General features: G+C 36.8%; 2 long non-coding RNA genes across 6 annotated transcripts in view; one reads left to right on the forward strand and one right to left on the reverse strand.

The window, feature by feature from the left end:
- The window catches only part of LOC119877284, an 11,227-nt gene extending 9,279 nt beyond the window's left edge, over window positions 1-1,948 (forward strand). Inside the window, exon 2 of the long non-coding RNA XR_005374295.1 lies at window positions 1,744-1,948. This is a non-coding gene — a long non-coding RNA (uncharacterized LOC119877284). The remainder of the gene's footprint in view (window positions 1-1,743) is intronic.
- Window positions 1,949-30,575: 28,627 nt separating this feature from the next.
- On the reverse strand, window positions 30,576-49,120 carry LOC111091194. 5 transcript variants are annotated; one of them, XR_005374297.1, is made up of 5 exons: window positions 49,042-49,120; window positions 47,919-48,047; window positions 42,346-42,525; window positions 31,649-31,764; window positions 30,576-30,876 (listed from the first exon to the last, which is right to left on the reverse strand). It is a non-coding gene; the product is annotated as an uncharacterized LOC111091194 (long non-coding RNA). The 5 variants fall into 5 exon arrangements; XR_005374296.1 differs by having other exon boundaries at window positions 48,925-49,096; XR_005374298.1 differs by lacking the exon at window positions 49,042-49,120 and adding an exon at window positions 48,370-48,568.
- Window positions 49,121-72,089: the final 22,969 nt, after the last annotated feature.

Raw genomic sequence — 72,089 nt, forward strand, 5'->3', positions numbered from 1 at the left:
TCTCCATTGGCCTAAAGATGCTAATGGGAAATGTTGTGGAAAGGCATATAAGATACACTATATTGTTTGATACATAGGAAATTCTTGACGGATGGAAAAAAAAATCACGTTAGTCACTTTTAGTCCATAATAATTTAGAAGATATTCTGACTAAATATTCCTATTATTCTATATTACCTACATGGCTCACCAAATTCCCAGGACTAGAATACAATAAAAATATGTTTAACATCATAATTAAGAGTTTGATTAATTAATTCTATAATTTAAAATAAAAATTACATGTTCATGACTTTGAGTTTTAAGTAAAATCATCTCATCCTCAATCCTCAGGTAGTATGTCTCAGGAGACCTGTTGAATTATAAAGTACCAAAAATGTTAGGGCCTGATCCCATGAAAGCACATATCTCTGGTACTTAGCACTGGACCTGGTACAATAGATGCTTGAAAAATGAATGAATTAACGAATAGATGAATGCATGCGGAGAGGGATAGGAGCAAATTTGCAGATGGGCAGGGTTTCAGTTATACATGTGCTGTGTTTTTGTACGTAAAATATCAGTTTCCAAATATGTGTTGCAGCATGAAATGGTATTTGTTTACTTGTTACCTATATGAGTGCCATATTTTTTTCTATATTGATTTTTAGGGAAAAACAAATGATTTTGAATTCTTCTAGCCTATGGCTAGACCAGAATAAGATGCATTTCAAAAACACCCACACACCCTTAAAGTGATGGTTGAAGAATCTCTAAAGGCTTTAAAAAAAAGAGTCTTCTTTTTAAAAGTATTTTGCTCACCTTTCTTTAAAAAAATGGGAGGCGTTGGGAAACTTGGGGTTTATTGAATCAAGCAAAGCCTCAATCCCACAGTAACCTGTTCAAGGGTGATATTGATCAATAGAGTCAAAGTCGTAAGAGTCTAACTAAAATAAGCAGTGACTTTCTCGTCCTCAGTGGGTTCTTCATGAGCTTCCTGTAGGTAAGAACACAAATATGATTTTCCTTTAGAGATTTTTTTGTTTATTCCTATTAAACATGCCTCAGGAGTTTTCTAACATGGATAAAGTCCATAGTGCATTCGATTGTGTTGGTTGTTTTTCCTAAGACTTGTTGAAGGCTTGGCAGGTTCAGAAAACCTATTGGTTAGGAATTTTTTTTTTAAAATTAGCTAAATTCTGCGATAGGAAAATATCAGACATATTTTTATGTGCATTTCTCTTTATTAAGACTTTAACAGAGGGCAGCCTGGGCGGCTCAGAGGTTTAGCGCCTGCCTTTGGCCCAGGGCGTGATCCTGGGGGCCTGGGATCAAGTCCTGCATCAGGCTCCTTGCATAGGGGCCTACTTCTCCCTCCCTGTGTCTCTGCCTCTTTCATGAATAAATAAATAAAATCTTTAAAAAAAAGAATTTAACAGATATCTTTAAAATGTAATTTTGTTTTATAAGTAAAATTTTGATATGAGTATTCATGATCACATGACTTGTCTGAAGGAAAAATCATTTGACCTCGCAATTAAATATAACCGCCCGTGATTTTAACTTCAAGTATCATTTGTAAATCTGGTAATGTAAATTCTCTAATCATTTTGAATTTAATCTCTTTTGGGACCATCTGCTTGTCTTGCTTTCTTTAGTCCTCAGTATATTTTCTTTCTTCTTTCACCCTTTCTCACATCCTCAATATCCTTGTGTTCTGTTTTATATTTTCAAATGTTTTTATTCTCATCTTTCTCCATGCAGGATATGGGATCTTTTGGTGGCAAAGAGACACATGCGTCAGAAGAGATATGTTCAGGCATCATCAGACCATGGATAACTTAAATCCTTGCCACAGGTGTCTGTATTCCAGAGTCAACATGCGTATGAAAATGAGAAAACACAGAACAGTACAGAACAGAACAATCTGGCTTCACATAATTAAAAAAAAAAAAAATAGAAAAAAAAAGGGTGGGGGCTAACAAACTGCAGGATCCAGCCAGGGGTTTGCAAGGTGCTAACCCCTCAGAGTTCCTTGACCTCTCAACCAATCTTAATGCTTGATCAAACAAGGACGTCCAAATTAGATAAGCCCCAAAGTCTTCTCTGTGATACATGTTTAATGTCTCCTTCTCCCACTTCAATTATACCATCTTCATTATGCTTCCTTCCTCACTATCACAGTTGTTAAAATGAAAAGCCTCTTTCTGAGTGCCACAGCTCCATTATGCAGGCCTATACCTGTGCTGGCAGCATGCTCTTCTTCTCACCTCATATTGCCTTTTGCTTGGGGAGGAGATCCCTGCCGTGCATCTCAAACTGAAAACTGAAAGAAAATTAAGTTGCTGTTTGGAGTTTGAGCGAATTATGGAAAACTGGCCCTTTTTTGTCTACCAGGCATGTTAGTATAAGCTATTACCCACCTTCTACCCCATTCCCTACAGTGGTAGCTGTCAGGATGGAAATCTCATCTAAACTTTTTGTCAGTTTGTACCTAAAGCAAGGAAACACAAACTTGGCATTTTCTTCAGACTGCGGCTATCTGTTGAACATAATAGGCCACAAAATGGTTGGTCTGGCTATTTGGGCCATTCTACTGGCTGACTTGAGGCATCGGACTGTAAAGAGTGGTAACCCAGTAATAATTCGTTTCTGGTTCAGATAAACACAAAGCTGAATCAACTATTTGGTAGCAAAATGTAAGCAAAAACTAAATATGAACCGCCTTCAACTAATTTGAGTTCACTGTAGAAAAGCACGGTATTTGATAATTTCACATTTGGGGTAAATATTTTATTTTTTCTAGTTGCTAATGTACTTACAGTTTTGCATGAGACTATCTAATTGTGCACAAGTACAGGCTCAGCTGAAACTTTAGGCCTTCAGCATTAAGGAACTAATCAATTAGAAGCTGAGATGCCCTTAATTGAACTGGCAATGATAAACTAAGCAAGCAAGAATATGGGTGGGTGATCGCTGGTCTTTGGAAAGATTATCTTGGTGGTGTCCACTACCAGGGACATTGGAGAATCACAGAAACAATCTGATGACTGACATGTTTGGCTAAAGTAATCTTTAGGTGGTATCACTTACATGGTGAAGTAGATAGCAGATTGCAATCTATGTGTCATGTTTTGAGAATCTCCAACCAAGGAAAATCCCTCCAGAAATATTTCCAAAATGCTCATGCCTGGGGCCAAGGCAATGATAGCCTCTGTCAAGATGAAAATATTATTGGGGAGGGGCAATACATAAAACCATTTTTCACCATGAACATCTAATCTGACCTGTGCTGGAAGTTGTGCCTCACACACATGAGTTCAGGACAATGAATATCAGTATCCTCGATGAGAAATTGGTAGTCTGAAAAGTTAGGCAACTGATGCTGAGTTTTCTAGCCATAGCTACAGAATATTATACAAGTATTGTTCAGTATATTAACAAGGTTCCTTTGAGGGAATGGAAATCCAAGGCATTGGATTGAGCAGAGATAATGAATAAAATTAAAAAAAAATAATTTTATCTACTAAATCAATTATCTAATTTTTAAATTTCATAACATCACATATCCAAACAGTTAAAGTCTTTAAATCACATGTTCAATTCAGGATAGGATAGAAGAGCTAAATTTGCATTTATGTATTTTTTAGATTATGATACTTATTTATTTTTATTTTTAGTTTTTGGAAATATTTTAAATATAACTTAAAAACCAGTTTTAATTGTATTTACAATATATGAAGACATTTTAAATCACTCAACAAATAATTGCATGCCACACACAATTAAATTAATTTTGAGTTAATCATATAACAAGATGCATGATTGCTGAAAACTGTATTAAAATGACATATTGTGTCTTGTTTGGTGTTAGGACTGAGAAACAGAGTAAAATACAGACCAGAATTTCACTCTGTGTTATAGCATCACTTAAAACAAAAAAAGCTCCCATGATCTTATGTTTAGAATTCTTATCTATTTATTCTTGAAAATTACCTATTTTAAACATTTTAAATTTATTAATAAAAAAATAAGAATATATCCACAGTGGATATTGAGAGTCTTTATTTCTAATAAGCAAAAGTCCAAAGTGGATATGATAATTATTTTCTTTTTAATATTTTTAAACATCAAGATTAAAATGTAATTTGAATAATTTTACAGATCATAAGTATGCAGTTTGATGAGTTAATAAAATCAGTTAATGCACCTAGCACTACAATTCAATGGGTTAGTGGATAAATGCATATGCCCATGTAGCCCCCACCCCAATCAAGAGGAAGAACATTTCTAACATCCCAGAGTGTTTCCTCATGTGCCTTCTAGTTCATTCTCAAATTGCTAAGCAACAACGATTCTTATTTCTAGCACCATAAATTAGCTATGCTTACTCTTGAACTTCATATGAATGGAGTCATATAGAATGTAATCTTTTCTTTGTCTCTTTTCATTTGACATAATATCTTTGAAATCCAACCATGTTATTCATCTTGGGCATCAATAATTCTTTACTGCTGGATAGTGTCTAATTATATCAATTGACCCCAATTTGTTTATCTATTCCCTTGTAGACATTTTTGTTGTTTCCAGTTTAGAGCTATGATGAGTAAAGCTACTATAAAACATTCTTGTACAAATCTATTTGAGGATATACATTTTCATTTCTTTTAGTAAATACCTAGGAGCGGAATTGCTGGTTCATTGAACAGATGCACACATACCTATGAGAAATGTAATACTTTTCCTTTGTGGAAAAGTGGTTTTTTTTCCTATGTGGTTGTATTGTTTTATTACCCTCTTATCAATAATATATGAAAACTTTATTGTTCCACATCCTTGCCAACCTTTGTTGTTGTCAGTGTTTTATATCTGACCCATTCTAACTGATGTGAAATGGTATCTCATTCTAGCTTTATTAGCGTTGTTTTGTGAAAGTGCTAAACATAGTTTCACATATGCTAGAGGAATTTCATACGGATTAATTAATATAAGTAGGATACAGCATAGAACCTTTTAGGCATGTTTTAAGAATTATTCAATATTCTCATTTTTTAATTTCAATGTAATATTTTCTATCTTTACTATGAGTCCCATAGTTTTGAATTTAATAAGTTATCAATAATAAAAACAATTCTAACAATTATAATCCAGGCAAAGCCATTATGTCACTAGTGATAACTACAACAAGCAATATGAAATGAAGCATAATTTTCAATCTGTTGAAACACTTCAGTAATACATTAATGTTGATAATAGTCAAAAGATCTAAAATCAATTGGTGGGATCTCTGGGTGCCTCAGTGGTTTAGCGCCTGCCTTCGGCCCAGGGCATGATCCTGGAGTCCCGGGATCGAGTCCCACAACGAGCTCCCTGCATGGAGCCTGCCTCTCCCTCTGCCTGTGTCTCTGCCTTTCTCTCTCTCTCCCTGTGTCTCTCATAAATAAATAAATAAAATCTTAAAAAATATATAAAAAAAATAAAAATAAAAGCAATGTGTATTAAATAGGTAGTTGTCAATACACTTACTGGTTTCTAAATCCTATGCTTTTAAGTAATACTCTTAACATTCGGGACTATGCCATACTTTAATAGTATAATGAGGGAAAAGAAGTATAAAACAAGAAAAGAAGAACAAGGAAACAGGCAATCACTGTTATATTTATAAATTTAGTATTTTAAAGTAATATTGTCTACAAGTAGTTATTTTTATAACTAACCAGGAATTATGTCCTAGAGATGATCCTTCCAATGTTACGTTTCATAGCACCTTGGTAAACTGAAACTAAGACAAATCTATAGAAATTATTTCAAAAGTAATATGTTAAATCAGAAGCTAGTACTAATGTGTCTACACAGTAACAAAAGAGCAATTGAACTTATTTTGCTCCTGTTGAAATGAATGGTTGGAAGAATTGTTCAGTTGTTTATTTGGGTATAGCCCCAGCCTCCAGGACTTTACCTATTCAATTATGTCTGAGTTGACATCTGACTCTGGAGATTGCAAAGATTATAAGTTATTTCCCTACTGGTACCAGAGGAATTAAGTCCTATTTAGGAAGACTTTGACTTTGCAGGGAGGAGTTAAGAGATTTCAGTGAAAATTATAAAACTGTGTAAAAATAATAAAGCAGTAACCACAGGACGTAAAAATCTATCTGAATTCTTTAAAGGGTTATGAGTAATTTCCCTTGCATAAACAAGTTATTCTGAAAGGGTTCTAAAGTAATTTAGAGGGAAAGCCAGGAGAGCATATGAAAACCCACATGGCAAGCAGGATCACTTTTTTAAAAAGTTTGTCAATCTAATAAGCACTTAATTAAAGTCAACAGAGTCTCTAAGTCTCTAAGTAATTTTCAAAAAGTGCTTTTGGGAAAGGGAACATTTTTCTCCATGCTTGTCCTCTTTTTCTCTTGTTCTTCATTTGTCTGATAACTGTGGAAAGCCTTTATAATATTATCTTTGGGGTTTTGTTCTTATTAACTCTTTCTTCTCAACATATAGCTTAGTTCAAGACCAGTCAAATATAAACTTTTTTTTCTATTGCAATTCCACTATTGTGGTCTCAGAAAATACTAAAGTTTTAGCAGTCATTTGGGGAAAATTTTTTTTCACCAAAATGAAGTTTTTTCAGACTCTAAATGTGTAGCCTTGGGATGTTCTTCTAAGATAGATATATATGTATAATTATCTCAGATATAGTTCTGACCTGCCCATTTCTTATCAGAAATGACCAAGAGGAATAAAAGGAAGAAGAAAGACCCAGGAAGCGGCCAAAAGTTAGAGGGTAGAATAGAAATAGTCATTATTTAAGACCTTGTTAAGAAAAAGTAAGTTACAGAGAAAAATGTTTGATTATTTTAGAAATCTTGGAAAATATAAATTGCCTGATCTCTAATAATCTCGTAATTAGAAACAACCTCTGTTCTTTCTTCAGACTGTTTGACCAGTTCCTTCTCTGTATATAAACTAGGATTATAGTTGTGAGCCTAGAAACTACTCTTTCTACTCTCTTACCCTTCAGCTCTTCTTTTTCCTCAATTTATTAAGATTGGTTTGTTGAAAAGTCTTCTAAGAAAATCATAAAGACGTTTTCAATTTTTGAGGCTCAGATGTCTACCTGCGTCTCTGATGAAATTGTGGAAACCAAGATGAATGTCTGAAAGGATTATGGGATCAGTAGGAGAAAAATCCACCCTGAAATAGGACCTGGGGGAAGGAGAAGAATTTCCAGGTAAAGTGTGGCCATTACTAGAACAGCACAAAATCAGCCACATGAGAAATGTTTGTGTGCTCAAAGAAAAAAAAAAAAAAGTCATCTGTGTATAAAGAAAAAGTCAGTATATTCAGGAGTATATATCAATATGTTTTTCTAAAATGTATTGCTATTTTTATGTATTTTTCAGCTGATAAGCAGGACCAGGATTTGCACCTAAGAAGTAATATTTCCAAAGCCCTTGCTTTTAATCATTATATAATTCTGCCTCTCATAAAAGCAATAGGCAAGCTATTAAATATTATTGGCTGCATGTGTCCTCACTCATTAATATTTCAATTTTATTTTATATTTAAGCAGGAGGAAGTTATAAAAATTCTTAATTTTAGAATATTTAAAAATATTTCATTCATTTTATTTTATTCTTATTAGGAGCTAGGACCACAAGGCCGCATATCAGACAATTACTTTCCATGCACATGATAAAATCTAAGTGCTTACAAAGGGGAGGTTCTCCAGGGTCTTTAAAAAACAAATAGAAACAAAGCATTTCTTATTACCACTGTATGCATGTAAAAATCCGTATGGGAAAATGTTCTTAAAAGGATTCTAATGCAATCTATCTGTTGCATTTGCCCTTACACAATTTTCTAAAAAGTTAAGCCTCAGTCTAGCCCATGTCTATTTATGATTAATTTTGCATTAATGCATACCCTTACTTAATGGGTCTTGGTATAAAAGTAGTATTTAGAAATCTCTCCTACATGATCTGGACCAGAAAGCTAGTGCAAATGAATATTTCCCATTTGTGATAAAGGTTTGGTGAGTCAAAGTCTTCTCTGAAAGACTGACTGGGTGATATGAATTCTGTCTGTTGGAATGTAGGAATATTAGCAGAATTGAGGGGACAGCTCCAGCGGCTAATTGCCTCTCTCCCTCCCTGTGTGGGCATTTAGAGGAGTTCAGAACCACCGTCAGGGTGAGCCCCTGTGCTGTTTGTGGGCCTGCACCCATCTCCCACTTCATTGTCAATAGAAACAAAAGGGGCTGAGGATGACAATGCTCCCACACAAAATTTCTTCCCTATAATAAACTTAAATGGCTTAGAATAGGACCTTGCAAAACTATGCCTTCCGGATAACTACACCAAGGAATAGCAAGAAGCTGATTTCTACTTCTAAGAGAAATACACCAAGAATGAACCCAGAACAGAACAAGGCCCCCATCCATGTGTGTCTGGACTCAACAGAACACAGTCATTTAGATGGAAAACAAAGCAGCTTTGGGACTCTATCCCAGGAGCCTTGGGTCTAAGCGTCCAAGAAATAAATTTATGCCAAATAAAAACTGCTATCTTCCAGCTTTTGTAGTTAGGTCACTAATAAAATAAATTTGAAATTTATGTGCTCCTCTTTGGATATTCATAAGTTGACACGTAAAAGTTTTTGTGATACACTTACATAAGAATATATTTGAGAATAGAAAGTAAAATATTGTACACTCTCAGAAAATGAAATATGATGAGATTTGAGTATAACTGGAATAAAAATTATATATATTGATAAGATAGGTTTTAAATACCTTATTAAATAAAGTGCACTCAATCTGAAAGAAATCACATAAAATTTTACATCTTTGGCTTTATTCAATGTTATCTGGAAAAATTTAATTGTTTTGGAGAACATTCCAGTTACATTTAAATTAATCAGTGTCAGTAACTTATTATACATGGGCAGTTTGAATGTGAGACGTTCCAACACTGACCAAACAACCTGTTTTTAATGCCACTCCTCATTTTTAATAGAAATATGTATGAGACAAGAAAGACAAGATTGGTTAATCTGTAAAGGAAGCTGTCTCAAATCTCATGTTTTGATTTTCCCTGTGACTGGCATTAGATTTTATACCTTGAGGCAATGGGTCATCTTAAAATTTAGCATGGATGGGAGGTGTGTATTTCTTCTATAAAATGGATAAAAGAACTATTTTGAAGGGAGGGTTATTCTTAGGTAATCAATATTCTGGAAAAAATTTATAGGGAATTTGAATAACTAGAAATTGATCCCCCCAAACTATATATGCTTGTGTACCACTCAAAAATCTTTTCAGGACCTGAAGGGTACTCTTTCCTATTCTTGAACTGCTAGGTTAAGGAAGAACTACTTTCCTTAAATTATCAACTTTCCAATAATAGAAATAATCTAAGTCATCTCTTGGTGAGAACAAGTGAAAGAACAGGGGACGAAGAGAAAAGAGATAACGGAGATATGAGATTTTTGTTTTGGATACTTTAGAACCCTCAGTAGGGCAAAAAATTTACCTGAAATGTAGAATTAACAAATGTTTCTCTGTGAGTAAAAGATGGGAGCCTACATTTCACAGGTAAGTGTAATCATGTGGTATTTGTCTTTGTCTCACTGTCTGACTCATTTCACTCAGCATAATACCTTTTAGGTCCATCCATATTGTAAGTGGCAAGATCTCATTCTTTTTAATAGCTGAATAATATTCCAGCATGTGTCCATGTGCGCCCGTGCGTGCACACGTGTGTGTGTACACCACAAAAACAAAACAAAGAAACACACACACACACACACAATAACCAGAAATCATAAATACGGAGAACAAATTGGTGGTTGCCATAGGGAAGGGGAGGTGGGAGGATAGGTGAAATAGGTGAAGGGGATTAGGAGGTATAGATTCCAGTTATAAATAAATCATGGAGATGAAAAATACAGTGTAGGGAGTAGAGCCAATAATATCATAATAAGGGGATCCCTGGGTGGCTCAGTAGTTTGGTGCCTGCCTTTGGCCCAGGGCATGATCCTGGAGTCCCAGGATCGAATCCTGTGTCAGGCTCCTGGCATGAAGCCTGCTTCTCCCTCTGCCTGTGTCTCTGCCTCTCTCTCTCTCTCTCTATGTCTACCATGAATAGATAAATAAAATCTTTAAAAAAATAATATCATAATAATATTATATGGTGACAGATACATTTATTGTGGTGAGCATCATATACTGTATAAAATTGCTTGATCACTATGATATGCACCGGAAACTAATATAACGTTGTATTTCAACTATGCTCCAATTAAAAAAAAAAAAAAGATGAGAGTCTAAAATTCCCCAAATTTAAATTTAGTTCTCAAAAAAAGATTAACTCATTCAGGGGCACCTGGGTGGCTCAGTCAGTTAAGTATCTGCCTTTAGCTCAGGACATGATCCCAGGGACTTGGGATCAAGCCCTGCGTTAGGCTCCCTGCTAAGCGGGGAGCCTGTTTCTCCCTCTCCCTCTCCCTCTGCCATTCCCTCCACTTGTGCTTTTTGGCTCTCTGTCAAATAAATAAATAAAATTTTTCAAAAACAAAATCGATTAACTCATGCATTGTGCGTTTCAGCTGCAATAACTGTCAGAATCATAGTTTATATCTTTGCTCTTGAAGTGTGCACCGCTATACCACACATTTTCCAGAGATTTCTGCCTAAGGTAGCTGGCCAGGATGTGCTCATGATTAGTGACGACTGTATTCAGCAGGACCTGCATTGGACAGGGTGTCACCAACATTTCAGAAGACTCCACCACACCCTGGGCCTTGAGCCCCTGCAGAGGAGTGCAAGTATGCCTATGCACACACACATACACACACGCACACACACAGGTACACAAATGAGCGTCATTGAATACCAGCATTGGATGTCAACAGACATGCTCTAGAAATCTAGACAATCCAGCCAGACTTAACTGACATATATAAGCCTGAGTGGACTCTTGAAAAGTGAACAGGAAAATCAGGGAACTGTGCCATTATGCCAGTTTGTAGGCTCAAGCCTCAAGAGCTTCCACTTCTTATCTCTTGGAATACTTGCTCTTCGAACCCAACTGACACTTTGTGAGGAGGCCAAAGAGTTATATTTCTAAAATTTAAATATGATCGTGTCATTCCCTCTACCAGAAAAACTTCCTTCAATGACTTTTCCTTTCAAAGTCCTGCTCAAGTCTTCAGCTTCATCCTCTGCTTCACTATTACCCGGCTGCCACTACCAGCCCCAAGCTTTGTTGTTTCCGGTTACAGTGACTGAAACTTTACACATATTTTCCCTCCTATATATAACACTTATAATCCTGTTCATTTGTTATTTCTATACTCCAGGCTAAATTTTTTGCCCTACTCAGGGTTCTGAAATGTCCAAAACATTTGTCAGAGAGAAATGAGGCCACTAGTTGTCAGGCCAGCTGAGGTCCCAGATCACAGCTATAGCACTACTCCCCCCTCAATAACTTGGTTGTAAAGCATCTTATACGTGGATTCTTTATCTCCAGTGGAGCCCCCCCAGATAATGACCCATGGAACAGTGATGAGATCTTCCAAACTGCTGATTTTTTCAACAAAATAAATGATTATTGTTGTTGTAATGCCCCTCATTTTGGGGATGGTTTGTTACAAGGCAATTAATAAATTCAGAACAGTTGCTTACACACCTAGCTTAAACGGGCAGACCCCATTAACTTCATCCTTGTTAATATTCTCATCTTTGAGAATTGTCGATATTTTTCTGACTGCTCCGGACAAAATGTTTACCATGGACCAATTCCTCTGTCGGCCCATACCGTGTCTACCCTCATGTTTCTGATCAAGCTCTAATCCCATGATTTCTCACCTCAACTGGTCTTGCATTCTACTCAGAAATCCAATAATTCTGTACCTACACTCCCTTATTTTCCACAAATGTTTGAAGCCTATTCCCCTCTTCTCAATTTTTTTTTTTTTACCAAGAAGCCTAATCTCATTCTCAGCAGAAAAAAAATTACCTCCTCAATCCACAGCAAATGCAGAAGTGACCAGATGGAAACTGCCGCCACTTGCTCTGTCAGTTTTCCTCTCTGCTGCCCTTTCATCCCCACCAGCTCCTTCACTGTGTTCCTCCAGGTAGTAGCTGCAGTTAAACATTTCCTACATCGGACGATTGCTGCAGCTTTGATTCTCAGCTTTCCTGAATATCTTGAAAACATTGTTAGGTGCACTGCTTCCACTGTCTTATCCTCCCATTCCTGCCACAACCCTTGACAGTCCAGCTCCCCATTTCCCACCCCCAGGGAAACCAATTGTCCTCGGGCAACTGCAGATCCTCCTCTTACTACAGTCATTGGGAATCTTTTATGCCTTATTTAACTTGATTTCTTTGTAACCCTTGACTTTGTTAACCATTTCCTTTGTCTGAAATGTTCTGTTCCTTTGGCTACTATATGTTCTCACATCTTCATCTACCTCTCTGACTACTTTCAAGTTCAGTTTGTTACCTCTTCTTTATTCTCCTTGCTCCTGCAATTTGCTCTCATTTCACGCCTTTCTATAGGCAGGAGTACCTATATCACAATACATACTCTTCCCGGGTGACCTCTTGTGAGTTTATAATTTCAAAATTTGTATTTCCATGCCAGATATTTTTCATCTAGATCTAGACCTATAATCCATATCCACAGATATATCCAAAACAACTTGTCCAAAAGAGTATGCATTATCTTGACTGCTAAATGTCCTTACTCTCCTCTTTTCCTAAGTAAATAGCAAGACTATCCATTCAATTGCTAAAGTAAGAAACTCAGGGATCATTATGACTCCATTCTTTCTCGCATCTTCCATATCTGAACATTGACTAGTCTTGTTGTACATTTGAACTATCTTTTAAGTCTGAATTTCCCATCCCCTGTTTAGAAAGGAATTATCTTTTTCTTACATAGTAGCTACAAGCTGTTCCCTACATTGCTGAGCTATATTTCTAAAATTTAAACATGATCATGTCATTCCCTCTACCAGAAAAACTTCCATCAATGACTTTTCCTTTCAAAGTCCTGCTCAAGTCTCCAGCTTCATCCTTGAAGCTATTACCCAGCTGCCACCACCAGCCCCAAGCTTTGTTGGTTCCAGTCATGGTGACCAAAACTTTACACATATTTTCCTTCCTATATATAACATTTATAATCCTGTTCTCCCTACCCACCTCGCTATCCACCCATAGCAATTTTGCTCACCTCTCTGACCTCCAACTAAATGTCATTTCTCCCAGGAAACGTTCCTTAGACTGTAACATCTAGGTTACAAAGCCATCACACACAATCCTCAATATACTGGTTATCACTCAGAGTAGTACTTATATACCACATTGCTATTTCCCATTTTCTTTTTGTTAGTTTCCACAAATCTACAAGCTTTTTGAGAATAGGCAATGTGTTACTTTTGTTTAGAATGGTATCTTCAATATATAACCTTTTCACCTGCACAAATACAATAAATATTTTTGAATAAATAAATGAATGGCCCTCTCATTTTTCCAATAAGAAAATTAAGTCTCTGAGAACAAATTGAATTCAGACACTACACTATGTAGACTTTTGTATGTCCTTCCTCTGCCAGTGGTGTGAAGCTTCATTTGACTAGAGTTGCTTTGAATGGAAGGTTTTGCACTTAAGAACTTTGGAATACAGGCATTATTAAACTCTGATATCAGTGTGAGATCAGGGTTCCTATTCCTTAGTTTGTTTTCAGATTCCTAACACTTTGAATACAGAGTCAGGACCAGAATATAAAGAATGTTCATATTTACTTTAAAAAAATAAAAAATAAAAAAAATAAATTGTTTTTTAACAATTTAAATAAGTTGTTTTCTTTCCTATTAAAACAATTAAATGTGGATTTACAACTTTATATTTCTGTTGAATATTTTGATGTCTAAAGAACTGTTCATCTGTTCTTTGAAACAAATATCTCAGAGGTTATATTTGCTGTAGTAGCTGTGTTTTGACAACAAAAATAAATAGAAAATGGAACATTTGTTCAATTCTGTTGATTTTCTTAATCATTGAACCTCAACACAATTTGTCCACTAGAATTTGAACCCCTGCTGGACCAGAACTCTGTTTTACTTATTTTTGTAGCTATGGCACTTGTCATAGTATCTAGCAAGAAAAGAAGGTAGTTAGTACATGTTAGGTGTGTACATAATTTTAAAACTGCTCAATTCATTGTGAAAACAGTGAGTAAAAAAAATTACATCCATTTTTTTGCAACCTTTTTATAATTCAAATCTACTTTCTAGAATTGACTGTGAAGGCCAGTCAACTTTCTCTCCTGAGAAAAAGAAAGATGCCACTAAGAATCAAAGATAGATGTTTCCCTGTTGGCAAATATATTCTATACATAAAACTTATTATTTGTTTTTTTCTCCAGAAGAAACATCATCAAAACCATAAACTCAGAGGTAGCTCAGTTTGCATTTTATTACTATGGAGAAGATGTCTATTCACACAACTGCCAGTTGCTTTATTTTTGATAAAGCATCTGTAATTACTTTTAATTTGAATATAAATTCCCTTTGTTGAAAGAAAACACTTAACCTTAGTTATGTTGGAAAGGAAAACAGCATAAAAACTAGCTATATACATATTTAAAGTCATACACATAAAAATACTAATTAAGATAAAACATTATACCATAGTCTCTATAATAAACACAAATTAATAATCCAATCAGGAATGTGAGCACCTTCAGAAAATTATGGCATGAATCATGTAATCTTATGAAAAATTAAGTTCAGGAAAATGACATGGACTTTAGGTAATGGCCTAGTTAATTTTTGACACCTTTGAGGATTTTTTTCAGACAACATAAAACAAAATCTTCATCTGTTAGTAAAGCAGATTTCAAAAAAAACAAAAGTAAGTTCTATACTTTGTAGTTCCTCAGACAATCAATATGGGGAAGGATTTATTTAAAAGCTGCCAACCCGCAGAAGAAACCAGAGAATACAAACAAAACTGTACCGACTCTATGTAAGATTCTGAGATAAAGGCAGACAGAAGGTTTCTTCTCTAGCTTTTTAGAGCTTTAAAAACGGAAAATGTATTTACCATGGTAGTGGACTGTGTTGTAATCAGTGCTGTGAGGCGCTGTCCAGGTTCCCTTCAGGACTAGGCATTTATTCCTCCAGCTGCAAACTGTTGGTAGCTGACAGCTCTCAGCTGAGTCCCTCTTCTGGGACGGCTTTTGTTGTGATTACATCAACTTCGTAGCATCCCTGTCCCAGTCCTATATCCTTTACATCCCCCTCTCCACAGAACCGATCCTGAGAGTATCCCCAATGAACATTTGCACACAAATCTTAGAATCTATTTTTCCTTAGAACCTAACCTAAGAGAGATACTCAGACAAAAAAAAAAAAAAAAAAAAAGTAGGCTGTGTGTTTATAAGGGCGATACAATTGATTGAAAATGGGAAACCTATCCTAACCTTCTTTGTTTGAAACACCTTGGAAGGTACATAGTCATCTGGAGATGGATGTGGTTCACTGGTGTGACCAGATGTTTTTATATAGGGAAAGCACGCACCCGAGTACACATACAGACACAATCTGTCTCATGCCTCTCACTGCCCATCTTAACAAGCTTGTCACTTCCTTATTTCTTCCTAGTCCCTTATTCTTGCCACTTACTTCTTTTGCCACAGCCAAACATACTTCATATTTACATAAATGAAAACAAAAATAAGACTAAATTGCATGTCAGCTCTCTCTGTTTTAGACACAAACATGTGGAATCAGATCTTCCAGATTGCCAAAAGCAATCCTTTCCCAAACGTACTTGGGTTATAAGAAACCAGGACAGTTAAAAAAAAATATAGAGAGAGATTATGATTCAGTTATTCTGAGCAGTTTGATAGAGTTTCAATATGTTCCTAGATTAAATATAATAATCAGGTAAATGTGAGAAAACAATAGCCCGGAGAGAAACTAATAACCTAAAATCCTGCAGCGTAGTGCCCCTCCAACTTTAAGTATATACAAGTCAATGACTATCTTGTTAAAATGCATATTTGTCTCATTTGTTCTGGGGTGGGGCTTGAGATTCTGGGATTCAAGCAAGCTTCCAGGTGATACTGATTGTCCATGTAACACTGAGTAGTAAAATGATAGCCCATTCAGAACACCTAGAAAGAGAGCATTTCACATGTGTATTTTAGGTCTTTTGGGAAAATGGACCTTTTGAAGATTTAGGGGTTTGCCTTAGAGCAAACTCATTTTCTGCGTTCTCCTTGTTTACCTACCTATCATCTATCTATCTATTATCTATCTTTCTAATATCTATCTATCATCTATCTATTTTGCAATTAGTATCTGCAAAAGGTACAGACAGGATATTGCTTTTAGCCCACATGAACATCGAACTATCCTTTGGTTTGATGACCATCAATATCTCCACATGTTGGACATATCTGTGACTCCCACTCCTTAACTAAAGCTTCCCTATTCAAACTCCCAGTGTTGACCTCCAGTAGTTTCAAATTGATCATCTGCTTTTCATGTCCTCAGTTCAGCTTGATGAACGGATTTTTAAGGGACTCAGAAAATGTCTTCTAGAAAAAGCTTTATGTGACATGTTCTTGAGTGACATACAGTGTAAAACCAGTCAATAGATTCGCTTATTCTATGTTTCCATTTAAAGGAAAAATGACTTTTATGACCAGGGTAGAATTGGTAGCTCAAGGTTGATGATGAGAATTAAATGAGTCTTTTGAAAGTTCATTTATCACCCCTGTTCCCTTTCAGTTCTGCTTTATTGTCTGGTCTTTTTACTTTGGGTGGCCTCAAGGGTATAATAGTTGTGTTTTAGAAAGCCATGCCCCTTAAGTAGAAAATGGATGTTGTACATACCCATTTATGTATGTATGTGTGTATGTATTTTTTTTTTAATCTTTCCTGATTAAGGCACTATGCTGTCACTGCTACAGTGTCTTTATTTTTGGGACTATCTGGAGATAAAACTAACCCAAACAATTATTTAACCAATAATTAAATTTGGTTAAATACCGACTAAGGTGTCAGATAACTTTAGTCAAGGTCCCCCTCGAGTACAGACACGATCTGTAGATTGAGGAGGCTTTGTCACAGAAACCTAAGTCCTGCTGGAACTTCCTTACACTTTTTTTTTTTCAGTTTCAGTTAATTAACATATAATATATTGTTGATTTCAGAGGTAGAGACCAGTGATTCATCAGTCTTATATGCTCTCATTACATCGCATGCCCTCCTCAATGTCCTTTACTGAGTTACCCCACCCCCCCACTCCTGTCCAGTGACCTTCAGTTTGTTTCCTATGACTAAGAGTCTCTAATGGTTTGTCTCCCTCTCTGATTTCACCTTGTCTTATTTTTCTCTCTCTTCCCCTATGATCCTGTTTTGTGTCTTAAACTCCACATGAGTGAGATCGTATGATAATTGTCTTTCTCTAATTGACTTATTATGCTTAGCATAATACCCACTAGTTCCATCCACATTGTTATAGATGGTAAGGTTTCATTTTTTTTTTGATGGCTGAGTAGTATTCTATTGTATATAAACCATGATTTCTTTATCCATTCATCTGTTGGCAGACATCTGGGCTCTTTCCATAAGTATTTACTCCAAAGGTACAAATGTAATTATCTGAAGGGACAGCACCCGAATGTTTATAGCACTAATGTCTACGCTCGCATTTGGGTTTGATTCTGATTTGAACTGAGTGATGTTTTCTTTCAAACCCTCATGAAGATTGCTGACTTTTTCCTCTAATTTCAAGCCAATGATGAGTATTCTTATAAAGCTTTCCCCTGTGGTTAATTCTCCTTCTCCTTCTCCTTCTTCTCCTTCTCCTTCTCCTTCTCCTTCTCCTCCTTCTCCTCCTTCTCCTCCTTCTCCTCCTTCTCCTCCTTCTCCTTCTCCTTCTTTCTCCTTCTCCTTCTCCTTCTCCTCCTTCTCTTCCTCCTCCTCCTCTTCCTTCTTCTTCTTCTTCTTCTTCTTCTTCTTCTTCTTCTCTTCTTTTCTTTCTTTTTTTTTTGATACAGACTTGCAAAATGAATTTCCTGCAGAGACATTCCTGTATCATTAAATGATTTTTAAAAGTCTTACATTACAGGGTTTCCTTTTTATTTGTGTTAATTTGTAAGAAATATAAAATATTTTCAAAGTCCAGGTGAGTTGGTTTATTCATTTTCGCAGTTTGGAGTTTTCCTTTGTGTGTGAGAACTAGATTAGCACTCGTCATCGGATGCTATTGTTAATTAGAAGTCTACCACATATCTTGAATGATTTATTCGAACTATGGAAAGGTAACTCAGAGTCTAAATCATAACTGGTTGCTGAACCACTTGAAGCAAAGGTATGGATTAATAAGGAAAAGTATTTACAAAGGTCATTTCTACGAATCCTGATCTCCCTTTCTTGGAACCTCAGGTGTTCTAGGTAAAACAGAAAAGCAAAACAAATGCATTTTGTTTTCCACAGCTCCCAGATCCTTTTAAGCAGATTTTATTCCTTCTCTATGCCTTCTTTTACTCATTGATTCTCAAAATAAGATGTGCTTCAGAATCACCTGGAGGGCTTATTAAAAGACAGATTGTTGGGACTAATACCCAGAGGTTTTAATTTAATAGGTCTGAAGTGGAACCAAAGAATGTATATTTCTAACTAATTCCCATTGATGCTAATGCTGATTCAACTGGTCTGGAGAGCCCATTTTGATGACCATTGTGCTTACTTGTTTTCACATTTCTCCTTTACAATCTCTGGGATTTCTCTTCGTGCATCAAATGCTATCTGAGTATTAAAAACAAAACAAAACAAAAATGAAAATAAACTACCTATACATGCAACAATATTATCAAACTTCAAAAATGTGCTGCTAAAGAAGACAGACATTAGAATGTATGCACTCTATGATTCAATTTATTTTTATTTTTTAAGATTTTATTTATTTATTCATGAGAGACACAGAGAGAGAGGCAAAGACTTAAGCAGAGGGAGAAGCAGGCCCCATGCCGGGAGCCCGATGTGGGACTTGATTCCGGAACTCCGGGATCATGCCTTGAGCTGAAGGCAGAGGCTCAACCGCTGAGCCACCCAGGCATCCCTACGGTTCAATTTATATCTATAGTTCAAGAACAGGCAAAACTAATGTAAGGTGATCTGAATCAGAACAGTGGTTGTCCCTGAAGATACAAGAAAAGTAACTGTAAAGAACATAGAGCAATATTCTGAAATGACGTAAATGTTCTATATCTTGGTTTGGGTAATAGCAACATGGTGTGCATTTGTTAGAACTCAGCCAATTATACACTAAAGATATGTAATATTTTATACATGTAAATTATACCTTGATGAATAAAAAAATGATCGCCAAAAATTAAAAAAAATGGCTGTTCACAGAAAAAATGTTAAGCCAATTTAGACTACAATTAAGAGGATAGATTTATTTTTTCTTTCTCTTTTTTTTAAGAGCATAAATTTAATATAGTTCTCTTCTCAAAAGCATTTGAATGTTAATAAATTAACAACTAGGGAAAAAAAAGGATCTTTTTAAAAGTGGATTTTCAGGTATTTGCTAGACTCTGGGGATTGACTCTTGTGGAAGCAGGGGTTTCCCGAGACTGCTCTCAGCACTACTTCTTTACTCCTTGATTGGGTTGCCTATCATCTTGGATTTTTACTTTTTCATTTCCTTAGGATGGGTATGCATTCATATGGAGGACTTTCTTACCCTCCAAAGTAATGTAGTACCCTCCCCAACCCAACATAGTCTTTATCATATGATCACATTTTATAGCATCATTCCATCTGCAATTGTCTTGTTTATTCATGCTTCCTTGGGGATTTTTCATCCCACTCAAGCAAAATATAAATTCTGCGGGGATAAGTTATATGTCTGTCTTGTTTGCACTGTATCACCAGCACCTAAAATAGTATACCTTGAACATATAAAGAACTCAATACATATTTACAGAAGGAATAAAAGGTGGGTGAATCTGATTCTCAACACATCATAAAAGTAGACCAAACCTTCTGGTCAGTTCCATATCTGCCTCAATTTTATTGGGATGCCAAAACCAAGGATGAATAATGTCAGGCCACTGCCAAGATTCTAGAGAGCTCAGTGAGGGAGGTATTATACACATTCTAGTATAACATCACACCTACTGAATTACCTTTAAGCAGATCTCTCCCCCTAGAGATATGAATGACTACCCAAGGACCACGAACAGTGCCAAGCAGTTTCTTATGGGGTATAATAGAAACAAAAAAGAAAGTATCTTGATCCTAATGTAGTTCTTAATCCAGCTGCTTAGTCCATCTGTGGGTGGCAAGGAGGAAGAGAAGGGTGATTGCTAGGCCATTTGTCAGAAAATTAAAAATTAAAAAAAATAAAAAGTGACTGAATGACACACTGAGCTCCAGTCTGGCACTTGGGCAATTACACATCGAAGGAAAGTGAGAATTATTATTATTAATTATTATTATTATTATTATTATTATTATTATTATTATTATTTTCTCCTCCCTGCCCCCACTCTCTCTGGGAACCCTTCTGGGTACTTTAGTTTGAGGTGGGACACGGGATTCCTCAACGTATCAATATAAACTTTGCTGCGATCTCTTTAGCCCCTGTGTTCTCAGATTTCCAACTTGACGATTGCCTGTGGTTTCCATGCCTGAGAGTCAGACTCAGGAGACAGCCCTCTACTTAGGCTTTGAGGGCCTTGTATTACACCCTCTTCTTCCTTCTCCCCCTCCTTCTCCTCATCCTCCACATCCTCTGCTTCCTTCCCACACCTTTCTTCTTTATCTTCTCCTTCTTCGATTTCTTTCCTTTTTCTTTATTTTTCCCAACCCTTCACCAGTGGAACAAACGATTGTCAGCTAGATGCCTGTACAAAAGTAGGCCTCGGGCCCCAATTTCCCAACCCTGCTCTAAGTCATTAACAGCGACTTTAAAAAGTCAGAGCCGACAACGTGACTCCAGATTATTAAGCCCAGTAGGTGGTAGCTCCCCGCACTGCCTCACTTCAAATGCTGCCTCAAGAACGTAGAACCCTTCAAAACGGTTGTATGGACCATATGGACCTGATGCATCAATTGTCCCCAATGTGTTCTTCTTTTCTTTTCTTTTTGTAAACCTGAAATTCTAAAATTATTTCACAATTGACTTTTACAGTTGGATTGATCTAATAATTATGTTCTTTTTTTTTTTAAGATTTTGCTTATTCATGAGAGACACACACAGAGAGAGAGAGAGAGAGAGAGAGAGAGAGGGAGGCAGAGACACAGGCAGAGGGGAAGCAGGCTCCATGCAGGGAGCCCGATGTGGGACTCGATCCCAGGACCCAGAGTCAGGACCTGAGCCAAAGGCAGATGCTCCACCGCTGAGCCACCCAGGCGTCCCTAATAACTATGTCCTAAACACACCCTGTAAAATCACCTCATGACACGTTGTCTCCATCACCGTGGTGGGTAATTCTAAGACAGGTGCATACGTTTTGACTTCTGTGTACACCCGCCGTGTGATCTCATCCCACCGACCGGGGCAGGACTTGTGAATATGACAGGATTCCACTCCTGGTACTAGTCAGATTGACTAATCCGCCACATTAAAGGGGAGATTGACTTGGGTGGGTCTGATTTAGCCGGGTGAGCCTTTACGAGAGAGGCTAGGCCCTTCCTGAAGAAGAAGGTTTGAAAGCAGCAAACATTCTCCTGGTGGCCTTGAAGAAGGCAGATGGCAGGTTGTGAGAAAGCCCATGGAGGGGCCACGTGGCAAGGACAGAGAGGGGCTTCTGGGGGGTAGGGTGGCCCCTAGACAACAGCTTGCAAGAATTTGGTGACCTCAATGGCATTTCACGCTTCCAGAAACCGAATTCCGCCAGCAGCCCCATGAATTTGGAAGAAGACCCTGAGCTACAGATATTAATGCCACCAGGATAACACCTTGTTTGCAGCCTTGGGGGATGTGGCCCAGCGACCCCAGTCAAACCATGCTTGACGCTGGACCTACAGAAGTGGGAGATAATAAGTAGGAATTTTAAACCGCTGGGTTTGTGGTGGTTTGTCCTGCAGAAATAGAAATCTAAAATGGTCAACATATCCAAATGCCCTTCACTTGTTCTTTTAACTCCCACAATTCCTATCCGTGCTTCTAGTCCTACCTTCTTCCTGAGGCTTTTTGCATAGTATTTCCCCATGTCTTACTAGGTTTAGCAAATATCGTCTGCACCAGGGATAGAATATGTAATATCAACAGTTATTTTAACTCTTTTTTTTTTAATTATCTCTTATTTCTCCTGTTGAGAAGAAGTACAGGTCCCACCTCCCACACACACTTCTTTCTACCCCCTCACAGTCCCTAACACAGTCACAAGAGATACTCCATAAACCTTTGGCAAATTACTGACAGCTTCACTTTCACAATATACCATTGCCAAGGTCCCAAGATTCAAACCATCCCTCATGGATTCTGAATTAAATGGTAAGGGAAAAAAATGAAGAATCTGTAGCCATAGAGTCAACTGGTTGGGTAACATTCTAGATTTCAAAATCCTATATTAGCAACCCTTGATCTGTATCAATCAAGTCAACATAAGATTCATCAGGAAACTTCTGGGTCAGAGCCCACGGCATCTCATGTAAGGTTTTCTGGCTGTCATATTTGCCAGTGGAGAAGGAGCTTTGTAGGTGCTGACTTTTGCATGTGCAGAGTTAGAAGACATCGCAGACAGAGGCTTGGGCAGAGCACATGTGTGCTGTTGATGGGCGGGCACATGCCGTTCCATCCACCGCCCAGGTGTCCCTGTCTCTTCTAAAGCTGTGATGGTGAGTCAAGTAACCTGTTTAACCACCCCACCCCCCCCCAGTCTCCTAACCACAGCCACCTGGCTTATAATTATAGACTTTATTATAAATAGATATAAGCCCTGAGTGATTAGTTATTGTGTACAAAGTATTCAACCGTGGACCACCTGATTTTCACATACCGCGGTACCTTCTCCTTCCTTTGATACATCCTGGCTATTAATAGAAAAACACCTGTTTCCTGGTAGTCTTCCAAGCTATAGAGACGCACATTCATATAGAAACAGCTGGGAGAAAGGTCCTTGTGAAGGACAACCGAATCCAGTTCTTAGCATCACGAAGCTTCCTCCTGTTGCTGCTGATGGAGGCAGGTAAGCCTGCCTTGCGTCCCTACTGCGCAAGCTACCACAAAAAAAAGTGAAGCTAGACAGAGTCTTTAACTACTGTGGGAGGATTAAGAAAATCCAGCAGTAATAAGGCTAGGATTTCCGTTTGATCCTAGCAACAAACAAACAAAATAATGTTTCTAAAACCACAGGTGAATGACATACACTGAAAGCCAGAAGCTGGGTTGCAAGTAGTCACTGCTTCCTTCTCGTGTCTTTTTCCAGCACCTGCACACACCTACACTCTTTCCTCCCTGATACACAGACACAGGGGACATCCAGCTTCGATGATAAACTGGAAGCAGCTACAGAAAATGAATGATGACAGGAAATGAAAGTGACAGTGACAGTTTGTGGTTGTTTGATTACTTAAATGCAATGAATGGTGGCCACAGAGTTTCCTGTCAACAAGTGTCTGTATAGAAAAATAAGAAAAGCAATCAAAACAGTAACTGACATTTCAGGGCATCGCGGAGGAGCCCAGGGTTTCATGCTCAGCAAAACCATCTGTTTAGTATTCTTGATAGGCACTACCACTCATCCTGAAAGGCATCAGGATGAAGCTGAGGTGGGTGGATGTGATGCTAGCTCAGGATTTTTAACCTCCCAGGGAAGGTGGGCTCGAAGATGGAAGACTATCCAACTGTCCCCTCTGTCACGTCCAGTGCAACAGTTCCAGAGATGATGCAAGATGACGAGTTGGGACATTGGTCCTAATGCAAATCTCATTAGTAATTTACTCGTGTGATCCTCAATCAGTTAATTGACTTCTCCGTGCCTAAATTCCTCCTCATCTGAAAATGCTGTTTCCTTCTTACCAGTAAGCCAGGACTCTCCTAGACCCATGAGGCGCAGCGCAAAATTCCACAATGGTAGAGGCATTGGGCATCGGTGCACCGTCATATAGGAGTATGAATCTGGAAAGAAAGGCGACGCAGCGTGCAGTATCAGCGCCACATGCAATATTGAGCATGCTTTCTGGGCTGAATGGACATATTCGCATCCCCCTGTACCTTCCTCTCGTCTTTCCTCCGAGCTTCCCCACTCTTGACCCAGAGTTCTTGCCATTTTCTCTTTTGAATCTGGATCTAGTCCTTTCACCCACTCCAGCTAAACACCCTGCTCCCTCCTGCCCAGGAGGCAGCCCTCCCAATTGTCTTCCTCCCAGGCAGCTCCTCCTACCCAGGAAAGGGTGAACCTATACTGTGTGGTTGAGCCTTTCTTACTGAGATGCTTCTCTTCCTTTTTTTCCTCTTCAAAAAAAAAAAAAAAAGAAAGAAAATGCTTTAGAGAAATATGACTGTAATTAACAACTGACAAAAATATCTGGGCTGGAGCTGAAGTGGGAAATCACAGAGGTTAGTTACTTATTTTCTCATGCATTTACCATTTGTTCTCTTTTCTCAGGGAAGTTGAAAGACCTGAGGTTCAAACTTAATCAGGCCTCATACTGTTTCTAAGAGTATTTACAACATACAAAGTATAAGCCAGTGTATTGCTTATATTTAAATTTGTTTTCACTCATCTGAGCTATTACACAGTATGCCATCCCTAAACCTTTTATAATAAGGAATGCACGTTTCTCAGCCACGAAAGGGAATGAAATGTTCAGCAATTTGAGCTCTCTGGTACTGAGAAGGTGACAAAACATTTATATGCATCCCATCTATTCTAGTGATTTGGTTCCAGCATTAGGAGGGATTGCCTGGGGCAGAGTCCTTTTACTATGTACATGTTCTTGGGAATTAGCAGGTGAACCAAATGGTCCACAGTGATGACAGCAACATTTTTCAAAAGACTCAACTTTATTAAATGGATTCTCCAAATGCATTTTCTCTTTCTAAAAAACAGCAACATTTTTTTTGAAAAGTTTAATTGATAGCACAAATATTTGTTGCCCTTTTAAAAAGAAAATTCTAAGAACCCCAAAGACCAAGCTATAAAGAAAATGTTTTCACTTATATCAGAATGTCTGCACAATCCACTTTCTACTAGCTACCTTAATATTTGTCACTGATTTTTTCAAATCCACAGTCCCTGGCAAATTGTTCTAGAAGAATAGTATCATGCTGGGATAATCGTGGGTGGGAACTTCATATTTAAAACACTAGTCCTGGGGATCCCTGGGTGGCGCAGTGGTTTGGCGCCTGCCTTTGGCCCAGGGCGTGGTCCTGGAGACCCAGGATCGAATCCCACGTCGGGCTCCCGGTGCATGGAGCCTGCTTCTCCCTCTCCCTCTGCCTCTCTCTGTCTCTGTGTGTGTGACTATCATAAATAAATAAAAATTTAAAAAAAAAAAAAAAAATAAATAAAACACTAGTCCTTAAAGATACAAAATGAGTAGAAATTTTTTTTTTTTTTTCCCTGGGTCATTTTTATTCTTTGAATTGGGAGTAAAGAGATCTCTGGATTCTAGTGTCAATCTTGGAGGTAAATAGTAGTGATATCTAGAGTAAGTCAACTTAATTTTTTCTAGGCTTAATTTTTCTTATTTGTATAATGAAAAGATTTTGTATAATAAAAAAATTTGTAGATAATCCTTAAGTTCTCTCCACAAATTTTATGATTGCATTATCTGAGAATTTTAGTATATACATTGAAAAATATACTTATAAAGCTTAAAATATTTTACTTTTAAATTATGCTTGTAATACTCCTTGTAGTTCTTGTAATTTTATAATACTATAATCACCATCACTCATAGAATAATCTTATTTAATATTAATAAAAACAGAAATAATTCATAATCAAAATAAAATATTTTGATTTTTTAAAAGTATTATTACACATATTAGCTTAAATGATCAATGGGACGTAGAAAGTTATTACCATTTTAAGGGTTATGTCTGTTCAAGGTCATATAAGATGTTAGCAGCAAAACCTAGAACCAGGAGTTTTAAACTTTAGAAACCATAGTCTCAATATCATTTGTATGAAGCTGTATCTTTTACATACCAGCTCTGGGAAAGGATATTTAAGAAGCCATCCTCTTGAGCAGTACATTTACTTTCTGCCATTATTTAGAGTTGGCTGCGAGGTGTCTTTGTGCCATTTTCTGCCCACAGCATTTCTCATGAGTCATCAGTGTGTTTTTCCACGTTTCCAAGGTGAATATATATGTATGTAGTCATTAGAAATTTTCTGGAGGGATGGATGGGTAAGACTTCTCTTAACACAGATGTTTTTTACTTTATATATATTTAGAAACTGTAAAATAAGTGCTGATTTTTTTAAGGAGTTATTTATTTGAAAAGAGAGAGAGAGAGCATGAGTGGGAGGGGCAAAGGGAAAAGGAGAAAGAATCTCAAGGAGACTCAATGCTGAATGTAGAACCTGACATGGGACGCAACCTCACCACCCTAATATCATGATCCTGAGATCACAACCTGAGCTGAAAACAAGAGACAGATGCTTAACTGACTATGCCACCAGGTGCCACAAGTGGAAGTGTTCATTTTAAAAAATAACAACAACAACAAAAAAAAAACATTATTAGGAAATGTCTTCTGGCCATTTGGTCTTTTGGCCATTTGTATGTATTCTTCGTATTTCTACCTATTCAAGTCCTTTGCCCATTTTTTAACTGGGTTCTTTGTTTTTTTGTTATGAGTTAGGGGATTTTTTTGTTTGTTTGTTTGTCTGTTTGTTTGTTTTTCACTCCTGGTCTTTTCATAGGTTTTGGATTTTGTTTGAAGCCAGATACCTTATGTAAGACAGTAGAGACTGAAGTAGTAAGTTGTATGCTTGAAAATGGACACATCTTTGCTCTTCTAGGCCTTGGGTGAGGGGGCTGAGTTCATCTAATTAGAAATGGAGCTGGGTTTGAGTTTGCAGTTGGTGTGCTTACCCTCAGGACATCACAAGTTCCAAAATACCCTAGCAATATGCCGTGTTTATGGTGGAGACTGGTGTTCTGCTGGGATCCGGCTCTATCTTGAGCTGGTGAACCAGTGTTCCCATCTTATCTCTCTGTGTAGGCACTTATCTCTCAGACTGCAGGCTAGTTGCATACCCATGAACCTCAGCATTTCAATAGATTTAAGAAAACAAACAAGCAAACATCAGTTTGCTTACTTTGTTGTAAGGTTATATGCATTGTTGCTCTTTCTAGATCTTTATAGTTCTCAGTAGAAACTACAACTATATTTAGACCCTTCCAATTCTAGTTGCATCTCTGTGTTAGATTCAGGGCCTGTATAAAACTACTTGTGTTACATGCTATATTTTCCAAGGTACATGTATTATCATACTTTCCTCTTCGAAAATTCTGTCAGGAAGGTAGGGAATATCATTTCTATTTTAGATATTAGAAAACAGTGGCAAAGAAATGTTTCCAATATAACAGAATGACTTAGGAATAATACCAGGACTTGGACTAATTTCTGTTCTCTTCTTGTCCAACATGCTTGTATTTTTGTGACCATGATTTAATTTCTCTTTTTATAAACTCAGAGCCCTGTTGGTTCTCCAACCACCTTCAGTAAAGCTATTACTTATTACCACTCATTTTAAGCCTTTGGTATTTTCAGCATTTTAAACACCTTTCAACGTAAAATAGTTATTTAAAAGCATGGGTTAAAATTTAACCAAGAGAATCATATTCTCTTGGTATGATCAAGATTATTACTGTCTTTAACTGGATTGAGGGTCAAGAGGATTTATTATAAATGCATATGGAAAATGACAGTGCTTATTCACCTTCAGCTTTTGAGGCAACTATTTAGTTGTAAAAAAGGACATAAAGAACCTTAAAATATTAAGTAATAAAATATTACTGAAACATGCAATTGTGCTATGTTTTTTCCTTTATAATTTAAACCTCTTCTCATTTATTTCCTTTGTTTGGAAGCCTTACTGATGTCATAAATATACTTCATAATAATAAAATATGTATTACACAAGTTGTGATTTTAGTAAATATTTAGTGGACTAACTGCACTTAGCATTTATTGACCTTGGTAAAGGCAAGTTTGATCTTTCTGAAGCTTCTGATTTTTCCCTCAAGTATGTAGGAGAAAAAAAAATTGTATCTTTAAATGGTTTATTCTTTGCATCGTAAAATTTGCTTTTGTGCCTTTTTTGCTCTTAAATCTCTGAAGTTACAGTTCCCTCATGAGAGATGACACAACATGGTAAAAGATCTAGATGGATCGGTAGTAAATTTGTGGGTATTTTTCTTTTTAATAAAGTCTTTGTAGGGCTTGTAAATGCCTTGGGCAACTTTTTCTTCTTCCTCACCCTTGTCATAAGGCCAGGTTATGAGCAAAAAAGAACAAATATTCCTTATAAGATTAGTTCATGTGTGAATCAAGCAGTGTATTTCAAGTAGCCTTTTTGTTGGAAAAAAATAAAAACTCTTTTTTTGTTTCTAGGTATCTTATATTAAAAAAAAAATCAAGGCCCTTAATATACTCTCTTGAGGTTTATAAACTTCAGAATGTTATGAAACATGGGAAATTCAGGCACAGAATCTGGAGCAAAGTTCATTGATGATGCCCTGGGACTTGATCATTTGCTACTTTTTCACGACGGTCTGAGAAGGCAGTGCACCAATTCAAAAATAAAAGTGTGTGTTAATATTGGCATTATGACATCTCTTCCAAAAGCACCACTTTACAGAGCCAATGGTGTCTTAATATTCTCTATCTTTGGAAGAAGTTATGTGTTTTGTTTTTTTTTCCATAGTCACAGCCACTTTGGTATATTAGTTTGTCCCTTTGCTCCAAACACTAACCTATAGTAATGGGTAAATCTAAAGAGATAGCTGTTATATGTTCTCTTGATTATTTTTGATGCCTGGAATATAGGACTTTGATTTAAGACCTGTGCCTATTTAGAAATTCTAATCAGCACAATCTGGGACTATTCACTGACATTATAAAATAAATGGCTTGCAAATAAAAATTATGCATTTCTGTTGGTTTTCTGTATTTTCAGATTTTACTCACTGTGAATTGTTCAGACTGATAGTTCACTGTGGAATTAGTAGTTAAATATTGGAGTAGGTAAATGCAATAATCTGATTATACAAAATATAGTTAACAGCCTTGGTCTCTCTATATATCCATCCATGATGGTTGTAGGAACCAGGTTCAGTGGTAATTATCCTAGAAGGAGCAAGTGGCTTTTAGGAGAAGCCATGATTTAGTGGCACATGAGATATGTTTGCTTAATGGTTTATCTCTCCTTAAACCAGAAGTAATAAACTCACATGTGGACAGAGGCCAGGTAGATCATATAAATGAGTAAGGCTGGCTGAGGAGACTATGGCTAACAGGCGAGTACTTGCCCTGACTAATGGGGTAGCTGAGCTTCGACTCCAACTGAATTGCCTATGTTGGAATGTTAACCTCATTTATATCTGGGTCTCCAATTTTCAACAAAAGCCAGCAATCTAAACAAAAAACAAAAAACAAAAAAACAAACAAAACAAAACAAAACAAAACAAAAAACCCAGATATTACCTCATATCTAAATGTATGAAGCTAATTAATAATTATTAACAGAGCTGTGGTCAGAAAAAACCACAACAGCAAGGCCATGCTCACTCTCAGCTACCAGTCTGTAGACATCACAATACACAGGCGACATACTCCATGTGTGCAGAGAGCAGAGCCACAGCTCCAGTTCACTCTGCATCCACAGTGCAAATTGACCTATGGAAACCCTCTATAGTTATTGAATGAATAAATAGTTTTAGTAGCTGATTAAATGCATTGCATTTATCCTAATCTTTTTTTTTTTTTAGTTTTTATTTATTTATGATAGTCACAGAGAGAGAGAGAGAGAGAGAGAGAGAGGCAGAGACACAAGCAGAGGGAGAAGCAGGCTCCATGCACCGGGAGCCCCACGTGGGATTCAATCCCGGGTCTCCAGGATCGCGCCCTGGGCCAAAGGCAGGCGCCAAACCGCTGCGCCACCCAGGGATCCCGCATTTATCCTAATCTTATACTTAACAAGAATTCAGGGGCACCTGAGTGGCTCAGTGGTTGAGCATCTGTCTTTGGCTCAGGTCTTGTTTCCGGGGTCCTGGGATTGAGTCCCACATCAGGCTCCATCTCTGCCTCTCTCTCTGTGTGCCTCTCATGAATAAATAAATAAAATCTTAAAAAAATCACAAGAATTCAAAAGTCATAGTGACATAATGGTAAAAGCAACAATACACAGATAAACAGTACACAGGTAAACTAGCTTTTTAAATGGTAAAAGCAGCAATACATACATAGTATGTAGCCTATGTATTGTGATATCTATGTCGTGGGCTTCATAAGTTTAGTACCAGAATTCTTTGCTTAGATGAAGCATTAAAAAAGGGCCTATGGTTTAAAAAAAAAAAAAATGTAGCCTGTATTTTTATTTCATTTGGCTCTCAGTATTTCAAAACATACAGTCCTATATAGAAGATATATAAACAAAAAAAAAGTTTCATATAAATTTCCAGAATCTACAATGTTCTTCGAAATGGACAGATGTGGTATCATTGGCCCCACGTCGCCATATGCAATGTTGTTGGATCTGGGAAGTGACTTCTCTGAGACACATGCTTTTCAGTTAGCATAGAACTACCATCACAGTGAGGCAGAATGCCACTTGCCAATGGCATTTGTGTGATCATTTTTCTTACAATAGGAAAGTATTTCTTTGAATTTGTCTCTGTAAAAAAGTGAGGGGAAAAAAAAGAGAGAAATACATTTATACATGTAAACTTATGCCCACAAATGTTCATAGACCTTAATTTCTAATAGCCCAAACTAGAAACAACCCTGATGTCCTTAAATGAATAAATGGTTAAACAAACTCTGGTACATCCACACTGTGGAATATTACTCAGCAATAGAAAGGAATGAAATTTTGATACACATGGCAGCTTGTATAATATTCAAAGGATCTAAACAAAGTAAAAAAAGTCAATGTGTGTGACCATGAGATTACATACTGCATGCTTCCATTTGTCTATCATTCTTGAAATTGCAAAATTATAGAAATAGGAAACAGGTTAAAAAGGCTCCCCAGAGTTAGAGACAGAGAAGGGAAGGTGGAGTGCAAGATGGAAGTGAATGTAGGTATTAAAAAGACAAAGAAGGAGCCTATGATGACAAAAGAGTTTTAATTCTTGACTATCTATGGATAAAATCTGTAGAACTAAGCACACACACATGTACATGTGAACTGGGAAAATGTGCCTCGGAATGATAATTAGCTTCAATGTCAGTTTTCTGGTTGTGATATTATGCCTTGCAGGTAGTTATCATTGGGGAAACTGGGTAAAGCATACCTGAGATCTCTCTGGATTATGTCAAATACATGCACCTGAATCAAAAAGTATCTCAAAAAAATAATTAGAAAAAGTTGGAAAAACAGTCTAAGCATTCCTAAATTATCTACTAGAGGGTTGTGCATTTAGCCCATCGTGGGTCCCCTTTACCCAACTATGCTGTTTGCCCGGTCCTTGTAGGATTTGGAGGGTGCAACTCCTGACTTAAACCACTCTTCTTGCATCCCAGGACGGATTTCTTCAAAGGGAATCCTGTGGGTTTGAAGCTGGAAACAAAACAGAATCAAAAGAGGTACAACACAGTGGTCAAAACTGAGCACACACAGAAAGAGGGACCTTGAAATTTTCTCCGGAGAGAAATAAATGCCTTTAATGTTTCCTAATGACAAAAAGATTAGTAAAGCCAGAGCATACCATAATATTGCTAACTATTGTTGTTCCCTTTGCCAATGTGTTCCCGTCCAAAGAGTACAGCCGGCCCACACATTCTCTGCTGTTTCTTGTCTCTTGTGTGAGCTGGGGAAATAATCCACAAGGTAAAATCTGGTTTTGCTTTACACAGCTACATCATAATCGAACCTATTCCTCAGGAACCCTACCACCTTACCACCAGCAAATACACTAAGCAAGGTGGTTGTCCAAACAGTGAAGGATGGCATGTATGGAGGGGCAGCAAACATTGTCAAAGGGTCGATTTTGCTCCATGGTCTTAATTTGGTATGACTTTATGAATATGCTATACAATTGAATCAAAAGCTAATTTGAAGGGGGCACAAACTTTAATCGTCCTCTAAAAGTTGGTCAAATGCAACATGAAAACCTGGACCCTATGCTCGGTATGTGCTCCTCCACTCCCTTTGCTTCCTGAGTCCAGGAGAAAGAGCAGGTAAGTAGGAATGTGAGGGACATGCTTTTCACGTCTCAGGTCTGCCTCCCTGCGTCAGGGAGGTGTAGGCTTCCAAAGTCCCCGCATTAAAAAGGCTTGACTTCAGAGCTCTGGGGGAGGGGACAAATCTCTATTTGTTTATAGTCTTTAGCTCTAATTACATAATTACATTGGAAGGAGGACTGACTTGTGAGGAAAAGCAACAAAGCAAACAAGGTAAAATTGTAACAGGTCAGTCCAGCTATTATCTCTTTAGCCCTCCTCTGCGTGTGTGTGTGTGTGTGTGTGCATGCGCCCACGTGCCTTCGCACGCCAGCTCATGGTATTAGCAGATAAAGGCAGCCAGGGGTGTGTGCAAGCCTATCATTTTACCTTTAGTGCACTGTAGCACCCTGATTATCTCATTGAAATTGGAAGGTAAATGGGATGTTGTAGAAACAGAGCCTTTGCATGGCAGGTAATAGAGCAGACCTAATTAGCCTCAAGTACCTGTAATCCTAGGAGATGTACCTCGAGATAAAAGCTAGGGAAAGTCCCTCAGGTATGACTAATAGGTCCCCAGCCAGGTTGGCTCTGGATCAGGTGTAGTATGTCAGCTGTGCTGAATGCATCCTATTGATCCAAGAGAGCCTGCACTTTCTGCCACAAATTGAATTCAAATTGCTTACAAGGGAAAGGCATCTGGCTTACCTGATTCATATTTCAAAATAATTTTCTTCCATACTGGTTTGGTAGTAGATTCTATCGTTATTTTTTTTTAAATCCATTTTTAAGAAGATATTCTCTTGAATGTTGTATACGATTTTCTTCAAAAACATTTTGCAAGTGCTATGGCCAAGTATACCATTGATACATGTTATATTTTAGAAAAAATGGAAAATGGAGAAGAGTTTGCTTAAAGATTATGGCCCCTGCCTGCTAGGTAATATTTTTTATTAAAAGAAATTTTGTTACTTACTTAAAAGAAAAGATGGATTTTCCCCCCTGTTTATTCATTGATTATGACTTAAATAACTAGAAATACAGAAAGAATAACCCCAAGATTTTAAGCTGTAATCTACAATAGTGGTTTTCAAACTTAACAGTAGAAATCTTTTATTTAAAAAATACATTATGACACAGCATTCACTCCCTCCACCCCCCTGCTCTCCCCGCACACACTCGGACTGATAAAAGCAGGCTCTTCTGCATGACGCCAGGATGTAGAACTGAGCCCCATCCATTTGGGCTCTTCTGTTCTCCCCTCTGTGAGGTATCTGAGAAGCCTCTAAGGGACCCTAAAAATCACCAGACTAGGCAATGTTCAGTCTTTAAGTGAGACCATATCTAAATAATTTCAGAAGAATGAGAATTTAGGCTATTTTTAAAACCTATTCCTGAGTGAGACCCCATAGTCATTGGTCAATCAGTTAAGTAACCAAAATCCTTTCTAAGCATTACTCTGATCGGATACAGGAGGCATCTCATTCATTCTAACAATAGTTGTTGAACATCTACTATATGCCATCTACTATTTGCCAGACACTATTCTAGGATCTGGAAAGACATAAATGAACAAAGTAGAACATTCTGCACTTCTAGAGGTAGACATTATACACTGAACAAAATAAGTAAAATTTTCAGGAATTTAGAAGCTGACAGTGCTGAAGAAGTAATAGAAGGAGTATAACAGGAGGTTATTAAAATACCAAAAGAGTTAGTGGCGATTTTATTTTCCTTAAAGATTTAATTATTTATTTGAGAGAGAGATAAAGCAAGAGCGAAAGTGAGAGAGAGAGGAAGAGGAGGACAGAGGAAGAGAGAGAAACCTGGAGCAGACTCTGGGCTGAGTGGGGAGCCTGACGTAGGCCTCGATCTCAGGATCCTGAAATCATGACCCGAACGCCTAACCAACTGAGTCACTTAGATGCCCCAATGAGTGGCAATTTTAAATGAGGTCGTTCATCTCAGCCTATCTCAGAAAACATTTGATTAGAGACCTCAATGAGTTGCAGGAGATATCCACGCAGATCTCTGGGGAATACTACTTCTATATTACGGTACTTCATAATATAGTAGACACTCAACTTGTATACACATTTGTACATGTTTATTCTTGGTTTACCTAAATACTTCTGGATCACGATTTGGTGAGAACAACCAAGTTTGCCATTCTCATATATAAAGACGGGCAATAAAGATAAATGTAAAACCAGTGGAACGTTTACAATAAGATTGGGTGTTGTTGCTGCTTAGCTAATAGCATGGGTTAAAAGAGAAAGCAAGCCAGCCTCTCGTGGAACTTCTAATTAATGGCTTCCCATGCATTTCATAGAGCAGTTTTCCCATTTCTAAATTATAAAGCTGGGGTTGAGAAGTGAAGTTGGCAGGATAACTAGTGGTGTGCCGGAGCTGACACGTATCAGCTCATGAGAGCCATTTGTGGGCATCTCTTTCTGTTCTCCATTAGTGGATATCACTTTGGTAGATTGAAATCAGGCATGAGTGAGCATACTCAAACCATAGAAATGGAAAAACACTATCACTCTGCCTTCCCCAACCCGAGAACTGGTTGGTAGACATTTGTCAGCATACTACTGCATATAAGCGACTGAGTCAATTTTCAACAGGTTCAACTTAGTGTTCTTAAAAACCATACCAGCTTTCTCTCTTGAAATCAGTGGCCAAGAGTTGTTCCAATACAACGTTTTTTTTTTTTTTTTTTTTTTTTTTCTTATTCAGATAAATTTGTGCCTCAGTGGCCGTCGGTTTTATTCCTAGTCAGCATAACCAGTAGCAGAAACTGCCTATCTAAAGTTAGAGCAAAACACTTCTTGTGATACTCATTTTAAGTGTAGGCTTCATCTACAGTTAGGAATTCTTGTGTTCTCCCTGGGAAATAGACGTAATATGAAATGGAGGTAAAAGTGATACATTGGAGGATAAAAATATTCTGGTCAAAACCCACAAAGTATACAAGCGGGACAAACTCTAAAATAAACAATGTAGTTTACAGAGAGGGCTCGATATTTTCCAGATTACTTGTGAAACCTACAAATACAAAAATAACTCCAAAAATACTAATTTGAGAGGCTGAACTGACTACTTCACCTACTTTACCTTTGACTCAGCAATCCAGTTAACTATTTCATATGACAGCTTTTTTTGTCATCGAAAAGCATGGTCTTCGGGATTTAGAGGACATTTTTGAACTGGGGCGTATAATAAATCCGAGAATTTCTCTAATTCTTGGGATTTTATGTTGCATGATATTTGATCATCTTTACTTGATGGTTTGTCATTAAATCAACAATGTTTCTAAGCTGCAAAGTTGAAATACTGTTAGACTGGTTAATGAACTACACCTACAGGGGCTCAAAATTGGACCAGGTTTGTTTGAGGGAATGCAAGATATAAACTAGACAGCTGCTTTTTTCTCACTCATTTCACTCTATTACTGGTTAACTTAGTGGAAAAATGTAAATTTTCCAGGGATTTTAGGTTGAAGGTATCTCAGCCAATGGAGATGTGTGCTTGACTTGAGGTCTAATTTAACTCCCGTGTAGTATTGATCAACATAGACCACCAGGGACACTAACAATCTTCTTTTGCCAAAGGTAGACAATGGTAGAAGAGTAAAGTGTAATAAATGCCCCTGTCCAATCCCATGTCGATATCCAGCTGCCTTGTGTGTGTGTGTGTGTGTGTGTGTGTGCAATTTTGAGTGCATCAGTATTTCACGTTTATTGTAGTGTGATGAAACACCTTTCAGAATGGCCAGAGGGACACTCAGCAGTAAGCGTTTAGGCAGTACAAATTGGAGTGAACAGGAGGACAGTTAGCAGGGAATATTTCTGAGGTCAAAGTAGTCTGGGTAGGAGCTGAATCAGCTAAATGCAGAGTTAAGAGCTGCAGTACCTGCTGCAAAGTAAATATAGATTACCTTCTTGATGACAAATTGATCCACTGGACAAGGATCTTTCAGAAAAAGAGACAAGTGCAAAAAAAATTAAGTAATTCACACTGACCAATTTTTTAACCCTTAATACTACAACCCTCCTGTCTCCCTGTAACTTTCCACTTGACATCACTTCAGTCTAGAAGACTCTATTGAACAAGTAAACACCTATGCAAAACTCAAGCTCCAACTTTCGCAGAAGCAGTTTTGAGAGACAAATTAGTCCCTCCTCATTTAACTTATGATTCTATACAATCACTGTGTTAATTATCATTTTTAGGTCTGAAGAGCATAGCAAGCACTAGTAAGTAATTGTTGTGATTATCACATCTGGAAAACTTATACATGGATAGAAAATCAGCCTAATGCACAAGCATCATTTTGAATTAATTCAGCAAATATTTTTGAGTCTCTGCTATGCGCCTGCCTGCTCTTATATGTTTATTTAGAAAATTGCTGTCTTCAAAAGATCTCTTTCAAACTGATTAGTTCACTTTATTAAAACTGAGTAAATTTCAGTGGGGAGGGAGTAGGGGTGGGTGGGTAATGCCTTCATTTATTTAGTTAGCAAACATTTATTGAACAAATACTCCAAGCAAGGCTCAGTGGCAAACGATGGCATATTAGCCTCAAATGCGTAGTTCCTTTCTTCAAGGAACTCAGTTTGAGAAAGATAAACGATTTAAAAACACAAATAAAGTGTGGTAGGTGATACAAAAAGGATCTCAAAAAGGAAGTGAGATGCTAGCTTACTCGAAACGGCAGGTGGGAAAAGATCAGAGATTTTTTTTAATAGAAGATATTATAAAATGCAAAGGACCAGGCATATTTACGAAGGAGGAGAGAGGGTGAAGGATGGTGTATGGAGGGGGAGTATTCAGAACAAGCAGAGGCACACGTGATAGATAGGCAGGGCTCATTCAGGGACATAGAAAAAGTTTGGTATGGCTTCATGCAACCTAACATCACCACGAGTTACTGGGGGTGGTTTCTGGGCACACATAAAAGCTGAAATCCCTATTGGAAGCTGGAAGTTATATAAAATTATTAATAACAAGTTAATGAGATCATTCCCTGTCCTAAGTCAGATTAAGATGTAGCACCAAATTGTGGTAATTGAGATGATTAAAAGAAGAAATCAGCTTGAGTTGGACAACTTTCAGGTAGTTTCAAACTACTAGAAATATAAAAGTTCTGTTGCATTTCAAAGAACAAAAAAAATCACATCGGTGAAGTTTAAATAGACTGAATTGAGAAACGATTTTTCAGACTATTCTAAAACATAATTATGAATTTTGCTAATGAAATTCTCTCATTTTAGGTTAATCCATTCTTAGTGACATTTTTAGGGTACCAATTATCATTAGGTTCTGAGGGTCCCCTGTGTGTAATTGGATCTGCCAAAGGAATTGGAAGACTAGATCAAAGACTCCTCTAAGTTTGCAAACTCAGATGCCAAGGAGGTCCAAAGAGCATCCAAGAAGGTGCAGAATTTCTTCTTTAAACAGTACAGATTCAGCTAAAGCTATGCTACTTGCTGAGTGTAGCGACAAACTTCTAACAATCTCCTTCACCTTACACTGAGTGCTCTTCTCAGTTTTAGACTAGTTACCCTTGTTTCTGGGCCAGTGGGGCACACGTCCGGCACACCACTCATGGAGGGTAAGCTCCCTTCCAAAACAGGCCACCCCCCAACCACCCTCCTCAACAATAGCCAACTGTATTCTTAGGAACTGGACCCTAGGCACTGCTCAATAATGCTTAAATGGAAAAAAAAAAAAAATCCTTCCTGACCTAAAAGATAAAACACATATTTCACGATTAACCAAAGCTTAAGAACAACGTGGAATTGTCTCCTCGGGGGAAAGAGCACGCTTAATATTTTAGCCAACGTAGCTGTTAAGCAATTTTAAAACTTTGTATACCATAAGCTCGTATTTTCAATTACACAGAAGTATGTGAATACATAAATAAAAGCTGAAAATAATTACATCGGTAAAACGTGTAGATAGAAGGGGATAAAATATCAATAGAGATCGCTTTTTTTAAGTAGAATCCTCAAATCCGTAAGCTTATAACTATGTTACACAGACATAGTATCTGAAATACCCCTGTCGATTCTCCATAACGTTGACATTGCACTGATTTGTGGAGAGATGTGACGATAATAAAATTTGCTACTGTCTCTTGGGAGGAAAGGAAAGAGAAGGGAAGAGAGAGAGATGCTACAGAGACAGAGAGGACAGTGTCATCGATAATGAAGAGATAGCAACTCATTCATTTTATGTCAATGGAAAAGTACCTGGTTCTACTTTCCATTACTAAGCAAAATACTAGAAGAGTCTGTTACATGCTTTTTTGAAAAAATAAATAAATAAAATTATATTTCTATGTATATAATCACATCTGTGAGTACATTAAGGGGGTAGAGTTACTAGTATATGTTTCCAAGTGTGTTCCATTATATTCCAACTGCAATTTTCTGAACACTAATTTACAGCTGTACTTCAAGCTTGCTCCTGCTACACTGAAATAAATACTGTATATATTTCAGGAATTCTGTACAAAATTATATATTTGATAACAGGGTGACTGCTGATTCAGTAAACACTGCATAGCTGCATTGTGTTCACAGTCGTGCCACAAGACTTCTGCACAGCAGGCACACGAAGGAGGGGAATTTGTATACATTAATATTTTAAAGTCAAACCCTTGAAACTCCCCATCAATCATTTCCCATGTTGATTGGAGAAGCTCCAGATTCCCATCTGATCATGTGTCGGAAGACACAGGTCCATTTTAGAGATGAATTGACTGAGATAATAAGTAAAAATCATTTATTAAGATCACATCAAATCACGAGCATAGAGATGAAGAGAAGATAGATCATGGCCTATTGATTTAACTCGCTCCCACCCAGGCCTCTGAGTAGCTGTCAGAGGCACAGAGAGTCCCCCAGCTGCTAACCGGGAGGCATTGCCTGAGATTGTATGAGACAATACAGCCATCTCACCTCTGAGCAGAACATCCTTCACCTTTGGTGCCAGGGATGCTCATTGCTTCCCACTCTGTTTTCTTTGCTCCAGGCAAAGGCTGAGGAAAGCAGAGCTGAGGCTTGTAAGGCATTGCAGTTCGCAGGTCTCTAACGTATCCAGGGCATCTGCGTGCACAGATAGAAAGTGTTTTCAGTGCAATCACTTTGAAAGCCTGGATAATAGAGGAGCAGGAGGATTGTAGCTTGGATAACAAAGTTGTGGTGGTGGTGGTGGTAGTTTTGTTTTGCTTGTTTGTTTTCCTTTTTATCAACAGGAAGCTCAGTTAGCACCTGCACCAAGCATTGATTTCCCTGTCCTGTTTGTAGACACTACAGGGGTCTTTTTAGCTGTGCAACGCAGACATATGCTGAACAGCCTTTGATTTATTTTTTTTTTTTTCTTACAAGTTTGTTTTACAGGAGAGGCTATTGCCAGCATGGGTTGCTCCGGTCATTATATAAGATCCATATCATCGCTTTGTTTCTAAAAATCACCTGTTCCCACCCTGGCCTTTTTCATCTCCTGGCAATTCTTGGGCATTCCATGGTTACTCCCCAGCCGGGGTCTCAGATGTTCTGGGTTTCTTATAGAACTTGTAGAAAATCCTCAGAGCCCCAGATGATTCTCTAGGGCATCTGCCCTCACCGCTCCTTGGGCGTGCCGCAGAGCCCTCCTTGCTGGCATGGACTTATGCTCGTGCACGTGTTGTCAGCACGGAACAGGCACCCCCTGGTGTAAACTTTTCCACAGAAGTCTGTGAAACAACTTTTCAAAACCCAGGTCTCGTTTATTTTCTTCTTTTTTTCCTCCTGGTTTGATGTCAGTCATCAATCGAGCAGGAGACAACTCATTTCATTTCTGTGACACACCATGATGGACTTGTGTTGCAACCCTGACTTATTTTGAGAACTTCAATTTCTCAAGCTGAAAGCTTGAATGTCCCATGGTTGGAAGAGCTATTGATCCGATGTAGATGGACGGCTCAAGAGGAACTGATACATTCCTTACAGCACTTTCCCTTTCCCTTGCCTTTCCTGGCCACTGTATAATGTAGTCTTTTTCAGAGTTTGCTATCATCTACAAACTTTGATTTTGGCCTCTGGAATATACTCAATTTTTACACCATTTTTTTTTTTTCCCACTGTAGGCTTTCTCCTCGTGTAGCATTGCTCCATTTCATTCCAGGTGAATTGTCTAATAACTGAAGACTTAGTTATTTTTGGTCCCTTTTACAACTTGCTGTAGAAAATAGAGGCGCTGACAGTAAGTGATACTTCCAAGGAGCCTTTCTCATGATTTTAGAAGATGGAATGTACACTATTTCTCTCAAATAGAACAAGCTAATCTGAAAGTACAAATAAGAAATTGAATCTATTTATCGAAAACAGACTTTAAAGATTTGTGAATAACCCAATACAAGTATTTAAAAATACAATGCTTTAAAAAACTGATTTGTAACATTTCTGGTGGAAATGATTATTTCCGAATGCCCTCTGTGATGGGAAGAGGTAGCTACACCCTGTCTGGAGTTCTAGGGACTTAAACTGCCCTCCCTAACATTCCTTTCTCCAGTGAAGAAATACATTAATTTAGAGGTGGAGAATAGTATGAGGGTCTCAAATAGATCTCTATGCCCCAAGAGTTTAAGAATTTTCTTTGATACAATTCATGAACTGCATCTTACTTTTATTTCGATTTTTTTCCCTAACATTTATTGCAATGATTAATAAGTGCTAAGATCCATGAAGGCACTTTGGATTCATTTGCTCATCTAGTCTTCAGCGGGCCTGTATTATGTAAATCTAGTTGTTAGGTACGTTTTATAGGTCAAACCACTAGAATCCATAACTGGCTCTAGCTCCCCAAATAACAAGAGTAAAGCAACTATTGGAAACAAGTCTGTCTGCCTTTGGAACATGCTCGGTTCTGTAAGTAAACAGCATTCATATCAGAAGAGCCTTTAATAATGGGATAATCTGCACACATGGTGGCCAAGTTTAAAGGAACCACAAAGATAGGGAGGGACCCAGGGATTAGCAAGAATGTAAGCCACTAACATGCTCGGGGCTAATGGGGCAAGAGGAATAAAGAATACAGCATAGTTCGAGCTGGAGCTAGGACCAGAGACATCCAGAAAGATCTACACGAGACACAAGAGTGGCACCCAGATCTCTGTTTTCCAACCCTCTGATCTTCTGGCTTTGTTCCCCATTAGCTTCAGTGTACTAGAAACAAGCCGATGAGAGACCTGGGTGATGCAGTCTTTAGGGATCAGCATTTCAGGTCTCAAAGCAGTGCAGAAGGAAAGAGAGTAAGGGATGGGGCAGGTGGCAGGGCAACAAACAAGCACACACACACTACCCAATTGGCTACCTGGACAGCAAAAATAGCCCAGCTTCCAAATGGCAGTTCAGTCTCCGCCTCCCATGCTCCATTTCTAGAGAGTAACTAACTTAGCAAAGAAAAGGCAGCATCCGTAAAACGTCTGACAAGCAACATAAGAAAAACAAAATGATTTTTATATGCATTCTTCCCAGTTTTATAGGATACTTTTAATTTCTTCACGTAAATGAGCTGAGTACATCATGGCATATTTTCTTTAGTGTTTAACTTACAATGTTCCTAAAATCTTAGGTCTTTAAAAAATATTTAAAATATGTTTAAGAAGTAAAAATAATTATGAAATATAACCCTAGAATTAGTACTTGAACTTAATTCACTTATTAAAATACGCGCATGGAAACTTCTTGTTATTTATCTTTTTTTTTTACAATCTAATAACTTGCGACTTCCTTTGCATTGATCATCTTTTAAAATATTTCCATATCCTTAATTTAGTCTCTGGCATCTTTAATGCTACTGATTAACAATAATCAAATTAGGCAGGGATGAAGAACAATCACAGAATGTGTTAACCTGCCATGCGCAACCATTCACAATCACATCCCAGCTCTCAGTTCCACACCCATCCTTTAAGATCTTCACTCACCCGATGTGTCAGCCAGCCTGGGCTCCCTCCGGTATAGAGCTCATGTGATGTGCATTCTGTGCTTTTGCTGCCCTTGATTGAGCTCCAGCTTGAATGCCAATTCTGCATGATCGGAGCTGCCTTGCAACTAGTTTTCCTGTAAATAGTCTCCACGTCTCCCCTACTAACTGCTTGGGTTATCTTAATAAATAAAAACAAATATAGTTATACTGTTTGTTCTCCTAATAGCCTCCTCTGACTATCAAATGCCCACAGGATGAAAAATCTAAGCTCCTTAACTTGTCAAATAACGATTTGCAGTCTGGTTTCAACCCACTTCTCCAGCCTCATCTTTTCCAGTTTCTTTTTTTCCTGTGCCCATTCAAAGAAGACCATGGACTGCTATTTTTCTCTACCTTTGTTCATAAATTGCCTGGATGTTTCATCTTTTCCTTTCCCATTTGGCAAACTTCATCCATCCATCCATCCATCCATCCATCTGTTCATCCATCTAACTTCCTATTAATTTATGTATTCATCCAACTTAATGATTGCTCTAGACTCTATTTTGGGTCAGATAATCTGCTAGGTGCTGGAAATTAAATGGTAAGACAAAAAACATAAATAAATAACTGATGAGCAGAAACAGCCTTTACCAACATGAGCTTTGGCCTACTGATGAGATAGATGTTTATCAAACAACCTCACTTGTGTAATAACAAGCAATGACAAATTTTGTAATCAAAATTTCCATCAAAATCCTTAATAACGTGATCTACCTTTCACTGTTGGTAGTAGTGAGGAGGGGTCCATTAGGAAAGCAATGCTTCAGCTGAGGTGTGAAGATGAGAAGGAAAGTACTTGGCTAAAATAGGAGGAGGAATGAAAAATATACAAAGTAGAGAAAATATACCTGCAAAAATTTTGGAATTGAGGAGAACTTGACATATATGAGAAAAACAGAAGAAAGAAAAACAGAGAGGAGTTATTATTATTATTATTATTATTATTATTATTATTATTTTAGAGCAGAGATAGCTAGTAGGGAAGGGTACAATATTTGAATGAAGAGCAAAGACACACAGGTACAAGGCCACCGGAGGCATTGTGGAGTCTGATGAGGACATTTTTGCTTTATCCCAATACCCATGGGAAGCCACTGTCTGGGCAAAGCCAAAAGTTGATGTGATTGTGTTTGTATTTTATCACTTGCAGATGTGATGCAGATAGAAAACTGGAGAAGGGTCAGAGTGTATTCAGGTCAACTTGTTACAAGGCTATTTCCATAGTCCAGTGAGAGAGGACAGTTCGATGAAGTTGCATAAGGGTAGTAGAAATAAATAGAGAAAAGTATGCAAGATTATCAGATAATTTGGGACAAAATAGAAAGGAGACAAAGAAGGCATGAAGTCATGGACAGCTCGGATTTCTGACACAAGCCCCTAGTAGAAAACATTAAATTTCATTTCCTACATAAATTTTTCTTTGACTTTCATAGAGCAAATTTAAACATCTTTTCCCTGTGCTATTACAAAGATTTATCCATAACCTGCTACTTACCATGCTTAAGAACTTTATGAACTTTACGACTTCTATTTCATTCTTCTTTGGTTTACTGGCACCTCACATATATCAAGCATTCAATAAGGATTTAGTGAATGAATGAATGAATGAATGAATGAATGAAATGTTTATTACATGTCTGGCGTATGCATAATTTTATTAAATTCTCACCTACGTGTTCATAGTATTTATTTGTATCCTTGTTTAACTAAGGCTTAGAGAGATCAAGATACTCAAGTTATACAAGTAGTTTACTGAGTATTGAAATAAAAAAGATATAAAGAGAAAACAATCCTGCTGCAAAAGAGGTCCCAAAGTTATTGAAGACACCACTCTCTCTCTCTTTCTCTCTTCCCCTCTCTCTCTCTTTCCAAATAAAGAAAAGGAAAATGTCCTCCAAAGGTTAATGTTTGATGGAGTGCAAGGATTTTCTCATGTCTCATGCCAGGTTTTGGGTTGGGGTAAGGGTTAGACTTTTCTTTTTTTTTTTTTTTTTTTTTTTTGGTAGGGTTAGACTTTTCTTATCTGATTATGACCAGTCATATTTGGGGAGTGAGGAGTCATTCTAATTGCTGGCACAGCCAACTTACTTCCTCTTGGGAAACATGTTAGCAGTGTTGGCCCTGGACACATTCATCAAGCAGGTCAAGTTTCATAGTCTTTCATTATCTTTTGCTCTCCTGAGTCCAAGCCTACCATGCCAAGGCCTCATGGTTTCCTTTAAATCCTAAGGTTCCTCACTTGATACCTCCAGGAGGTCCCCGTGCTCCTAAATATTTGTCTGTGCTCCCCAAAGGAGCAAAGGATTCTGGGTATGAGTCTCATTCATTTGTAATGACATTTACTTGATAAAGACTAGCTTAATCTGACAAACCAACCATGGCAATATATTAGTGGATATTGTTTAACCTGTGTCGTTTCCATAAGCTGTTCATCAGAACAGATACTGTTAGGGATAGGGAACTGCAGATAGGCTAGTTGTCAAGACATTTTGAGGTCTTGACAATAACAATTAAGTGTATGCATTTGGGTACTGAAACTTCCTTCAGAAAATTGAGATTAAAAAAATATATATATTTTAAAATTGCCTATTCATTCACTGCCTTTTTTGGCATTCAGAATTACTAGGTGTCCAGAACACTGATTAACCCTAAATGGCTTTCAGTTTTCCCCTACGCTTTTTTTTTTTTTTTTAAACATGCATCTTCCCCAGCGCAACAGTGTAAGATTTAGTTTCGTTCATTCTCCTTCAATACTGTATAGGGCTTAATTCATTATTTGAAACCTCCTAAATAGATCCTCAAAAATTATAAGAAATAAAAGAGTGAACTCAGAATTGATAGAGATACAGGTATAGATCTACTGAATCAAAATATATAGTTAGATTACATTTAAAAAAATATTTTTCACACTCCCCACTCCCTGCCTATGAGAATCATCAATCTGTTCTCTGTACCTACAAGATTTTCTTGGTTTTCATTCAGAGAGCATGATGCTTTCAGTTTTGTTCTTTTTTCTCAAGAGTGCTTTGGCTATTTGGAGTTTTCTGTTTTTCCTTACAAATTTTAGAATTATTTTTTGTATCTCTGTGAAAAATGTGATTGGAATTTTGATAGGGATTGCATTGAATCTATAAAAGGCTGTAGGTAGTATGGACATTTTTAGGTAGTGTGGAGATTTTTTCATCTCCTTGGTCAACTATATTCCTAATTATTCATATTTCAATTCTTATATAAACTCAGTGTTATCTGTGATAACAATTAGATCTCTTTAGAGACTGGTGTTTCTGAAAATGCTCAGGATTAAACTTCAGTTTAAACATGGATTAACTATAGGGTGAAAAAAATTGTATAGACTTTACTTATATATTTGGAGAGAAAGAGAGAATGAGCACAACTAGGGGAGAGGCAGAGGGAGAAGGATAAGTAGACTCCTCACTGAGCAGGGAGCCTGAAGCTGGGCTTGGATCCCCGCACCCTGAGACCATGACCTGAGCAGAAGTCACACACCTAACCGACTGAGCTACCCAGGTGCCCCTAGGGTTAAAAGTTTGAAAGAAGCTTTTTTTTAACATGAAAGATTTATAATTAAAATATTTCTATGAAATATAAAATACTTCTATAAAATAGATCCAGAAGAAAAATAAAATACTACCTCCAAACTCTACTTAATAAAAAGTAGAGAGCTTTAGGCAAATGTTCCAAATGACAGATGTTTCTATTTCTTTTCAAAAGTATGGTTTGATTAGACATATAAGACATTAAAGGTGATAGGAAAGCAATAATGTGTCTAGACATAAAAGCGAAGAGATAAAAAATTACAAATCTGAAATTACCTCTAGATCATTTGGCAAAGAGACTTAACAAGATGCTACTGAATATCGAAATTGTACTCTTTAGAGTTTTGGTGGGTTGTTTTTTGAGATTTATAAGGTTTTCAGAAAAAAAATTGTTGAAGTTCTAATGTTTTTATTTCTCCTCTGTAACCCCAAACTATATCCATGATGTATTAACTTCAGTCTCCCCCTCCTAGTAATACAAAAGATTTTGACCCTCTTTCTGTCCAACAAGTAACTTTGTCTTCAAATTTGCATCTTTAGAATTGACCTCTCTACATGCAATTTTCTTAAATACTACTTTTCAATTGCCTTATGATACCACTTTTCAATTGCCTTATGATAATTCATGTATGAAATGACATTCAATTGTTAAATATAATTCTTAGTCAACCATAATTGTTGACTAATTTGCATATAGCTCACCCAATGTGCAAGATGATAATACTTGTTATTATGCTGTATTTCTTCTGAGGAACATTTAAAAAAATATGTTATAGTTTTCAACTGAGGAGCTCAAGTCCTATCACCTTGATCATTCATTTGAGGACCAAAGGAGCCAAAGTCAGCACTTACTGATATCTTACCTCCCCCATGATAGAACCATTGTCTTATTTCATTTTTTCCTATGGGTAGTATTTTCATTTACAAATGGGCTTGCATTTGTCATTTCATTTGCATTTTAATTTGTATTCCTTTTTTTTTTAAAGTGGGAAGCAAATCAACAACTTCAAGTTCTATTGATGTGATTGACAATATAGCAAGATCCTGTTTTTATTTAGTGCCCATCTGTTTTCAGATTGTTAAGAATCAGATTAATTGAATCTTCATATGATTCCTTAGATGTACATAAGGGGCAAGATGTCTTTAAGTTTTATTTAAAGAACTGATTGGTTTCACTTTCTTGTTCAAGGCAAAAGAGAAGTAGAGTGAAAGAGACATGAAGAGTCAGAGAAAGAATTCAGTGTCTCCATTGCCAATATAGAATGCTATGCATTGGGTATGGAATACTCACGACTGAGCAAAAAGTCAGAAGAAAAGCACTCAAAGGGAATAAACTTCAAGAAACTATTTTCATGAGAAATTAAGAATTGTTAACTCGATTTGAAAAGAGAAAAGTGGTAAATATGCCTTTTGATTTACTAACTAGCATAATGTCCTACTTTTTGGGTTTCTATAACTGTCTAAAAGGCCAGAACATTGCATACTTTGCATTTCTGATACCCAGATGGATACTACTCCCTCCTCTCTGTAACAAAATTGGTTTCAGTAATAATTACAGAACAATCAGCAATGATCATCATTTCTTTTATTCATCTTTAGTTTTGGAACAATTGGCATTTAAAGAAAATGTATGTTGATTGAACCAATGTATTTATCCTGGTTGTGACAGTATATAGTTTTGTAAGATGTTGTCTTTGGGGGTACTTGGTGAAAGATACATGGGATCTTTCTGCGTTATTTTATGTCACATGGCTATTGCTTCGTCCAATCAGCATGATGACATTAACGTAATGGATCAGTGTGATATTTGAAGGGATAACCCGGATGTCCAAATCTCATCAGATTACACTAAGAAGGAGGTAAGAGAACTAATTTATCCCTGAGGTAAAACTGTACGTGAATATTTTTGTCATATGAATGCCAACTGTTTCTCATCCTCCTTTCTCATTGAGGTTGAAAAGAATACATTTACCAGATAAAAGGTCTCATGCCAGGAACCTGAGGCTTTATTAATCTTCTCTAGTAATGATACCGCATCCCTCAGTAGATGTAGGGAATTCCTACTCGGTTGAACCTGGTGTTTGTAGTTATTCTCTAGTTTCTACAGGAGTAAGAATAGAAAATTAAGTGGAAATGTGATAGGACCACCACCCCTGCATCTTTTCAGTCTTTAGTTTGGTTCTAATCTCTGCCATTCCCTACTCCTCTATCCTGGGGATACAATATTGGTTTTGATTTACTATCTTGATCAGAAGTGGGAGGCAATTTCAGAGGTTTCCACTTAGCCTTCCCCACAGGAAAGAATCCAATATGAGATTTTTTTATTTTTTTGAATAGCCAACTATATCAATTCTGATTTTAACAGGGAAAAGACCATTGGGGCCCATTGTGAGCTGAACTTTAGTCAGGAATCCATTTATTACTTGGCCTCCATAAGCCTCCACTCAAACAGGGAAGCCCATGATGACATCTGTTTCTCTGGGTATTGTTATCAACTCAGACACTATTAAGTCTTCCTAATGTGTGGTATTTATTCTCTTTCCTTAGTATACAGTCATCTGAATAAACAGCTTTAGAACCATTTGGCATAGAACTGGGGGGAATCATCATTGTATCTTCATTCCAGTAGGAGTTCTACTGGAGACTACCACTAAGGTCAGGGGGTTCTAGATCTGAAAATTGGTGCAGATCTGGAAATTGAACAGGGATCATGGCTTTTTATTAGGATGGTCACCTTCACACTCCTCAGACTCCTCCTTTTCTAATTGCTTGGTTAGGGCAGCCCAGGTGGCCCAGCAGTTTAGGGCTGCCTTTGGCCCAGGACATGATCCTGGAGACCCGGGATTGAGTCCCACGTCAGGCTCCCTGCAAGGAAACTGCTTCTCCCTCTGCCTGTGTCTCTGCCTCTCTCTCTTTCTGTGTCTCTCATGAATAAATAAATAAACCTTAAAAAATTAATAAAAACACACTCTAATTACTTGGTTAAAGATGTTAGACAACAAGCATGTTGGCCTCCCTTGGCAATTCTGGCCCTAGGAACACCATACTCTATTAAACACCTTCCAGCTTCTTGAGCCATTGGCTGTACCTCCTACCTTATTAAATGTTATGGTAGTTGTGGTCTCTTGACTCCTAAAAGTTAAGCAGAGTCACCTGGCCTCTCTCATTATGACATCTCCTCAAACTTATGAATATTAATGAGTCCAGCTCTATGACTGCCTCTCCTATCTCCAGCCCTGGCTGGTGGAAAAGAGCCACCAATGAAATTCTGGTGGCACTCTCACCAGCACATTCCTGCCAGCCTTGGCTAAAGATCTGCCCTCCTGTGGAACAGAGTCCTCTGGTTGGTTTTCTGACCTCATATAATATGTGTATTCCCACAGGACCACTTCATTCAGACTTTTTCCTCCTTCTTCTTCCATTGCTTAGGATGACATTTCTATTTCACTCATGACTAGCTATCACTTTTTCCAGACTTTTAAATGTTACTCTAACATAGAGCTTCCCCCATTATTTGAAGTTCTTACCAAGGTATTAAATCCTCATTTCCTGAGAAAGGACTCCATTTATCCACCCCTAAATTATTGAAGTCATGCTTCACCAGGGTGTAAGCTATAGTCCCTTTAATCAAACATCCTCAAAATCCAGTCCCAGTGTTATTCCTCTGGCTCCTGTCAAAATGTACTAGTTAATTTTTGCAACTCTTTCAATGTAGTATGTTTCTTTCCTCTCTTATGAGGCTTAGGACTTCCCAGGGATGGGATTTAACCCTAGTTTTTGTCCAGCAGCCAGAAGAAGAAGTGGAAATAATTCCTCAGGGGAGTACCATTTGCCTTGCTGTGGAGGGGCTTTAGGACTTTTCCCAGTGCGTGGTAAATGCTAACTAGTAGTAGGGAAGTATGGACAATTTCTGCAAATTCTAAGTTCCCTGGGAGATCTCAAAAGTCAACATCATTAGGGTAGCCAACTAGATGTACCTATTCCATTTTTTTGTGTGTTCCCAGGCTTTCCCAACCATGGACTCAACTTTAGCAGAGCAGATCTACTTTGGCTTAGTATTTAAATACCATTAGGGTCCTGCATCTCTAAATATTAGATCTTCTGTGTCTGCTCTTCTACTTAGTCTTTAACTGCTATTGACAGTGCTCAGTTTCTTATTACCCCTATGCCAGCCATCAAGAGAACTTAGTAGAAAGAAGCCAACTATGTTATCTTTCTAGGCATTGTTTCCTCATAACTTTCAAGTACCTGAATTACCACACCTAGGATAACTTTTCTCTCTCCTAGGTTGCTTACCAGGTCACCTTAGGTCAAGTTTTCAGCAATTGGACTATTACCATTTACTACACACACTCAGAAGCATGTCTTCTTTGCCAGCCAAGTGGTGAGTGAGCCCATTGGAGAACCCCACTATAGTGTCTTTACTTAGAACATTCTCAGCACCACTTGTATTTAGTTTGGGTTCTTTAGGGAACAGACACTAAGATGGGATTAGAAATTCAAGAGATTTATTGGGAGGAAGTTGTTTCTCTTAGAAGAAGGGCAAATGAAATTCAAAAGCAGACATTCTAGGATCCAAGCGTACAGGTAGATACTCATTGGAGCTGTGAGGAAAAGGGTACCAATAAAAGAGAGGCTTTTCCTAAAGAAGGAAACACTATTCTCTGTTGTAATAGGTAGAGGCAATCATAGGAAGAATAAGCAGAATTTGAAGGTGACTGAGCTGGGATATGGACAGCTAGACCCATTAGGAGGGTTTTTAGCCTAAATTGACAGAGACATTCAGGAAGGCAGCAAGAATGCCACCTGCATAAGATTTCTTAATGTGCTGATTAAATGTGTGCCTTGATCGCAGAAAAGCAGTTTTTACATAAAAATATTATACACAAAAAAAAGGAATACCTTTTGAGACAGATAGTTTAAAAAAATATCATCATTGAGTGGGGACTCCCATAGTCTGAGTACATGATTTAGTCTTAATCTGAGTACATGATTTAGTCTATTTTAAAGTACTTATGCTAAGAAAAAGAGACATTATAGGGATGACTATATAGTCATTGTTTAATGGCAAAATTCTGGAATTCTGGTCAAAGAAATAAGACAAGAAAAAATATATGTTCTGAAAATGAAAATAAAATATCTCATTTAACATAATTATCCATTAAAACAACTTCAAAACGATCAATGGGAAATCAATTTAAACCAAATTCAATGCAAAAAATGCTCTAAACCTATAAAGATTCCTCAACACATTATTAAAAATAATAAGAATAGTTTGAAAAATTGCATGGATATGTTTCTGAGTGGATAGTTTCAATATTATAGCTATAGGCATTTTTCAAGTTAAGTTGTACATTCTATGTGATTTAAATATATTCTAATATGGTACTTTTATAACTTGACAAAATTATTTGGAAATTCATCTTAAAAATAAATGAATACAAATAGCATATTGAAAATAAAAATAATAAGGACATTTCTATCCCTACATTTTGCAACATATCATAAAGGCACAGTAACTTAAAAAGTATGGTCTTGTATCTAATATAGACCTATGGGTTAATAGATAAGACTACATATATAGCCAAAAACCAGTCATGAATTTCTCATTTTGATTTTGTTTGTAAAAACAGCATTCCAAATCAGTGGGGAATATACGACATCAATAAAGTGTCCAATGAAACACAACTTAAAAGCAATGGGCTTAAGAGAAATTATTATTCAGAAGCTAGTGTGTCTAAAATGACTAGCATGTTAAGAGTGTAATTAATATCCTTGTTCTAGGAACATCCTGTTTGCCAAGAGCTGAGAGTATTCCTGGAATGTGTAGCTTTCAGATTTAAAACAAAGATGGTCCCAGATAAACTAGAGAAATTTTGTCCTTTTAGATGACGCCAAAATAGGGAATTGAGAGTCAGGGTGTAAAGACCCGATGAGGTAGTCTGTGGGACTAGCAATAGATACCCTCTAACTCCCTATAGGAGTCCTGGGGTCAGAGGGTGAGTAGACAGTTAAATCAGTCAGGGCCTTGTGGGATGAGGAGAGAATACTGGAGTTTACTTCAAGTGTGAATGGCCCCCAGCGGGGGTTTTGAGGGGGGAGTGACTCATGTGCTTCCATATGGTATAAAGAATTTTTCCAGCTGTCACAGGGAGAATAGAGATGCCTCCGTCTTCCTAGACAACAGATTGGGAGGAACTGCACCAAAACATTTCTATGGCTATTTTTGAGTGGTGAAAATTTTGTTTTTCTTTTTAATATTACTTTTTTTGAGTTGAATTTACTGACATTCACTACTATTTTAAATAAAACAATTACTTTTATTTAAAAAATAAGCTTTGTAATATGATCTGAAGAAAAAGAGGAAAAGATGAGGAAAGAGCACATTCTCATTCAATTAAAGGTAAACCTAATAAAAAGTGACTTTTTACCAAAGTTTATAATTCACTTAAGCCCACTGAAGAAAGTGAAAAGACACCCTCCCTTATACAAAATTTTCTTCTGGAGGCCAAACTCCAGTCTTTGATCTGAAATTCAGATTTCATTCACCTGACTATAATGAAAAGGGACAATTTGGATTTAAAGCCAACAAAAGATCAATTTGCTTATATCAGCAAAGAAATGGTTATTATATGGTTTTAATTCGAAGGTTTTGAAATACATCAATAATACCAGGCTTAAAATCTGTATGTATTTTACATCTGAAATAACAAACGTAACTCTCTTTTACCTTGAGCATTCACAAATTCTAAGACTCTAATCCAGATAATAAAAGTAAAAACAAAACAAAATCTTTTCCCCGAGCATAAGCAAAACAGAACAGTCCTTTTATTCTATTGTTGGTGTCTTAGGCAGGCTCATGAGGACTACAATTGATAAAATATTTGGACATAATATTATTAAACATTAAATCTAATAACAAGGACACTTTCTAGGGTTTAGCATTGGAATGTCAATAGCAACGATTTTGTACACCCACACACATGCACGCACACACTCACATATATACGGTTAATTTGTGAAAGTTATTACATTGAAATGATTCAGTAAAAAATGAACCATAAGTGTTTTCAATGTTAATGACCACCGGATTTTTTTTCTTATCCTTATTCATGGATAATGATAGTGTCAGTTGTATCACTCGAAACTATGAAAGATAATGACTAGGTAATTACTTGTTTTTCTGCACACCCATGTCATTACAAATTGGTGAAGTCCACCTCAAATTGTCAGTATCCAGTTCCACTGATCTCTTAGTGAGTTTCTAAAAGCAGGAAGTTACAGTGATGTGCAGTTAATGCTGGTGGCTGCAAATAGACTGCCTACAGGCCTGTTTTTGTAAAGAAAATTTTCAATTAGTGAAAGCCATGGGCACCAGCTTTCAAAAAGAGGAAAAAGAACTTTTCTATAAATCTTTGATCTTTTCTGCTGCATCATGTTTTTCATGAAAGAGACGTACAGCCCTCCTGCTTAAAACGCTTCTACGAAACAATTTTGTCTTCAAGCCAGCGATATTAAAGACTTGGAATCTTTATTCAAATAATGGTGCAGAAATAAGATGTTTAGATCATGTTTCTAAGAGATTCGCTAGATTTAAAATTAGCTAAGAAGTAATAACATAAGTGAAAGGAACCTATTTCATTCACTTTCATTTGAACTGATAATATTAATATTTCATAGATTGGCACTACGTGATTATTCCTTCCTACTCCTTCTCTGTATTGCATCATTTTATGAAACTATTGGTGCTTTTAGAGACTTCCTTGGTTCACAGTCTCCTTTCATGATTCAAATCTCCTTTCAAAAAAGCTGTTTTCAACCTTTGTTCTCTTCCTATGGGGGATAACTTTGTGACAGAAAAGAAGGGAGATTGGGAGATCATGTCACTGTTTCCATTAGTCCTCAATTTGCATACACTCTTATATCTTATTTCTCACTCTCCCATTAAAGAAAATGAATTGGTCCATGCCATGTAGTGGTCCATGTCTATATCCTATCCACGTGTGGACCTTCTAAATGTCCCTAACATTTAAATAGATCTATTTAACATCTAAATAGATGTTAGGGACTGTCATGAGAGAAAAGTAGCCTAAAGTGAATTATAGCTCTAGAGTTTTCGTGAGGAACAGAGTAGAGTAGGGTATACCTGTAGCACTCATTGAGTATGGCGGATCTCAGGCAAATAAAAATGAATGCTTAGTAACTCTGATCACTAGTTAGGTATTTTTTACTTTCTTACCACAAATGTGAGAAAATGTATAAATGCAAATAGTTAAATTTTAATAATAGGAAAATATATTAACAATATTTTATAGATGATAGATAAGAAAAGCTTCAAATATGTGATTATGTAATATAACCACAATTTTAATATCAGCGATTTAGTTTAACTGCTTATAATTTATGCTGAACCCTGTAGAATAATAATAATTATGCATTACTTAAATTTCAGATTAGCTTTGTTGTAAGTCTTTTTTATTTAAGCAGTAAATCACCTATACAGGCTCAACATTCCTGCTTTATCTTTCTGTAATATACGATCAATGTGACATTATAAACAATTATTTTAAAAAGCGTATGGAGAATTTCTATGGAAAGGCAAGAAGAAAAGAAAATGTCTATATAATTTTTAGGGAAGAATAAACTATGACTTTATGCTCTGCCATTTCTATTTCTATTTTCACCTGTTCAAACAAACACAATTTCTTGGGCAATTGTTATACAGCACACATAAGAGATGGAAAATAATATTTTATTGGAATTAAAATTAGTGATAAATTACATTCTAAAAGGTGAAGCTTTAGGTCCAGCCAACATTTCCCAATGTGCATTCTTCAGAAGATACTCTTATAAAATGCTGTGAGAAACTCTACCAAAAGCCTTCTGTGTTCAAATGTGTGCAGGGAATATCATTCCCAACACAGTTAAATATGTTTATGTCAATATGTTAATCTGCATATCTAAAACAGAGATATAACATGCAGCATTACCCAAACTTACTTAAATGTGGTAGGTTTTTCTCATGTATAGCACTCTTGGGTGGTCTGTGGAACAGAATTTGGAGGACGTTGTTTTAGGTCATAATAAACCAGACACAAGTTAAAATGGAAGATCACACTATTTTTGTTTTGTTTTTTGACATCATATCAATCTTATATCTGAATTGATTTATTTAATCTGAATTAAAATTTTATTTAATTATTCATGAGAGACAGAGAGAGAGAGAGAGAGGCAGGGATACAGGCAGAGGGAGAAGCAGGCTCCATGCAGGGAGCCTGATGTGGGACTCGATCCCAGGACTGCAGGGTCATGCCTTGAGCCAAAGGCAGAGACTCAACCACTGAGCCAACCAGGTGCCCCTGTCTCACAGTTTTGTTTATCTTACTAACTTTTTAGGGCCTTTGGTTCCAATTAATGTTTCAAGGGTAAAAAATAGATTAAGTATTCTATTATTGTGTAGGCCCTGAGTGATAGTCTTCATTGTCTTGTCTGGATCCTGCCTTCCACATCAAACATTTTGTCACACTTAACAATAAATCAGTTCAATTCAAAATTATTTTAATTTTTATAGTATTAAATTGTGTTTAGATGAAATATTTAGTAAGACCTCATTTTTAAGAGTGTAATCTTATGTTTCTGAATTTGGATGAGCAATTAACATATGGAAACCTCTTACATGGTGGCATTAAAAAATAAGTGATATGATGTTTTTCCTCTGTGTAGAAAAATGGATTAAATGTCAAGCCTTTCTATTATTTTTTTATAAGTTGAACAAATGCCAAAATCTTTAAAGTATGTTTTCTAGCTATACTATTCATTCATCTCAAATATAAAAATATAAAATCATTATTCTTTTTATTTTAAAATCTAGCCTCTATACCTTATGTTTACTCTGTTCATCTTTAAAATAGAGTGCATACTTACTCTGTTCACCTTAAAAATCTATGGCTTTATGTGAAACCATAAAAAATAATTAGTCGTTGATAAAATATAAAAATGTTTCTGTAACATGTTGCACAATTTCTCATGAAATACTTCATTTTGAAAGCATTTTTGACTTGGTTCCACATCAGCAGTAAATGACAGAGTGCTAGGTGTAGGAGTCTTGGAGAAATAGAAAATTAGCTCTACAAATTAGAGACCAAGAAACCAAGAAAAAAAAAGAAAGAAAGAAAGAAAGAAAGAAAGAAAGAAAGAAAGAAAGAAAGAAAGAAAGAAAGAAAGAAAAGAAAGGAAAGGAAATAAAACAACCATAGATGGATGGCATTACATTGGAAGCAAAGGTGAAAATGTGAACTCTGATAGCCATAAGTAGATAGATTTAGATTATCTTCAATCTTACAGATAAAAAAAGAAAAAGGAGATAATCAAGGGAGATAAACTGGAATTGCGTCACAGTAGATTTGTCAGCATTCCAATTGATCATTTCCTCATTTTCTAAGTGATATCAATGACTGACAAAGTGAGCTAGAAGCCAACACTTGGTGAGCTGGGTGTCAAGCCAGTAGCAAAGTTTCTTTTTAATCCACAAAATGTATTTGGCCTTCATTAGTTCCCAGGAAAAGAAGAAGAAATAAGAAAAACTTAACTGGCACAAAGTGGCTTCATTTAGAAAACACAAATGATTATTCTGCTAAAGCCTTGTCCTATTTGAGTTGAGGCCTTGGTAAGAGGGAAGTTCTTAAAGAGCCATTTTTCATACCAATGTTTGTGAGCACTTTATGCAAAATTATTTTTTTTCCAGCAGGACCATTGGCCAGGAAATACTATATACACTATGTTTGTTTCAGCAAGAATAAGGTCCATCATAATTAATTTTGTATATAATGTATGAACGTTGGGTTCTAAACTGGTGGGACAAATTAAGCCTCTTACCAGAAACTTCTCTAATACAGATTTACCTAATATACCAGGCAGTGACAAAGACTAACTGCATTTAGAATATGTATATATTTAGAGTATTTAGCCATATATATGAAAATTCATCTGCTTTGTAGCTCTGAGATTCTCAACTCTTTGCTGAACATTATTTTCATTGCTCTGATTACATATACAAAGTTGGGTAATTCAGAAAAATTACAAATCCAATAAATACCTGCTTTTCAGTAATTTTTAAAACAAGTGAAGATAATCCTATATAAAATTGTTACTTTGTTTATTTTTAATCCTTCCTAAATGCATAGGTTTTAGCCAGAATCAATGATTTCAGGCTTTAAAAAAGTAAACGGTCCAGAAATGTTTTCACTAAAATTGGGAGATACTCTTCAACCTTAACATTGTACTGATTTTTATTGGTGTTTGATATATCCATGCCACTAAAATATTTATCTATAATTTTAAATACCCAGATAAGTACTAGAGTAAAATCAATTTTAAGGAAGCACATATTTAGGCTATGGCTTTGGAGATATCCAGACATTGACCAAATTTATTGGATGTGAGGAGGACTGGTGACTATGGTTCCCAGGAGACATTTTCTCCAATTCTAAAGTCTTTTTTGAAGCTCTGTTAACTACACATTTTTCAGTACTCATCTGATTAGAAGTCATATTCATGTTATATAATAATTTTCCAATAAGAAAATATAATTCATTTTCTTAGACATAATACTTTCATTTAGTGGGTGCCTATTAGGAACCGACAATGTGACAGGTGCTTTTATGTCTATCACATTATTGAAGGCTTGACAATGACCCTCAAAAATGGACAGTTTTGTTTCTTAGATAGGAAGAGTGAGAACGGGTGAGGAATTTATTTAGTTAACTGCAGAATGAAAGTTTACGGCTGCTACTGGCTGATGTGAAGGCCCATCTTAACGTTATCTACTGCTGTGTAGATTCATGTAAAATATTAATAAAAAAATACACTTTTTAAAGTAACATGTTGTCAGTGGGATGGTTAGTTGAATGGTAGTAGACTTTTGACAACATGCTTCATCCGTCCACTCTCTTCTTTCTTTTCCCAACCTTTGCCTAAATACAAAATTTAGCATATTTAATACTTAGCGCTCGTTTAAAATTTACTTTGTCATAACTATTTGTTAATTTGGACTTCACAAAGGTAACTTGGAATGAATGATAGAACACTGTAGAATAACCAATAGCATTCTTTAATTTAGACTTTATAAACTCATTGAAGGTGAAAGAACTAACACTAAAGAAGATCATCTGTATAGAAAAACTATATATTTATTCCATGTGTAATTACAAACAACAATCCACAAATATCAGATAAACTAGCTTTTTGTATTAACTTTCAATCCTTTTAACCAAGGATATAGCAAAACAAATAAGCAAGCAAAACAAAACAAACCATTTTCTCTCTTTGGCTCAGAAATAAAAATTTTATAATGTATATTCTGCTCTTTTTATTCTCTCTTAACACCTATTTCATCTATACTATGACCCTAGGTTTCTTAAACTGTGGTAATCAGTGTTAGTTGGAAAATGTAGTATATTTCCTGTGTTGTGATATCCAAAGTTCTCCATTATTTTAAGTATGAAGTTCTTCCTCCCAATAGGTTATACAAAAATACCTATTAATAGTTATTAATTCAGTACACTGGCTTTTTGGTTTGAGTAGCCCAGGTATTCCCTAAATCTCTCTTGTTTTTCCTCTGGTTCCTCTTGTTGTTTTGCCCTATGGCAAAAATGGAAGGATCACTTGAGGGTAATTTAGGATGTGCTGGGAATAAACACCTCTTATTCATACCTGGTCCAAAAGAATTTCCGTCTTATGGAGAAGTAACAGATGCTCTGGGTGTTCCTTTGTGCACTTTTACCCCCTCTGATGGCACTGATATGTAAAGTTGTATTTGCTAAAGCTAATCTTTTTTTTTTTTTATTATTATTGGCATCTTATACACCCTGACTATTTAATTTCTGTGGCATTCCAAAGAATGTCTGAGGTTTGTTTACCATGGCTCTGACATCAATTCATGGAAGGTGCCAAACTGTGTTTAGCCTTAGGTGGTGGATCAGATATAAACCCTCCAGAGCCTCTTTGACAGTTCAATTTATTTCATAGTGGTCAGGAATCTCGATCCAGCACTCTTACAAATAATTGTCTTTCTTTTCAGCTTTCTTTTCTCTTTTTTTCTTTTTAAGTTCTCAATGTTTTACTGGAAACTTCTTGATATGGTGGAGAAAGTAGAATTAAAATCAAGAGAAATGAGAGTTCTAGCTGAGGCCAGTCCCTCCAGTCCCTCCTGCAGAGGTCACAGACTGAAAGGAATCCTGACTCAAGGTTATAAATAGAATGACTTAAGAATAGCTTCATTGGCCTTGTTTCTAATTCCTCCTGCAACCTGCCAGCTTTACCAGTGCATGGTTGATTTAAAGATATGGATGAAAGCCAACTGGCCCACAATCAATCTACACGAGAAAAAGGTGATATTGCAATTTAAAAGGAGAGGCAGATGTGATTTAAGAACCCTTGAAGAGAATTGTTTGCCCTTAAACCACAGAGGTTCTTAATCCTGAGATGTTACTAAATCATTAGCACCTAGAGTCAGATTTAAGAAAATTTTAACAGTGAGCCATAGGACAATACTGAATTGAAGATGGGACCATCAATGTGAGTTCTATTAAACCATGATGACATGAATATATGAGCAAATTCATTAATCTTATAGGAAGTGAACACACCCAATCAGAAGAATTTTAATTAAATCACTTTAATGGTAGAATTAAAAAAAAAAAAAACACCTTGAAATGAAGCCTGGGGAAGATTTCCCTTCAATAATAAGCAACCAATATTTACTGGGCAGCTACTAAGAACCAGATTTTAGTATTTAGCAAAAAGATATTAAGTGTACTTTCACAGAGCATACAGTCTAAATCTCTGCTATCCAATAGAAATTTCTGCTGTGATGAAAATGTTTTTTAACTTCACTGTCCAATAGAGTAGGAACTAGCCATATTCAGTTATGGACAAAGATTCTCTCTTTGACCAAACTCTACTTAGGCTCCCCCAAATGTTTCAAATAGGCCTTGACTTTTGGACTTCTATGTTTGTCTCTGTGTTGTTCAATTTTAGCAAGAATCCTACCAAGTCATTTAGCTAGAATCTCTCATCTTCCATATCTGATTGCCCTTATTATCTTAGTGGGTTCTTCATCCTCTACCAAACCGCAAGTGAGATTTGATCCCTCTGGCTTGTCTTAGGTAAGAATCCTATTAGGTCAAGGTAGCCAGAATTCCCTGGTAGGTCAGTTGTTTCCTCTTTCCATCGAATCCCCACCCTGATCCTTGGCTATAAATTTCCATTTGCTCATATTATATTCAGAATTGAGCCCTACGCTATACTGAGATTTCTCTTCCCCTATTGCAACAATCCTGATCGAAATCTTCTAATCAATTTACTTCCTCTGATTTTTCCTTAGCACTATTGAGCACTTAAATGTGGCTAGTATGACTGAGGAAATTATATTTTAAAAATTTGTAGGTCAGCTAAGTTTCTGTAGTGATACATGAGTAGTGACTACCACATTAGTTAACATAAACCTAGACAAACAATAATCTAATCATTAAAATCATATAATTTTAAATTGTGGCAATTATTCTAAAGGAAAAGTAATATGAAAGATACAATTAAGCAGGGGCTTTACCAGCCAAATTGTGACAGTCAGGACAGGTTTTCCTGAGGAAATCAACATTTCAGCTAAGAGCTGAAAAATGAGTAGAAACAAACTGGAGAACAGAAATGGGAAGTTGGTGGAAGTAAAGTGAGCAAGACAATGAGGAAAGGGGAGTGCCTTTAGAATGAAAAATATCAATGAGTAAATTACAAATTTATTTCACTACTCTGTTTAAATCATCTCAACAGCTCAATGTAGAGGAGTGATGAGTAGGCTGGAGAAGTGGGGTTCAGTTCATGTAGAACCTTCTAGATAATGATAAACATGTTTGTCTTGGTAATAAAAAAATTGAAAAGCTATTGAAGATTTTTTAAAGATTTATTTACTTATTTTAGAGAAAGAGAGTATGCATATGGAGGAACTGGGAGGGAGTACGGAGGGAGAGACTCTCAAGCAGGCTCCATGCCCACTGCAGAGCCCAATATGGGGCTCAATTTCACTACCTTGAGTTCATGACCTGAGCTGAAACTAAGAGTTGGTTGCTCTGAGTCACTCAGGTGTTCCTATTGAAGATTTTTGAGTAAATAATCACATTTGTGTTTTCACAAGATCATTCTAGTTCTGTGGAGAGCAAAGATTAGAGGAATAAGAGTGGATGAAGAGAAGAATGTTTGAGGCTATGGAGGCTATGGAGGCTATATCATATCCAGACAAGATATGATAGGAGCTGGACCGGGGACATGGCTGTAGAGATGTATAGCTGTGAATGTGAGTTGGGGGTTTTAGAAAGTGAAAATGATAGAACCTAATAAAATATTGGATCTAGGGTGAGAAAAAGGCAAGTATCACAATGCCTGGAGCTCTGACTCACATGACTGGATGGATGCCAGGGTCACTCACTAATAAAAGAAACTAGAGGATAATCAAATCTGGATATAAAGATGATAATATCAATTCATGACTCAGTGAGTTTGCGATGTCTTTGTGACATTTAAAAGAGACATTCAAATGGATATACAACTAGAGAGAACAGAAGATATTTCTGGTTAAGAAATATAAACTTGAAAAAAAAAAGAAATATAAACTTGAGGGTCACGGGTGTGTCAATCAAAATAATTATGGGCAAAAAAGTGGATTTGTGGAGTGAAAGGAAAAAGTAGGAAGGAAAAGGGTCTAGGATTGAGCTATATGTGATTCCAATATTTCATTTATTTTCTATATTGATTTAATGTTATAATTTTTCTTTTTTGTCTCTCGGTCATCTCTTGGAATACCTAATTCTATGCTCTCAATTTACTCTGACTCATTTACTCCCACAGTAGAACATATAGAACGTGATTAACCTAGGGGAACTTCCTTCATGTAGATGCAAAACTTCTACATATCTTCCCCCTCTCTTTTTAAACTTCCAGCCAAAATTCCTATTCCCTAGAGATATGTTACATAAAGTTTTTGCAAGAAATATGTGTTAACCCAAATACATCTCGTTATTTGAATATAAGAAAGCAATTCTTCTTATTAAATTTCTGGAAGGAGAATAAACAACCTTATCATCTTTGAGGACTACTCCTTCCACTAGTCCCAACATGTCCCCCAAGCTATGTTCTCTCCCCTCAATACCCAATTAACACTATTTTGTATCCATTGAGGCAATGGTGATCAATACCTAGGCATCTCCTTTTAGCAGTCCTTCCCCATGTACCAACGCATCCAGCAGCAGATCCACCAGCCAAAATAAGAAATACTTCTGTCACCTATCTAAGCTATTTTGGGGATGCAAATGTTTGGTATAAGCTCTTCCTGGTGAGTTGCAGGAGGAAAGCGAATATAGCGCTTTGGAGTTGCGTTAAAATTCATGTTCCTTGAGCTTCAGCCTGCTTCCTCAGAACCAATCACACCTTTGGAAAAAGGAGTCTGAAAGTCCTTGGGAATTCTGTGGCCAAACAGCAAATGAATAATATGTTTCATAACTTAGAATTATAAAAGAATTAGGCAAAATTATAAAGAATTACAAAAGAATCTTATAATTTGTCATTTTGATAAGCATAACTTGTGAGTAAAGATTTCAACAAGAACAATAGTTTCTAAAAAAAATAGTTTCTGTATGTGTATTTTCTATATGTACACATATGTGGTATGTGTGTAGACGTAGAAGTGTGTATAGGTACATAGACTTATACGTCTATATGCATGCATATAGACATTTATGTTTATTTAGGCGTGTGTGTACATAATGTACACACATACACATACATGAAATCTACAATATGCCCACATGTGCATAATTATATTATGTTATGTGGTATTTATATAAACATGATGATATCTACATATATGCATATGTTAATATACACATATTCATCCGTATGTATCCATATGTATACACACACACACATTAAATCAGTTAGAAAACTAACTACTAGAAAACTTAGCGGCTTAAAACGATAACTCATTTATTTAGTCTACGACTGCATTTGACAGTTTGTGCTGGGTTCAGCTGGGTGATTTTCTGGTCTCTGTTAGACTCCCTCTGCAGTCAGTGCTATGTCAGTGGGAAGTTAGCTGATTGTTGGCTAGGCCGTGTAGCTCCTCTCCGTGCAGTCTTCCATCCTCTAAGAGGCTACCTGTGTCTTATTCATATTGAAATACCAGGGTCCTCCGAGCAAGAGGAAGTGTGCATGGTCTCTTAAAGCCCAAGCTTAAAACATGAAACAGCTTTGCTTCTCCCAACTTCTATTTGTCATAGGAAGTTACTATGCCAGATATGATTCCAAGGGGTGGAAAATACATTGGAAAGGAAAAATTCTGTGTCCATTTTTTTGAAATATATATGACATACTTTTAAAATAAAATCTTTTTTTGCTGGTAACTCCCTAAATTTTTTGTATGTTCAATACCCAGGTCATTGTTTGCAGTTTCCGATCTCTCCCTTCACCTTTTATATAAGCTGGATTTGGTCTTCATTTTTATGGGGCAAGACCATTTCTGTGTGAGTTTCCTTGTTTTATGCTTCACAGATTGCAGATTCATCAGGCAACCATTGCTGCCTTCAGGAAACTTCCATCACATGCTGCGTGCATTTTTAGCATCATTATACACCTGTTGCATTGCTATTAGCTCTCTTATTCTTTTTTTAATTTTTTTAAAAATTTATTTATGATAGTCACACAGAGAGAGAGAGAGAGAGAAAGAGGCAGACACAGGAGGAGGTAGAAGCAGGCTGCATGCACCGGGAGCCCAACGTGGGACTCGATCCCGGGTCTCCAGGATTGCACCCTGGGCCAAAGGCAGGCGCCAAACCGCTGCACCACCCAGGGATCCCCTAGCTCTCTTATTCTTATGGGACCTCTTGGGGACACTTTGTCTTACTCATATTTGTAGTCTTTGCCCTTGTAACTGTGCCTGGCCAAAGTCAATATTGATGATAATTACATGAAGAATTGCATAAATGGATGTTCTAGAGCTTAACAAATGCTTTTTAAGAAAGACTTAATAAGGGTGCTTGGGTCATTCAGTCAGCTAAGGAGCTGACTCTTAGTTTTTGCTCAGGTCAAGATCTCAAGGTCCCAAAATGGAACTTCATGCTCATTTCATTGAGTTCTGCGCTCAGTGGGGAGCCCACTTGAGGATTCTCTCTCTCCTTCTCCCCCTGCTCACTCTCTCTCTCTCTCTAAAATAAATAAATATTTTTTAAAAAAGAATTGTTATTTATAGTAAAGAAAAATATAAATCATTTTTTCAGAAATTATAATATTTTATCATGTTTACTATGCAAGCAAAAATTTTAAAGGGAAAAGCATAAATTTAACATGTCCTCTTATCTCAGCCTTTCCCCTAGACCTACTGAACTTACTGTTGACCCATCTAGATTTTCCCCTGAACTGTGCATTTTTCAGTAATAAACCAGCTTTTAGTTAAAACCATGGAGCTTTCTTTGGTGGTATCATGAGATGATTAAGTGGCCATATATCCAATTTGCCTGGGATGCACTGTGTAAAGCTCCTGTTTTCTTGGTGTATTATTAATGCCCTCTTTTATTCCAAAATTGTTCTGGCCTGGGCCACAAATTATATGATTACCTTAAATATAGCCCATGCTTTGAATGTAATGCCAGTAAAAGCCTGGAAATAATCCCCATTGTATTGAAAGTATACATAACTATTCCAACTGGAACAAGTCACCTAACCTCACTATACCATTTTCTCATTGCTATTTAAGAATCACTGATTATAGACCTCAGAAAGGATGAGAAAGTACATGAAGCACTTCAACTGCAGTTTCCCAGCAAATTGTGTATAAACAAATTCTTTTGTGTTATGGATACCATAACCAATAAATATTTTATTAAGTAAATGGGAAACTTCCCCAGAGATTATGACAAAACCATTGGGTTAAAATGCATGATAGAGATGGCATTAAACCTTTTACCTAGGGAGAGGGACCTCTTTAGCCTTTCTACACTTGTGCCTTCTTCACTTTCACAGCTGACCTAGAGTGACAGATTCTCTGTGTTCCTAATGGAGATGAGCTTTGGGAATAAGCTACTTAATCGTGGCATGTGATAGTAATGGTAAGTCCCAGGGGTACATCCTAAAGGCAAAAGAATAAGTGCAACCACATAGTGTGTGTTGATTTTATATTTAAAACTCTATTTCTACAGATAGTCTATGCCTTAAATAACATAAGCATTACCCACCTAAGTTAGTATTTTGGTTTTAGAGACATTAGTAAAATTTCTTTAAAATCAAAGAAAAGTCAAGCTATTCAACATATAGGTGATGCACTTGTCACCTTTGTAAATCGTGATACGCTCTGTGATACGCTCTTCTCTCTAAACATTCAAGTCTGCACAGACAGGTCTTCTGACAGAACTAGCAGGCCAAATCTTTATAACATTTTCAAACTCTTTTGTAGTGATTTCCACCATAGAATGATACTTTTTGGATAAATATATATCAAGCTACTTCTTTTCTTGTTAAAGCGTAATACAGATTTCCCGTATTGAGGAAATGCTTTCCAGAATGAGAAAAAATGTGACTTTTAGATGAATCTTGAAGAAATGATAGAATTTGGACCTGTGGAATTAGAAGCAATAGTGAGCAAAGAGATCTATGAAAGTATATTTCAAACTGCTTCTTCATTAAACTAACAATTTTGCCAAAATGTTTGTTTTCCTTATAAACCCGTGATTTTTGTGGCTGCTAAGTTTTTAATTTCCATCCTTCCTTCCTTCTCTGACCCTCCTCCTCCCCCTCCTCCGTCTCTCTCTCTCCTCTCTCTCTCTTCCCTTCCTTTCTCTTTCCTTCTGTCTCTCTTCCCCCCCCCCTTCCTTCTAGCTTTCTCCCTCCTCTCTTTCCTTCTCTCTCTCTTTCTTCCATGCTTCAGACTTTGAGTGAACCTATTCAGGAGCCAATCTGACAGTGCCCGGGTCAGGTATGGATACAGATTCTGGGTGGGAAATAATAACCTATGACAAGGAAATGCAGTGTTGCAATTGCATTGCAACAAATGACATGCTTTCTTGGAAAACCTTCCCTAGAACCAAATGTATGGCTTTGACATTCAGAAATAGATGCAGATGATTCACAGCTTACAGGTTAGGCAGCTTATCACCATACATAATCAGTATTTTAGCTTCTCTAATCCTTTTGAGTATAGACTTCACCTTCATGATTTTCATGCCAAGCTTTTCCCAGCAGAGGTAACATGCAGGGGCGTCATGGTCTCATGCCTATGGACTAGATATCATTTGTAGCCACAGCTAGAAAGAAAGAAAGAAAGAAAGAAAGAAAGAAAGAAAGAAAGAAAGAAAGAAAGAAAGAAAGAAAGAAAGAAAGAAAGAAAGAAAGAAAGAAAGAAAGAAAGAAAGAGAAAGAAAGAAAGAAAGAAAGAAAGAAAGAAAGAAAGAAAGAAAGAAAGAAAGAAAGAGGAAGAAAGAAATAAGGAAAGAAAGGAAGAAAGAAAGAAAAAATAAATAATAATAATAATAACTTTGAAAGTACTAAATTGTCTTTTATCCTCAACAATTATAATGATTCTTTCCTCTTTTTAACATTGAATGAATAATATTCCTTTTGTTTTGATGGCCTTGATCAGGCACTTTTGGTCCCAATATTTTTTAAAAAGTGATATTCCTAACTAATACTTGGACACTTTAAATAAGGAAACATTTGAGAACTGAAATGAGTCCAGCTCAGTTTGCTCCAGATCTGTAGTGTTGTATTTCTGTCTATGCCTGGCCAGTGACTGCTTCCCTTTCTTCCCCTTCCCTTACTTTCAAATCACTGCAAGAAATAGTAAAATCCACTCATGCAAGAACATATAAATATGTGTGTCCTTACAGTTGCTAGCTTCTAAATTTGAACTTTATGTCTTCCTTGTGTTTGTTGTCATTTTTCCCTAAACTCTGCTTTGAGTTGAAGAAAATTCAAGTCGTTGAAACGCAGGAGAAAAAGAAAATGTTTTAATGTTGAGAATGGTTTTAAAAATCCATTTTAGGGAAGTATCTATCAGCTCTCATTTTACTCTGAAACACTTTCTACATTCCCTAGCTTTTCTTGTGTCTGTTTGCCAGCAGCAAAACAGTAGGTATTTTTATTTATCAATAAGTGTGAAACTGTACACACAAGGTGTCCGTGCATTTTTTGTTCTTCTTTTCTTTTTAGCATCCATTAACTAACTCTCTGTGAATGTTTATTGGAGGAAAAGGATTGAAGAACATGTCAGTTAAGTAACATAAAAACTAAATACTAGGCAATTCAGTTCCTCTCAATTTCTAGACTAATTTCCCTTAGTCACCCTCTCGATTCTAATCATGCCAGGAGAAGCAGGGACGAAGAACAGAGAACTCTCTTTTCCTTCCCAGAGAGAAGCTACTATTCTCTTGTAACCACTACAAAAGAGAAAAGCTGAGTGGGTTCAATCTACTGCCACTACCTTTATTCATTCATTTACTTATTCTTTAATTCATTTACTCATTGAGTCTCATATTTCTTTGCTAAATATGTTCTGGGCACTACAGGTAGAGCAGTGATCAAGACAGACATGAAGCTTACAATTTAGGGGAGGTGGAGACAGATAGCAAGCATTTTATCAAATATATTCATTGTAAGTATTAAGAAAACAATGAAATTCAGATTCTGGCCATGAATCTATATTAATACTTGATCAGGAGCTGTACGAAGATCTGGGGAAAATGCCTGACCAGCAGCAAGAGAGCTGGGCAATGGCCCTTACTAAAGATGAAGTTTGGTTTGTTCAAGAAAGAGCAGGAAGGTTGTATCACTGGAAAGGTGTCACCAAAAGGCCGTGGAGGGAAGAGCAACTGGTGTTAGACAGGACTTTGTGATGTCTTGAAGCTGTGACACTTCACTGAAAACCTTTAGAGAGTTTTAATAAGGGCGATGACATGAACTCATATATGTTTTGAAAACACCAGCTCTGGGACTGGGTAGAGAGGAATTAGAGAGTGACATGGGCATCCTGAAGGAAGGACTCACTCTCTGATTGGTTTAGTTCAGATGATAAGCACCTTAATCTAATTTAAATCTTTAAAATATACACATGAAATGTATATACCCAGCCAGGCATGGTGTTCTGAATTAACAGCCACGAGACACTGCATCTTATAATTTCAACATTGTTGTTACGTAAAATAGATTTGAAAATTCTTTGGGGAAGAGATTGGGACTGTAGTGGACCACTTAGTACCTTGAATGATAGCCCCTTTAATTGCTGTTATTAGCAAATTTGATTTTTAAAGAACAGAATAAAGATGTCTGGAGTGTCAAATAGCAAATATATATATATATATATATATATATATATATATATATATATATATATATAGGCAGAAAACATCTATTTTGGCCAGAACATGACTAAGATGACTAAGATGCTTTTGCAAAAATGAATTGCAAAAAAAGAGTTTTAAGCAACTGTAACACCTTTGGGACAGATGATCTCTTCTACACCTAGAAGGTAACAGTTTCTGTCACTTCTGAAGTTGTAGTAGAATTTAATCTCTACCTCCCATAGGCAACGAACTACTGTGGTGTGGGGTCTTAGCTGTATCCTCACTTCATCTTCCTGAAGAGACTGGCAACTGTTGAGAGCAGATTCGTGTTTCTTAAACAATTTGTGTCAGTTGGCCCAGGGAAATCGGCATTTGGATAAATAACTGTTGGGCTTTACCTTCCCAAATCCCACTTTGGCTTATCTTGATAACAGTGTCGTTGACAACTTTAGCCTGGCCTAGCCATGGGATCTGGAAAAGCCCTGTTGGTTGGTACTGTAACTCCCAGCTTACCAGCTGGTGGGGCATGAAGAAAATCCATTGGAACGTGCAAGTGGATGGGGCCAAGCTTGAAAGATCAGAAATAATTTATTTGCCTTCCTTCCATATCTATTACTTAAAAAAAAAAAAAGGATTTTATTTATTTGACAGAGAGAGAGCTTGAGAGATTGGCATAAGGAGAGAGAGAAGCAGGCTCCCTGCTCAGCAGGAACTCAATCCCAGGATCCTGAGATCATGACTTGAGCTGAAGGCAGATGCTTACCTGATTGAGCCACGTGCATGTCCCTCTATTACTTTCTTTTAGACGCTTATAAGTTATCTATTTTATCTCCGTTATGTTGGTTTCTTTCATTCTTCAAAATTTCTTAGTATATTTTAAGTTAGATCTACCTTGCCATGACCACTTTGTAACTTAGTCTTTGTTTATGAGATGATTTTGTCTTTTTCCTAAATTTTTTTATGGCTTAAGTTAACTCTAGCCTTATATCTTTAGTTTTACCATCGTTTCTATTCTGAATTTTAAGTTCTTGATTTGGTATGGGCTTCAAACCATATTTGCTTAGTTTATGTTGGTTTATTGAATTATAGTTTTCTTTGGTTTCGCGGTTAACACTTTCATTAGTATCAGTTGAATAATTTTGATGATCACTTTCTGTTTCTTTTTTCCTCTCTTCTCAATTTGCACCAGTGTTTGTGTCCACTTTGTTGTTGTTGTTCATTCTCAAATGTCCTAGAGTTTCCAAAAGGAATATAGGTGAAATATGGAAAGTGGAAAGTGGGAAAGAGGTTTGAGCAGTTTGCTGTCTCTTACCTTAGATGGACTCTTCTTTCAAAAACTCCACCTATTGGAAATGAGTTGGTGAAGTCTCTGATTCTATCACCTACTTTGGGTTTTTTTGTTTCTATCAGACACTCAAATGATTATTACTTTCTTTCTTTCTTTTTTTTTTCTTTCTTCAACAAATCTGCAATGTATTTCATCCTCTTCCATATGCTTTGGGAGCTCATCTTCTTACAGTTACCACCTCGGGGCCCATGTTGTTTCAGTTTCCCTCCTTGGGAAGCAGTGAGAATTCTAATCCATAACATGTTTCAGGTCTGTTCCTGCTTTTAGTATTTCTCACTAAGCAGCGGACCTACTCATTCTGTAGGTGAAGTCATCTGAGCTGTGTGACCCCTGTGCTTGTAATCTGTTCATAAACCTGATTCAGCACTGCAGGGTATCTGAGATTAACATGGGATCCAGGTATTTATTTTTGCACTTGCCTATAAATAGAGGTTTCTGCATTCTTTGCTTATGCTTATTTGTGGTTTTATTTGTTCTCCTTTTAAAACTATATGGTTTGTGGAAGATTTGGGGATATATGTTGAGATACCCACCTGGATTAAGTCAGTCACAGGGACCAGCAGTACAGGAAATCTTAAAGTCATGTAAGTAATCATTCTATCATTCATTGCTTCTCGTTCACAGCAGGACTCCCAACTCACCTGTTTCACGTGGGTGGAAATCCAAGAGACTTCCTTTATTGTTCCCATCACCTACAAGCGACCTGATTCTATGAGCAGATATAGGCATGGCTTTAACATTCACCTTCAAGGGAGCACTAGTTATTTCTACTAATTCTTTCATGGCTCAATATATGTGCTAGTTCCTGTCACAGAATGTGTTCCAACAGATCTTGTACTATAAAAATCACACTTTTGAGCCAATTATCCATGTTGAAAAACTCTTCTAAGTGGGTTTAAATCAATGATACCTACCTATAAATGACTCCATAGCTTTATGCGCCATCACCATTGCTAAGCAACTAAGTGAATCAAATATAATGATATTGTAATGCAGGAATTCTAAGTCTAAGGAGGCGACAACTGTGTAGTGCACAGAACATGGGCTTTGGCATCAGAGTGATTTGTTTCAGATTAGTTTTGGTACTTTTTAAGCTCTTCCTAAATTACACTGTCTCAGTTTTCATTTTTAGTTGTAAAGCAGATATAATAATACCCAACTCATGGAGGAGGTGTCATATTTAAATGAGATAATATATTGAAAGCACCTAGCAAAATGTTAGAAAACGGACATGCAAAAAAAAATTATACTTTCTTCATCCCTTAGGAGACACTGAAATTGTCTATAAAGGGCCATGATGTCACCCTTGCTTCTCTGGTTCTAGCTATCCTTTGATTTATCCAAATGTGCATCTTTCTTACCTGAGAATTGGTGATCACTGTGGTTAAAATGGAATATTTAAGAATTCACAAACATGGGTATTGTGGTAATTGACTATTTAATGCTGAAAGATTGTTATTTCCATCTTCAAACTGGGGAAATGTGCTTTTAAAAAGGGAGGGGGGAATTAGCTCCCAACTCTGGTTGCTGGGGGAGTTCCAATTCTTGTGTTCTCTGTGAATTAAGTTTTTATTCACTGGAAAGGTATTTTCTAAAAGCTCATGATTACATGCACAAAGGTATAATACTATAAATGTAGAAATTCTGAATTAAACAAATGTAATAGAAGCTGCTGGTGGGATTTATGGTTCCCAATAACTATCTGAGAATCTCTTCACAGATTGCTTCTTTATATTGTGAAATGAATAGGATTTTATATCTGAAGAAACAAATCTGCACATTAAAAAATCAATGTTTCTCATGATACACACTTGGTATTATTTCTGGGAATACTACAGCTGGCATAACCTAGTTAAAATAGTATAATTTACTTGACTACATACATAGTCTTTTTGGATCAAAACTGCCACTTACAACGTGCAAAGAGGAACAATGATCTTTCTGCTTTTGCAACCACCAAAAGAGTTTTTTTTTTTTTTTTTTTTTTGCTCTACTCCCCCTCAAAGCCCTGATGCGTAATCCTTTCTCTAGTCACCTGAATGTCTCAGCTTTGAAAAATAAAAAGATGGGGAGAGAATGAAGGAGAAGGGAGGTATAAAGCACGTTCTGTCACAGAATCTCTACTGAAAAATCCTCAACAAGCAGAATGGATTGAAAAATTCAAGCATGACTAAAAAGTACATTCCCCACTAGTCAGTAGATTTTGCTTCCTATTTGTCACTGCCACCTTGGAGAGCGGTGAGCATTAATAATGCATGGGTGCTAGGAATGTATTAGCAACTAACCTTGCGAAGAAAATCAGCTGGGGACCCAGAAGAGCTGTAAAATGAAAGAGAGAGAGACAAAAAGGCAGAGTGAGTATGCACACATGCTCTGAAGTATCCTTCTTATTTATTGAAGAGATTCGGGAGCAGTATTAGGT

The sequence above is a fragment of the Canis lupus genome, chromosome 19 (assembly GCF_011100685.1).
Source record: "Canis lupus familiaris isolate Mischka breed German Shepherd chromosome 19, alternate assembly UU_Cfam_GSD_1.0, whole genome shotgun sequence".
NCBI lineage: Eukaryota > Metazoa > Chordata > Mammalia > Carnivora > Canidae > Canis > Canis lupus.